General features: G+C 41.8%; 2 protein-coding genes and 1 long non-coding RNA gene across 9 annotated transcripts; all 3 read right to left on the bottom strand.

The window, feature by feature from the left end:
* Positions 1–41269: 41269 nt before the first annotated feature.
* LOC112847934 (uncharacterized) lies at positions 41270–44093 on the bottom strand. Of its 7 annotated transcripts, none has more exons than XR_003221777.1 (3): positions 43667–44093; positions 42316–42701; positions 41270–42064 (listed from the first exon to the last, which is right to left on the bottom strand). XR_003221777.1 is itself a non-coding variant. In XM_025910564.1 (3 exons), exons 1-3 carry the CDS (start codon positions 43966–43968, stop codon positions 42564–42566), a joined length of 567 nt encoding a protein of 188 aa, XP_025766349.1. In that variant the 5' UTR covers positions 43969–44093; the 3' UTR covers positions 41270–42563. The 7 variants fall into 7 exon arrangements, 6 of the variants coding, with proteins under 6 accessions (XP_025766349.1, XP_025766346.1, XP_025766348.1 ...); XM_025910564.1 differs by adding an exon at positions 42813–42939 and having other exon boundaries at positions 41270–42701; XM_025910561.1 differs by having other exon boundaries at positions 41270–43471; positions 43667–43701; positions 43732–44093.
* A 157-nt stretch (positions 44094–44250) lies between these two features.
* LOC106096755 (uncharacterized) lies at positions 44251–47924 on the bottom strand. Its single transcript, XR_001223121.3, has 3 exons — positions 47753–47924; positions 45875–45964; positions 44251–44380 (listed from the first exon to the last, which is right to left on the bottom strand). It is a non-coding gene; the product is annotated as an uncharacterized LOC106096755 (long non-coding RNA).
* Positions 47925–56367: 8443 nt separating this feature from the next.
* Positions 56368–69132, bottom strand: LOC102081417 (NACHT, LRR and PYD domains-containing protein 1a). Its single transcript, XM_019353395.2, has 4 exons — positions 68953–69132; positions 67732–67768; positions 60349–62296; positions 56368–56853 (listed from the first exon to the last, which is right to left on the bottom strand). The coding sequence occupies exons 3-4, from the start codon at positions 61585–61587 to the stop codon at positions 56464–56466; spliced, it is 1629 nt and encodes a 542-aa protein (XP_019208940.1). The 5' UTR covers positions 61588–62296; positions 67732–67768; positions 68953–69132; the 3' UTR covers positions 56368–56463.
* Positions 69133–69841: the final 709 nt, after the last annotated feature.

Below are 69841 nucleotides of genomic sequence, written 5' to 3'. Positions count from 1 at the left end.
ACAATTTAAGATCCATTACACTCACACTCTTAAATGTTAAAATCTCAAAGGACAGCATTACATTTTTGATATTAACAGTAATTCTGGGCCTCTGTGGAGTGTGCAGCTGATCTTATCGCTGTCTAAAAATGTATAACAAAACCTAAGGAGTGCTGAATCCTTCAATAACACAGACTATTAGAGTAACAGGTGTGTAACATCGCTAACTAGCTAGCAACAAGCCTCAAACATATTGCGTATGCTAACCACTAATCTAGCAAAGAATTAACAGCAGAGTAATTTTAGATGTTTAAGAACTATAAGATGATCAGCTGTGTGTCTTTTTCATAACAGTGACATGGTTGTATTTACCTTAATTGAATGATTCGTCAGTTGTGGTAAACCCATCAGCAAATAAACTGGACCAGCCAGGCTACATAAAAAGTGTAGGGGGGGCGTGTTTGCAGTCACGTCCAGCGGGTGTGTGGGCGGGAGGGTGACGAAGTCGCTCCACCTCAAGTCACTACTGCGCAGACTCTGGCTCCAAAAATGCAAGATGGCAGCCTCCACAAGCGGGATATTTTGGCTTCATTTTTGCATAATGGGAGGAGGCGCTGTCGCGTTGTCCATGTTTTCTGCAGTCAATGGGTTGTACACATTGTCATTAACGTGGCTTAACTCCACATCAGCCACGCCGCTTTGCTAGCTAAAACACTGGTGTCGGCACATAAGGACGCTGTCATAGCCTGTCAACGACGTTGACTGGCTGCGTATATACGAATGTGAATCGCGTGATTGGCTGGACTATGGGATAAGGTGGCATTGTTCTAATCCCATACGGGAGCAGCCAGTCACTTACTGACTAACACTGCAAAACAGAATTGTTAACGTATTTACTCTCATTTCAATCCTGGTTAGATTTTTTTGTGTGTACGCAATGCAGATTTTTTCTGCGCAGAGACCGTGCCAACAATGCACAGTTGCGCACGCGCGCAGCTTAAAGGGAACTTTGGCGTTATGCATGGAGAAAAACAGAACACAGCATTCCAAGAAAAACACCTGCTACTTACAATAAAATATGGTGGTGTTCCATCATGCTGTGAGCGCCCAAACACAGGCGCACGCACAGGCGCGCACAGACACGCGGGCACGCACGCATACACACACGCCCTGGACCAGAACAGATGGCACTTTTTTAAACTTTTTTTTTTGGCTTACAAATGAGAAAATACTATTGATGATAAAACTTTTATATTTTTTTAATAATGAAATAATTCTGTAATTATTGAAAAATTAAGTTATGAAATATGATAATTTTATGAATCATTTATTTGACATAAGGAGTATAATATCCCTCTCTTGGTGAAGAATTGGGGTAATATGATCTCTTAAGGGAGTATGAGTTATGACCCGAGCTGCAGAATTTTGAAGAAGTTGAAGTTTATGGAGGGACTTATTGGGGAGACCAAATAGGAGGAAGTTGCAATAATCGATCGGGAAGTAATAAGACTATGGACAAGGATGGCAGCAGCATGGGAAGTAAGGAAGGGACGGTTAATGTTACATAAGTGAAGGTATGCAGTATGTAATTTATGTCAGAATGAAATGAGAGAGTACTGTCAAGTATGACACCCAAACTCTTTACCTGCGGGGAAGGAAGGATGGGGGAATTTTCAATATTAATGGAGAAACTGTGAGATTTGGCACATTGGGCAGCTAGTGATCTCCATCGATGTCGATCAGCAGTCACTGCTTCAGCTTCATCCCAGGCAATGTCGACAGTTCTCAGATCGTCCATGAACGTTCGACGCCATGTGACCTTTGGTTAGCCTTGCTTTCGCCTGCCAGTACATGGGAGCCATGTAATGGCAATCTTGGCCAATCTTGAGGGGGTAGACGTAAAATATGGCACACAAAGCAAAAGCGCCTGTCTGCAACAACGTCGGCTAAATGGCGGGTGCGGTCCCGGTAGGAAATTCTCAGGATTCGCCGCAGGCCTCGTTGTTGAAGCACGTTCAGGTGTTGAGTAATTGCACTTGTTGAGCGCCAGGTTTCACTAGCAGTAGGAAAGACAATAGAGTTCAATAGTCTGATCTTGACCCTAACATTCAGGGAGGTTGAGTTCCAAATAGGGTTGGAGACGTCGTAGGACACCGACCACCTTCCCTACTCTGACGTCGACATCCCGATCAGAGATCCCGTCAATTGATCATGACAGGAAGGCACGCACGTGCATAGCCAACTCGGACTACCTTGGTCTTTTTGGCACTGATTTTTAATCCAACTTTCATCGCCTCCCTCTGTAGGGCCGCAGTCAACTTTTGGATGTCTTCCTGAGTCGAGCCCAGCAGGGCGATGTCATTTACGAAGTCCAAGTCAGTGAGATTGCGTGCTTCATGCCTAGCTTGATCAATTGATGATCACATGATGAAGTCAATTACCAACAGGAAGAGGAAAGGGGATAGCACGCATCTTTGTTGGACGCCAGTATTGATCTTGAAGAAATCTGTGCAGCTGTCATCCGTCTGGACGCAGCAACAGGAGTTGGAGTAAAGACAACAAAAGGCATCTACAAACTGCTGAGGGACTCCATAGTGCCGTAGGATAGCCCATAGAGTCGGCCTGTGGACGCTGTCAAAAGCCTTGTCGAAGTCAATGAAATTAATAGAAATCTTCCTTTGGTATTCCAATGTTTGTTCAATGATCATGCGGAGGGTGAAGATTTGCAGGACGCACAACCGGCCACTGCGAAACCCAGCCTGCTCTTCTTGCAATCGTTCGTCCACTGCGCATCGTAGCTGATTCAAAAGAATGAGGCAAAACACTTTCCCGGGTACCGACAGCAATGTGATACCCCGGCATTTGTGACAGTCACCTAAAATCGTGGCTCAAGAGTTGGCAGTTCGTCTTGTAATCGGAAGATTGCCGGTTTGAGTCCCGGCTTGGACAGTCTCGGTCATTGTGTCCTTGGGCAAGACACTTCACCCGTTGCCTACTGGTGGTGGTCAGAGGCCCCGGTGGCGCCAGTGTCCGGCAGCCTCGCCTCTGTCAGTGCGCCCCTGGGTGGCTGTGGCTACAACATAGCTTGCCATCACCAGTGTGTGAATGGGTGGATGACTGGATGTGTAAAGCGCTTTGGGGGCGCTATACAAATACAGGACATATACCATTACAGGCCATTTAAAATCGCCTTTCTTTGGAGGTTTGATGATGATGCCTTTTGTCCAATCATCGGGTACATGCAATGTTGACCAGCACGCGTTTAGGAGTCTTGTAAGGGCGGCTTCCAACTGGGGTCCGCCATGCTTCAGTATCTCGGGGAGGATTTTGTCCAGGCCTGCGGCCTTTCCACTCTTGAAGAGTCGGATCGCTGTCTTGACTTCAGCTGTGCTGATTTGTCCGATATCGACAGGAAGAAGGTCCATGGAAGGTGCCAGGTCTTTGGCCTCGAACAGCTGGAGTAACTCAGGTTGGTTCAGAGTATCGCAGAAGTGTTCGAACCAGCATTGGTCTTGTTCAGCTGCAGTAAGGAGCACCCATCCATTTTTGATTCGGACTGGAACACCACGGCCGCCACGAGCCCCAGTTAGATCTCGTACAATGCGATATAAGGGTTTGGGTATCGTTCCGATCGGCTACTTTTTGGCCGTCCATGCCTTTAGCTTCGATCCATTCGCGCTTCTCACACCGGCAGCTGCATGTGACCTGTCGGGCAAGGTCTCGGTAGGTGGCCATGGCCCTCTCACGCTGGTCTGCAGGAGCATGGGGATGAGCAGTTGCAATGCTCTCCATTTGTCCCATATGTGTTGACCTTTTTGTTTTGCATATTATACACATTATTCTGTTTCTATTTATTTGCTATTTGTCAAGTAACATTGCTGCACTCACTATCCCGGGTTTGTTTGTGTAAGCGTTCTGTTGCCGGCAAATCAAACATTTTGCAAATTAAGGCAAATACTCAGTTACATGTTTCTTTATATTTTATTATGTTACAGATTAAGTCATTTGTTCATACTTACTTTCTTCTGTCTTTTCAGTCTTCATGAGGTCAGGTGTGGGGAAATGCCTGCTTAGCATTTCCTCATTTTAAAGTCCTGATGATGTCACACATGACATCAGCAGGTCGAACCAAGTGGAGGGGTTTCTTTTCCCAAAGAAATACTTCCTTTTATTTGTGTTAAGGTCTAAAGGGATTTGTTGAATGTTTTTCTTTTCATTAATACCGGCATTTAGTTGTGTAAATTAGAAGTGTGAGGTTGTGTGTCTTTTAGATCATGTGTGTAGAGTTTTAGATCCCTCAGTTCAGTTCAAGTGAGTGGTACTGGCTGGGCTAATTGAGGGGAAATTGATGGCCCTATTTCAAGCCAGTTTCTACCAGATTCAGACCAGAGAGGAGAGGTGAGCTGTGTTACCAGATCCATATTCTGTTGATTTTTGTTAATTGAATTACTTTGGGGGGAGGTTTTGTTAAGTTATACGTTAAATTAAGTTCACTGTAAATAAATTGCTCACCTCTGGAAACCTGAAATGTCTGTGTAGTCTGCTTCCCTACCACCTTCCTTGACATTCGAGTCTGACTACTTCACAAATGGTGGCAGCAATGCCTCCAGGCCAGTAGGTAGCAGTAATGCAGAAAGGGGCTAGATCAAAAAAGTGGTGAGGAGTCTCCAGTGTTCAATCAGTTCGAGGAAGCAGATCAAAAGCAAGGTATTGAACTGCATAACCTTGCTGAACTTTCTAACCTCCTGCTTGGTTTTATGAGCCAACAAAGTGACAGAGAGTCTCGATGGGAACTGGATAAGCAGCGGCAGGACGATTGCTGGCAGAAAATTCAGCACCAGTTCATCCAGCTCCAACAGGAAGTGCAATGAGAACGTCGAGACTGCATTTGAGGCCTACTGCGGAGCATCCAGCAATGCCTCAGCCACAATCTAACGTCATGGAGGCCACTAAAGCAACTCAGTCTTCCTCCTTAACAAGACCATCAGCTTGGAAACGGCCTAAAATGCAGCCTTATAATGAGGACGAAGACATTGAGCATTACCTAACAACTTTTGAGAGAATCGTAAGCAGGTGCCAGTGGCCACACGAGGATTGGCCACTGCATCTTGCTCCTCTTCTCACTGGTAAGGCACGAGCTGCTTTTGTAGCCATGGACATTGATGACATTATGGACATAAAGGTAAAGAAAGCTGTTCTCAAAAAGTTTGAAATATGTGCAGAGACTTACAGACTCAGATTTCGCTCCACTACGTTGGGTGATGGCGAGACACCTAAAGAGTTAAGAACACGCTTGAAAGAACTGTATGATAAATGGATAGTTCCAAAAGAAAAGTCTAAAGATGAAATTGATGATGTCATTGTTTTAGAGCAGTTCCCGAGAGTTCTCAATCCTGAACTGCAGACGTGGATAAAGGAGCATAACCTAACCACGTCTAAGCAAGCAGCAGAGGTGGCTGACGCTGTTCTTGCAGCCCGTCAGCCACTAAAGAACTATGCTAGTCCCAAACAATTAGCCCCAGTAATAGCGAGTAGGACAGAGAGTGGGAACAGTCAAAAAACTAGGAATTAAAGGCAGGGCCCCGATAATCCCACTAGAAGCCAGCCTAGGGAAATCAAGCAACGTGGGCCTTTAGTGTGTCACTCTTGTGGTCAAACAGGTCAATTTAGGGCAGATTGTCCAAGTCAGACTGTCAGTAACACATATATGTGCTTTTCTTCAAGAGTTGTTGAAGGTCAGGAAGATGAAGTTGAGTATTTAACACCCTCTTCTCAGCATGAGCGCACCACATGCGTCTTTATTGAGGAAAAGCCATGTGTGGCTCTTCTGGATTCAGGAAGCAGCTGTACCTTGGTTAGGCAGGAATGTCTTCCCAGGGATGCTACGTTTAGTGGCAAGGTAAAAGTTTGGTGTGTTCACGGTAATGATGTGGATTACTCAATTGCCAACATTAATATTCAGATTGACAGCAAGCTGCATTTACTTTCAGTGGGAGTTATGAGTAAACTGCCAAATCAGGTTGTGTTGGGCTGTGATCTTCCCATTTTGCGAGATCTGATAGCCAGGGGAGAGGAAATCAACCCAAGTGTTACAGCTGAGTCCATGGTAGCAGTCTCACGCAGAAGGTTTAGGTTGGAGTGAATTTCCATTCGCTAACAGTGATGTTCCTGATTTTGAAGGATTAAGTCAGGGTCGCATAAGAAAGAGCAGAGCCCAGAGGCGACAGGCTAAGGTGAGGGGGACAAAGTTCATTGAATCAGTTCCAGTGCCACAATGTGACGAATTACCAGTCGTACCTGGTGAAATAGCTCAGCTTCAAAAAGAAGATCCATCTTTAGCCCCCCTGTATTCAAAGAATGTCACAGAAGCAACAGAGGTCACTGAGAGAGGCAGAGAGCTATTTTTCCTAAAGGGTGAACTATTATATCGCTGCCGTAGGGTGGGAGACGAGTTGGTTGTGCTTAAGAGTTTAAGATCCACAGTACTGCACTTAGCTCACTCAGTCCCTTGGGCCGGACACCTGGGTCAAGCCAAAACCTTCTCTCATATGTCAACTAGATTTTACTGGCCACAGCAGTTTACAGACACTGTGCAGTTTTGCAAGTCTTGTCCAGAGTGTCAGTTAACAGCACCAGAAAGGAAAGGTGAGAGGGCTCGCCTGATCCCTATGCCAGTTATAGACACCCCATTCTCCCGGGTTGCGATGGACATCATAGGCCCATTAGAGAAGAGCAGTGCAGGGCACAGGCATATTTTGGTAGTGTGTGACTATGCTACAAGATGTCCCGAGGCTTTCCCTTTAAAAAAGGTTAAAGCTCGTCAGATTGCCAACTGCTTCATACACATGTTCTCAAGGGTAGGCATCCCAAAAGAAATTATTACCGACCAAGGGTCCAACTTTACAGCTAACTTCATAAGAGAAGTTTATAGATTACTGGAGATCAAAGGTATCAAGACAAATCCCTACCACCCACACACAGATGGCCTTGTTGAGCATTTCAATAAAACCCTTAAAGCTATGTTGAGGAAGTTTGTGAAAGACACAGGAGCAGATTGGGACCAGTGGCTTCCTTTCTTGCTCTTTGCCTATAGAGAAGTACCTCAAGCTTCCACAGGGTTTTCTCCTATCCAGCTCTTCTGCTGTCCAGGGTCCCCTTGATGTGTTGAAAGAGGCTTGGGAGGCTCCAAATCCCGGAAAACAATGTTCTTTCATACATACTGAAAATGAGAGATAAGGTGGAGGTGCTCCAAGAGCTGGCCAATACTCATCTGGTTGGTCTCCAACAACGTCAGAAGCAGAGTTATGACAAGGCTGCTCGTAGGAGGATTTTTCAAGAGGGACAAAAGGTTTTGCTGCTTCTTCCATCATCTGAGAACAGTCTCCTTGCCAATTGGCAGAGGCCATATGTGATCAGTAGGAAAGTTACCTATGAACTGTACATGATTGTCGCAAGAAGCATCAAATATTTCGTGTAAATTTGTTGAAAGAATGGTTTCATCGGCCAGCATCTTCGCTAGAGTGTTGGGCTCGTGCCATGGTCAAAGAAGAGGAACCTCGGGAGCTGTTCTTTCCTTCTACAGCAGGTCAACAGCCAGTTCCTGATGTGAGTCATCTTACTTCCAAACAACAGAAAGAGTTGAAATCAATTATGCCTGCTGATCTTTTTAGCTCCAAACCAGGTTGCACTAATCTCATCCAACATGAGATACGACTCCACTGTCCCAATCAAAAACCTATTAGGGACACCACCTCACAGGTTCCTGCAAAGCTGATGCCAGCATTAAAACAAGAGGTGGAAGACATGCTTGACATGGGATTCATTGAGCCATCTAGAGGTGAGTGGTGTAGTCCAGTGGTGCTAGTGCCGTAAAAAATAATACACATTATTTCTTTTCTATTTATTTGCTATTTGTCAAGTAACATTGCTGCACTCACTATCCCGGCTTTGTTTGTGTAAGCATTCTGTTGCCGGTAAATCAAACATTCTGCAAATTAAGGCATTTTAAGGTATTTTATTATGTTACAGATTAAGTCATTTGTTCATACTTACTTTCTTCTGTCTTTTCAGTCTTCAGGTGTGGGGAAATGCCCGCCTAGCATTTCCTCATTTTAAAGTCCTGATGATGTCACACATGACATCAGCAGGTCGAACCAAGTGGAGGGGTTTCTTTTCCCAAAGAAATACTTCCTTTTGTTTGTGTTAAGGTCTAAAGGGATTTGTTGCATGTTTTTCTTGTCATTGATACCGCCATTTAGTTGTGTAAATGTGCCAATTAGAAGTGTGAGGTTGTGTGTCTTTTAGATCATGTGTGTAGAGTTTTAGATCCCTCAGTTCAATTGTTTGGTACTGGCTCTCCCCTACTCCAGCTCTAGCGCCCTTTCTGCCAGAGCGATGGTGGCTGAGACGCTGCGGGGCGGAGGTGGAAGTGCCTGGCTTAAAACAGGACATATTAGCTGCATTTAACCCTCAATTACTCTTTATATAGTTAGGTAGGAGTCAGGCCATGTTTCTTTTTAGCTGAAAAGCATTACCCCCAGGTAACCTGCAGTGTTGAAAACGTGTTTTCTGACGATGTTTGCTACTCTACAATCCTTCCTCCTTTAGTAAAATCAGTGACATTTGACCGTCCTGTTGCTCCCATTGAAATTTATATAGCATATTTAAAATCTACAACTTAAAATTGTCCATAGCCTACTGTTGTTGCCATTGTCCTGTTTAAAATGGAATGAGAGAAGCAGCTTATTTTTTCATATGTGCATGTGCTGATATTAAACCCAGGAGAAACATTCAGGTAAAAGTGTAAGAACAAATGATCCGTCAATAAAGGATAATGTTGGATCAGTGTTTCAATATTTATATCTTTTATTAGATATTCATGTGGTTTGGTTATTATGAGACGGGACTTTTTTTTATTAGTGATCTTAACAGTATTTTTTTTATGTTAATGTAATTTTGTCATCAAATTGAATACAATCTATTTGTGTATGATTGTCAGTCCAAAGAGGGAGAGAGGAGGAAAGAGGGGAACGTGAGGAGAAAGTACAAGATCAGGAAGAACCAGGTAAGAAAACAGACAGGGAACAGTGACAGGCAAAACAGAAACTGTTAAACTGCTTGAGAGAGTTGACCACCAAAAGTGATTTGCCAACCTCAAGGTGAGGCAATAGGTTAAAATAAAGGAAAGAAATCTGCAGAGCCATAGTAGTATCTCCAGTAAAGATCTTTTCATACATTGTATACATTGTACCATAGGTAAAGTTGCCTCCATTTTTATAATTTTTCTATCAATATGTTGTATATTTGTACATTTCAAGGTCTCTATTTTTGGAGTGTATTTTTATGTATCTGTGTTGTATTATACATACACATTAAAAGTGAATCTCTGTCCAAAAAATGCACTCAGTTTACTTCTTACTCACTATGATCATCATTCATCATTTTCCCCCAGTAATGAATGTTAGGATATGTATTTTTTTTTATTCCAATCCATTCTTAGTTTGCAGTAGTAGTCTTTTGCAACATTTAAATAACCTTTATCAGATTTGATGGTTTTGTTACAGCTCTCTGGGTGCTCAGCACCACCAAAGCTCTGATCCTAGAATCGCCCCTGGTTAAAAGACCAGAATCAGCTGCCATCAGAAGGTCATTAGTAATCCTTACCAAAGCAGTTTCTGTACTATGATTGGGGCAGAAACCAGACTGAAATTGTTTGTAGAGATTATGGTCATTGAGGTGTGAGTGAAGCTGGGAGGCAACAACTTTCTCAAGGATTTTCGAAAAAAAGGGGAGGTTTGATATAGGGCGGAGTTTATCAAAATTATTGGGATCTGCACCAGGCTTTTTGAGAATTGGAGTGACAGAAGCAGTTTTCAGAGATGGAGGAATAATTCCAGTGTCAAGGGAAGAGTGGATAATACTAGTTATGAGAGGATCCAATGAGGGAAGACAAGATGTCTGTGAAGGTTCTTAGTCATCCAGGTCATTGTAGTCTAAGGAGCTTGGAAAGAAAAGCGTCTGGACTTCTTTAAGTTGCTTGAAGACGTTTTACCTTCTCGGATGACAGGAAAAACATCTTTAAGCAACTTAAAGAAGTCCAGACGCTTTTCTTTCCAAGCTCCTTAGACGAGGGAAGACAAGCTTTAACTAACACAGTGAGAAGAGGGTTGAGCTGACAAGTGGATGATTTTGATTTCTGAATTAGATTTGATACATCACCTACGGAGGTCAAAGTTCTCTCAAAAGAGAGGATGCCAATGTTCACACTTTGGACAGAGAGGACAGATGGTTTGAAAGAGGAGTGAAAGAAGCCATCTATGTCCACTGTGAGCGACCATCTTTGAACAGAGGCGGTGGTTTGAGACACCAACTGTCTGCCATCTATAATCCAGTTTTGAGTTCCCTCCCCAGAAGCCTTAATGCCCACTCACATCCTGGGCCATCTGACCTCAGGAAATCGCATGATAAGGTGGGGCCAGGTTTCACAAAAAGCTCACCCGAAACTAGTGGTGCAACGGATCAAAAATCTCACGGTTCGGATCGGATCACGGTTTTAAGTCACGGATCGGATCAATTTTCGGATCAGCAAAAATAGAAAAAAAAAGACAAAAATTCTACTCGCCATTTACTTATTTAAGTATTTTTTGTCTATTAAAAAAACATATAACTGAAGACTCATTCCACGCACTTATATAAAAACAAATTAAGGTGCAATATGGACATTATGGACCATGCTGGGCAGCCTCTGCATCCTCTGCATACGGCCATAAACAACCAGAGGAGTCTGTTCAGTGACAGGTTGCTTCTCCCAAAGTCAAGGACCAGCAGACTTAAAAAGTCCTTTGTCCCACAGGCCAACAAACTGTTTAACTCCTCGCTGGAGGGGAAACGGGGACAGAGGAGGGGGGAACAAGTAGCTGTAGCGCCTTTTCACTGTGCAATAGTTTTTGTTAATATCCAACGGTGTAATAGACTCACAATACTTGAAGTGTGCCGTTCCCTTGTATTCTTATTCCTATTTATTCTATTTATCCCTTTTGTATTCTCTGTATTTGTGTAAATATGGTATATTTCTGCTCACATTCTGCAACTTCTGTGGGTGCTGTGCTACTGGAAACTGAATTTCAGTTTGAACCCACCCGAGGGATAAATAAAGTTTCATCTAATCTAATGTCATCTATAGGGCGGTGCAGGGCTTTGTATCTACCGCTCCGCTGTGATATAACGAGCGGTCACGGTCATGTGGCTTTCCGTTGCCCTGGAGCTCCACCCATTTGTAGTTGGAGCAACAGAAGATGCCTGGGACAGTTCAGCCATAACTTTAAACTTCTCCTGCTCATACATGCTTGGCACGATCTTGTCACACTGAAGTGGACGCGCAACGAGATATCATAGCGTGGCTCAAGCATGTTCATCACAGTTTAAACCTTGTTTTGCACAACAGACGACGGCCTCCCGTCTGCAGCTAAACACCCCATTAGCTTTAGTAATAGCTTTAGCCGGACTGGGCAGCAAAGGGCTGCTTAAATGCCGCAAACTCCTCTGCTCCGCTACTTGGGCCGCTAGTGCTGACCATAACTACCGCTTGACAGACTGACCACGCGCACCATACACATACATTTTTTTCTTTTTCAAATCTTGGGATCACGTGCGTACCGAACCGTGGAGTGGGATCGGTTCGGATTTCGGATCAACCGTGATCCGTTGCACCACTACCCGAAACCCTGGCTGATTGGGACCCACACCTATTTTCACACCTTGGCTCAGGTGATTAGGTAGAGGATCATCAGGGGGTCCTTTTGTCCCTCTTTGGGGAGATACTCCCACTGGGTTTAAATCTGGGACTCCCTCACCATAAAGTGAGCACTATAAATTCAGTGTAGAACATTTTTCTTTTGATAAAATCACAAAGGGCAACATCAGTCCTAATTGCATCTTTCTCAAAATACAAAATAATTCAAAACAAAAATTCAAATACTAATCACCTTTTTTTTTGAAAAAGAAATAAAAAACAATTTTTTAAAATGGGTACAAATAAAGACGATAAGCTTCCAAATAACCAGAACAGGCAGTCAAGTATAGGAAAATTAAGTAAACTGATGGAGTTAAATCCACCCAAAGCCTGTAGTAAACTTAAAGTGCTTCAAACAAAGTGCTCAGTAACAGAGTGCATGTCCTAACAAACATTGCATTATAGTCCTTCCAGAACTACTCTTTCAGCAACAAATCATTTTTAAGAGCATGTAGGCAGGGTTTCAGGGGTTTGCCGTCAAAAAGCCCCATGAAGATTTTTTAGACAAAGGTAAATGTGTGAACCAGCTTCCTGGGGTAGTCTAAATGCAGAGCATAGATCAAGCCAAACAATAAGGCAAATGCATCTGCAAATCTGGGACTATCAGGCATCACCAAGTCGCCTTCCACCACAACAGCCATGCTTGAGGAAGTAAAATGGACAGGACTGGTCTGGGAAGCGCTGTCGGTAACCACTGTGAGAAGGGCAACTGAGAGGGTATTTTCAACATTGTCTCACCATGTATAAATTCTGTTAAATTGGGAAAAAAACAAAACACAGAATACATATGAATTTACACTGCAGTTATTTTACAAAACCAAGCCAAACTCCGGGATAAATCTTTGCAAAGACACATCATTATGCGATAGTACATACCACATCAGTGAGATACTTGTAATATTACACAGAACTTCTACTTACAAACTACTTCTTTTACAGGCTGCTGCTTAATGGCATTTTCTTTATTTTCCCCCACACACAGCTTCTGCATTGTGAAACTGCAATGATAATGAATGGTATCTTGTGCTTTTCATCTGAAGTTTATATATCTAATTAGAACTTGGTAATTAAGTTTTGATTTACTTTGATTTCATAAACAAGTAAATATAAAAAAAACAACACAAGTAGTACATTTTTACATTTATCTGATAAAACAGTCTATTTCACAAGTATATCACAAAAATAAATATATGTACAACATATGCAAATTACATAATGCAAATACACTTTCAGTATAGAAGTATAAAACGTTTTGGTGTCAAAAGTAGTTTTCCTTCCACATAGTATGCAGAAAGGGGCAAGTTGTCATTAAACTCAGACATAGAGTGGATAGCTATACAACTTGGGCGGAGTTCATATGACCTTACATGTTCAATGTAGTTTGACTTGTGATCTTTGCAAAGAAATGAAACATCATTGTTAACAAGGAGAATTTTTTCGATCTTGCTAAACTGTGGCAGTCCCCCATCCTCCCCCACAGACAAAAACATTCCAGGACTGTAAGTTGTACAATCAACAATGAACTTTGATGTGCTCTAAATAATTCTGCTGTCGGTTTTATTATTTATGTATTCTTGTGCAACTTCAGGAAGATCTGAAACCATGACAGAAGTGACATGTGACGACTGCTGATGTGGCTGAAAAAATGTTGGTGCACTGAGGTAGTAGGCCACCATGTGTTGGTGCCGTGTTGCTAATGTTTGCAACACATTCTTAAAGTTTTGTGTATCATGTATTACCCGCTTGAAAAACCAATGCTTACCCTCAAACCTCATTGTCCATAAATGGACAAGTGGTCCAAAAGCACGTATAAGAGCTGGGTAGTGTCACGATCCCGGGTCTTATGACCCAGTGTTTTGAGTTTAGTTTATTTGGATGTTTATGATTAAGCAAATTAGTTTTTTCTAGTTATTAGATTCCCCTTGTGTCTTCCAACCCCTGTTAAGTCTCCCCTGCCCTTCATGTGTTTCATGTCTGTGTCTTACGTTGTCAAGGTCTGGTTGTCCTGTCTGCATCTCATTATGTTTGATCTTGTGTTCCTGTGTTCATCGTGTTTAGTTTTACTCCTCCACTGTGAGGTCGTTATGTTCATGTGTGTCAGCTGTTCCCCATGTGTTCCCACTTCTCTCATTAGCCTCCTGTGTGTATTTAGTCTGTGCCTTTTCATTCAGTCCTGGTTGGATTGTCTGCGTTGTTCCCATGCCATGTCCTGCGTTCAGGTTTTTATATATCCTCATCATCATTGCCATGTTTAGAGTTTTGTTTGTTTTTCTATTTACCATAGTTTCATAGTTCGTGTTTCCTTTCTAGTTCACCCAGTTTAGGTTATTGCTTAGTTTGTATTGTTTTTGCCCTTTATTTTGTACTGTTCTGTCTGCCTTAATAAACGGTTCACCATCAGTTAAGTTTTGAGTTTGAGGATGTCTGCACCTGGGTCCACTCCTCACACTCCACTCAGTTTGGCTGTGTCCGAATTCAGGGGAAGGATGCTTAAAATGCCGTATTTGGATGCAATGACGTCACAGCGACACGATGAGGACTGTCCGAATTCAAAGAGTACTCAAAGTGTGGCGACAAATGCGTCCTACTTTTCCCCAAATTTTAAGGATGGTCCCGATGTATAGTTCGTGTCCTACTATATCCCAGGATTCATTGCGGGGACATACAGGAGATTTGTTTCTGATAACAATGGTTGTCGAAGTGGGAGAGGAAAACACTTTTAAATATAAGTATATGAAAATCTGGTTGTACAAAAGTTAAATTGTTATAGCGGTCGTGTTGTTAAGCTTTGGGCATCTGCATAGACATGTTTCTTTTATTTAAATAACCGTAAACCAGCTTGTATGGCGGGTCCCGCGGTTTTTCATGTAATGCTGCTTACATACAGCTAATTTAGATTTTTTCGAATTGGTGATATGTTGTGGGGAACAAAGACCAAACGGCTTAATTTATTAAAACGAGGAGAAAACGATCACCTCTTCACTGGGGTGAAGAATTGGGCCGCTACGGCGTGGAGGTGCAAGAATAAATCACTTTACACATCATATTCATATGGGTACGGTCCTATTAACCCTCATACTGTACAGCAGGGGTCCCCAACCTTTTTGCACCACAGACTGGTTTATGTCAGACACGGAGCGGCCTTTAAGGTGTGGCGGATAAATACAACCACATAAAATGATCCGACCAAGACAAAAACGGTGGTATTTTGTAAATATAATAATACACGTGACTGTACTGTGTAATTGTGTAACTTTATTAGCAGCGTCCTCCTGAAAATGTGCCAAATTGAGAGTAACATCCACGTCTCTGCCGCTTTATGCTCTCTGGTCGCTATGGTAACGTGTAAATATTTCTTTCAAAATAAGACACAAAACTACAACAAGGGAAAGACCCAGGGAAACCGAGTTAACGATAAAACCCTGAAAACCATAAATTTCACAGGGTAGCCTTAACTTTCGTGGCCCGGTACCAAACGACTCACGGACCGCTGTTGTACAGAACCTGTGATGTCCAGACAGTGTTCCTCTGGTCTTCTGCTGTGAAAATCTTGGGATTTAGGGATTAACATAGTTGCCATGGTGTCCTTTCTTCTCTTATTTGTTGTGTGTGATCAGGACAATTCTGGAGAAGATGGGCCTGCAGGGGAAAGTCACCCACTTGCAGGCCAGAAGACATGAGATAACTTTAAAGAATACAAAGTACGTATGTGTGTTATCAAGAAGATAATTCTTAGGAACACAAGTTAATAAATGTGCAATTACTAAGAGTTGTTGTGGTGTTTTTATTTGCCTACTGTCATTTTTGATTTCCTCTGCCTTTAGGATTGCATGTATCCAGGCTCAGGAGAGGGGGTCAGTGGGAAGCCCACTGCTGCTACTTGGCCCTGGTTTGCCCTCATGGATGAGGTGATAGGACAGATGCCTTCCATTAAGCCTCTTTTCCTAATGTCCTCTCTCCCTGAGGACACTCCAGGGCCAAGCACAGCAGTGGGTGACCAAAACGACAGCGATGACGAAGCGGCTCAGCCACCTACAACAGGGAGAAAGAGGAAAAGAGACAGGGATGATGAGCTGCTAGACCTCATCAGAGAGGACATGAGGCAGCAAAGAGAGGCTGAGGAGAGGAGAGCAAGGAGAGGATGGAAAGACTGTTTTCACTTCTAGAAAGATTAGTTCCCAGATGAGTTATGTATTGAGAAATTTATTTATTTGAATATATTTGTTACATTGTTATGTGTTGCATTAGTTTAAAGGTTTTATGTTATTAATAAATTGATTCAAACAAACAGTAATTGTCACTGAACTCAATTTGATTTACAGGCATTTTTAACATGTATGAACATAACATAACGCTAACTTTGAACAGTATTACTTGGATATTTATTTGATAGCAATAAAGTAAATAACAATAACAATTAAACAAGAATATTTCAAATACACAGTATGTAAAGATGGAAAAACAATATTTTCAGTTGTTCACACAGGATTAACCTGAGTGACCTGTTCCTGGACCATTTCTTGAACAACTGTAATAGATTACAGGACGTCTCTGGCAGTGTTGCTGAATCTGCCCAGAGCAAGATAAGACTTGGATGGGGTGCTGCAACTGAGACCTGCGGTTTGTCTTTTCTGGTTGACGAGTGGAGAATCACACAGGGTGGTCTGCAAAGAGAGCTTTAGGATGCTTCCTCCCACTGTCAACTGCATCGTGCATTCACAGGGTTCGTAGGGCTGGCTCACTCGTGGCTGCCACACCACTAAGATGTTTTCAGAAATATGCAAGCAGGAGATGGTGGATGCTATATTATTAGTATAATACTTGTAACTCTGTAGCAGACAACAGTTTGATAGAGTGCTATGTAAAAAACAAACAAAAGATTAGATTCTATACGTTTCAAAGATATTTAGTTTATATATTTTATATGATACAGTACATGTGTTAGAATGACCGATGTTGTGCCAAAAACTGATTTCCGGTTTTTGCCCAAAACGGATTGCTCGTATTTAACCTGCTATGAATAACTTGTTGGTCTATAATACGTGAAACATATGTCAAATCTTGTTGACATTAGCAATTTATTTTTTTAAGAGTAATCTGGCCAAGAGGACAGCAGACAGCGCAACAAATATATCAATTGTACCTACATTATAACCAGTTATAAAGATACTCGAACAACAGGTAATTATTGTATATATAAAACACCTTTGTAAACCATGTTCACCGAAGTCTATTTACCAACATACATAAAGATATTACACATATTACACACGGAAACATTTGAAATCAGTTTTGGCAGGCGAACACATTTATGGCACAACGCCGGCAATATTTCGATTATCCGTATAATTAGCTAAGTAATTCCTAAATGCGTGTAGATTAAAGGAAATTATTTTACCTGGATATGATTGTCTCTGATGAGCCTAAGGTACAAAACGTGCGGGCGACGACGATAAGGTTTTTCTAGCTCCTCGAGAATTTAAATTAAAATGGAGCGACATTTCTGGGTCCATTTTGAAGTTTTCGCACTGTGGCGCTAGCGACCGGAAAAACACGCAAGTAGGGGCAGAGTTGAAGGCTAGGACGCTGTCCACAACCCATCTGTTATGTTGGATACTCGTTGTTTGTTCAATAAAGTTTCTATGGAGAAAAAAAAGGGGGCTGTCCATAGCCGCTCACTTCCTGACTGCCCGTCCGTCTAAGGACACTACCTTGTGACGTAGGTAGGTAGGTAGTGTCCTTATGAGCATCCTTCCCCTGAATTCGGACACAGCCTTTGCCTCAGCAAACTGCGACAGAACGATCCGACCGTTACATGGACCCAGCAGACAGTGAGCTGTATGAGCGCCAGGAGGCAGCCATCGCCCAGCTGGAGGAGGAGCTCCGCTGGAAGCCGTGGCGCGCTCCGGATTTTGAGCACATATTCCGCGGAACTCGGCTGGCTTTTGGAGGTCCCCGAAGTTGCCAAAAGCCTCCGCCTGTTGCCCCGCTTGCACCCAAGCCTCGGCCACTTCAGGTGGGAGTGCTCCGTTTTTTCTCTGATGCTCACGCTCCAGCCTCTGTGTTGCCGCCCCGCACATCAGAGGCTCAGCTGTATGCCCCGTCAGCTTTCTCTCCTCAGAGGAAGCGATGCTCACGCCGCCGTCACCTTTCACCTGCTGAGCAACTCCCGGTGGTGAGTTATAATGACTGCCTTTCACACATTCCACCTGAAGCCATAACTGAAAAGGACAAACTCACCCCAGACACTGTTGGAGTCACCCTTTTGGATGATGACATAGACTGGGAAAAGTTTTTTCATTTTGCTCCCTCTGAACAGGGAGAAATCAAAGACAATAAGCACTCGCCAAGGGCTGTAAATGTCATGGTCCTGGGTCGGTGACCCAGCGCTTTAAGTTTATGATTATCCTTTTCCTAGTTTATTTTGAGTTTGTATTTGTTCTTAGGGTTTGAGTTGTGTGTTTCTTTCACCCTACCTCACTTCTACTCTCTCCTGTGGTATCGACTGGAGCAGTTATCATTTCCTCATCGCATTCAGCACGATCCTCAAAGGACTGTTTTTCATCCCCAATTTTTAAGCAGAGAGACAAACGCTGGCAATATTAGAGACTCGCTCCAGGGCTTCCCCAGAGGCTAGGTTACAACCTGCAGCTAACTCTGGACCCCTGGAGGAAGATTTGCCAGCTAAGGAATGCACCCGGCTGCCACTGCCTGAGCAGGGTCAGTGCTCTGCACAGCTACAGCCTTCTCCATGTGTGCCAGAGGCACCCGGGCCTACTGGTTTTGGGCCTGTTTTCGCTGGGGGGCCCGAGGAGCCCGTCCAGCCTTCACCGTCATTAGCGGCTTCACCTGAGGGGTCTTGGGAACCGCTTCAGCCTGCCGCTTTCGCTGGGGGACCGGGGAGCCCATCCAGCTATCATCAGCACCTGCAGCAGCAGCTGCAGCAGCTCCATCGCCGCCAGCAGCAGCAGCTGCAGCGGCTCCATCACCACCTGCAGCAGCTCCATCGCCACCTGCAGCAGCAGCTGCAGCAGCTCCACCGTCTACGGCTTTCACGCCGCCGCCTGCAGCGCCTTCATCTCCGGCTTTCACGCCGGCGTCTGCAGTGCCTTCGTCTCCGGCTTTCACGCCGCCATCTGCAGCTCCACCGTCTACGGCTTTCACGCCACCGTCTGCAGCGTCTTCGTCTACGGCTTTCACGCCGCTGCCTGCAGCGATATTCTCATCTGGTCCAGCTCCAGAGCCTTCAGCTTCGCCTGGTCCAGCTTCAGCCTCAGCTTCGCCTTCGCACGGTCGGGCCTCATCATCACCTGTGCCTGCTGGTCCTGTTCTGTCCCTGCCAGAGGTCCGTGTGCCTACTGATTCTGATCCGTTCCTGCCAGAGGCCCGTGTGCCTGCTGGTTCTGTCCTGTTCCTGCCAGAGGCCCGTGTGCCTGCTGGTTCTGATCCGTTCCTGCCAGAGGCCCGTGTGCCTACTGGTTCTGATCCGTTCCTACCAGAGGCCCGTGTGCCTGCTGGTTCTGTCCTGTTCCTGCCAGAGGCCCGTGTGCCTGCTGGTTCTGTCCTGTTCCTGCCAGAGGCCCGTGCGCCTACTGGTTCTGATCTGTTCCTGCCAGAGTCCTGTGCGCCTACTGGTTCTGCCCTGTGTTATCCAGAGGCCCACGTGCCTGCTGATTCAGCCCTGCGTGTGCCAGGAGCCCCTGCGCCCACTTGTTTTTGGAATGTTTTTGCTGGGGGGCCTGAGGAGCCCGTCCAGCCTCCTGCCTCGTCTGCTGGGGGGCCCGAGGAGCCCATCCAGCCATCAGCTGCATCAGCGACGCCTGCAGCAGCAGCTGTTTTACCCATGCCTGCAGCAGCAGCAGCTTCAACATTATCGCCTGCGGCAGCAGCAGCTTCAACATCCTCATTATCGCCTGCAGCAGCAGCAGCCTCTGCTTCCCCCGCCGTCGCCTGGCCCGGCCTCCGCTGCAGCCTCGTCTGGTTCAGCCTCCTCATCAGCTTCAGGGTCGCCTGCAGCAGCCTCATCATCAGCGTCGCCTGCAGCAGCAGCCTCATCGTCCTCACCAGCTGCAGCCTCCGTGTCTTTATCCTCGCCAGCTGCAGCCTCCGTGTCTTCATCCTCGCCAGCTGCAGCCTCCGTGTCTTCATCCTCGCCAGCTGCAGCTTCCGTGTCTTCGCCTTCATCCTCGCCTGGTCCAGGTCCCGCTTCAGCTTCACCTGGTCCAGCCTCATCATCGGCTTCAGCGTTGCCTGCAGTGACCTCCTCTTCAGCGTCATCAGCTTTGTTTGACCCAGCCTCTGCATCAGCTTTGTCTTCGCCTGGTCCAGCTTCAGCTTCGCCTGGTCCGCCCTCCGCTTCAGCTTCGGCCTCGCCTGGCGCCCCAGCTCTGGCTTCATCCTCGCCGGGTCCAGCTTTGGCTTCATCCTCGCCGGGTCCAGCCTCCGTGCCTGCATCCTCGTCTGGTCCAGCCTCCGTTCCTGCATCCTCGTCTGGCCCAGCCTCTGTGCCTGCATCCCCGTCTGGTCTAGCATCCTCGTCTGCAGAAGCAGCTTCGGCCTTGCCCGGTCTGGCCTCTGCCTCGGCTCCAGCTTCGCCGAATCCGGCTTCAGCATCAGCTTCAGCCTCAGGTGCAGCTTCAGCCTCATTCTCCTCCTCATCCTCACCTGGTATTGCGGCTGGCATGCCGCCATCCGGTCCGCATTGGGCGCCTCCACAACGCTGGCCATTTTCTAGGCAGCTGGCTGGTTATCATCGCCAGCGAGGACGCCCTCCTGAACAGGACTTCTGTCGCCGCCACTGCCTTCCGCGTGGCCGGCCTCCGGACTTATGTCGCCGCCACTGCCTTCTTCGACTCCATCCCCCTGAACTGTTTCATCCTGGCCTTCAGTGCTATCGGCCCTCGGGCCGGCCACCTGAACTATGTTTTGGACTCTGCTCCCCTATGAATGTTTGGGATTTTTTGTTTGGGACTCTGGGGCCTCCGTTTTGGTCCTGGTCCGGACCCTCCGTCCTGGGCCTCCCACCGCCCACCCGGGCTTGGTGGTTCATTTGTGTTTTGGGGCTGTCGGGAGCCAGCCCTTGAGGGGGGGGGTACTGTCATGGTCCTGGGTCAGTGACCCAGCGCTTTAAGTTTATTATTATCCTTTTCCTAGTTTATTCTGAGTTTGTATTTGTTCTTAGGGTTTGAGTTGTGTGCTTCTTTCATCCCTACCTGTGTCTCTCCTCTGTGTTCTGTTCGTGTCCCCAGTTGGTTGTGTAAAACAGTCTGTGAGTTTCCTGTTTTACTTTGTAGGTTTGTGTCTCATTATGTCCATTAGTTCCAGCTGTGTCCCCCCCCGTCTGCCATTTCCTAATTACCTGGTGTGTGTATTTATACTGCGTGTCTGCCTGTGCTCCTCGTCGCGTCGTCTGTGTTCCTCTGTGAAGTTTCCATGTAATTAATGTTATTTCGTATTTCTCCGTGTCTCTCTGCTCTCCGCTCCATGTCCTCCCTTTTGTATTAGGTTTCCCAGTTTAGGTTTATGTTTAATTCTGCCCACATCTTGTTTATTGTTCACTGTTAATAAATCCCACTTGCACCTCCGCCATTGTCTGCCTCTGGATCCTCCTTTCTCACCTTCATACGACTGCTGCCCCAGTCGTGACAGTAAATGCTGTTAAAGGAAAAACTGTGAGCAATGTTAGCAGTTCTAAAACACTCAGTTCACGTTCTGTCAGTTCCGGTTTTGTCAAGTCTGGTGCAGTCATCCCCAAGTCAGGTCACTCTAAGTTGTTAACCCAAGGACTTTAAAAACTGCTAAAACAAAGACTGTAAGACATGGTGGGAAAGATACAAAATTCATTTTTGATAGGTTTGTTTTTGTTGACCCAGTATATATTAACCCTGAGCCTGCCCATTCTAAGACTGTTTTTTCTGAGCCCGCTCCTTTGCCTCCTTGTGTTTGTACTCCCAGGGCAGCTCGGGCCCAGCGTACCCCTGCACCCGTATCAGTTCCTCGGGTGAGGGAGGCTGGGGCCCAGTTGGTCCCTGCTCTGGTTTCCAGGCCGGCTGAGGCTCTGTCAGTTTCTGCACCCATACCAGGTCCTCGGATGAGAACGGCAGCTGCCCAGCCGTTGCCGGTGCCTGTCCTGGCTTCCAGGGTGAGGGGGCCGTGAACCAGTCCACCCCTGCACCCGTGCCGATCCCCAGGGTGAGGTCAGCCAGGATAAAGCCCGTCTCCGCACCCGTACCTACTCCTTGGGTGGGAGCGGCTAGTGTCCGGCAGGTGCCTGCACCCGTTATTGTTTCTGCTGAAGGCTCAGGCAAGCCCGCCCAGCAGCCCTCCCTGTGTTCCAGAGGCTCAGGAGAGTTCAGTCCACAACCATCATCACCACCATCACTACTGCATGCATTTCAGTCCATAGCTCAGTCATTAGCTCTGTTAGCAGCCCAGTCCATAGTTCAATTCCCTGTGTTACCTTTAGCTCAGCCATCTCCCCAGTGTTCAGCTCAGTCATTTGTTCCACCACCCGCTCAGCTTTCTGTTCAGCCAGTGGTCTCTGCCCCTACTGGTCCTGCCACTACTTCAGTTGGAGGGCCCGAGGAGCCCGTCCAGCAACCTTCCTCGTCAGCTGGAGGGCCTGAGGAGCCCATCCAGCCACCACCTGCGGCTCCTTCGTCTGTAGCGCCTACGCCGTCGACTGGTCCAGCTTCAGCTTCAGCTACGCCTGGTCCAGCTTCAGCTACGCCTGGTCCAGCTTCAGCTACGCCTTCGCCTGGTCCAGCTTCAGCTACGCCTGGTCCAGCTTCAGCTACGCCTTCGCCTGGTTCAGCTTCAACTACGCCTTCGCCTGGTCCAGCTTCAGCTACGCCTGGTCCAGCTTCAGCTACGCCTTCGCCTGGTTCAGCTTCAGCTTTAGCTACGCCTTCGCCTAGTCCAGCTTCAGCTTCAGCTACGCCTTCGCCTAGTCCAGCTTCAGCTTCAGCTACGCCTTCGCCTGGTCCTGCGGTTGCCAAGCCACCGCCTCGTCCACGTCCGGCTCAGCCTGCCAAACGTCGTCCAGGTCGTCTGATTTGGCGTCAGTCAGGCCGCTGACTGGACTTCTTCGCCGGTGCAGCCGACTCCCTGACCAGCTTAGTCGCCACCACTGGCTCCGTGGTCGACCCCCTGAGGTGTTCAGTCATAGACTGTTAAGCTGTCGGCCCCCTGAACTGTATAATCTCCTGTGCAGCCATCCTCCGGGTCGGCCTCCTGAGTGGTGCTTTTGAACTTTCTTTGCCTGGAGTCATGGTAGCCACCCTGAAATTATTAGACTGTTTCCTCTGCTCCAGTGCCTTTCATGGACTTTTGGTTTGGACTATTTTGTGATTTCCAGGCAGTGTTGGGCATGTCACTTTGAAAAAGTAATTAATTGTAGTTACTAGTTACTTCTTCAGAAAAGTAACTGAGTTACAACATTCTAAAAGTAATTAATTACTTGAAAAGTAACTATTGCGTTACTTTAAAAAAAAAAAAGTTTAACCCTCTGGGGTCCAGGGTATAATTGGCCATTTTTTACTACTTTTGATTTTCCCTCCACATTTTACCTTTAAAAACTATTTACTTTGCCTTGATTGGTATCATTCTTTTCCGCACAATCTCACGTGTCTGAATTTACAGTCATGTTTTCATTTTGACAAACTGTATTGACACAATTGATCTAAAATCAGACAAAACCCATAAAATCAGAGCAGAAAAAGTTATATTTTACTGTAACAACCACAAACATGTTTAATGAATCAAATTCAAATTCAAATTTTATTTGTCACATACACAGTCATACACAGTACGATATGCAGTGAAATGCTTATACAACTGCTCGTGACCTAAAGAAAAAAGAAAAGGCTATGAATAAGATAGGAAATAAATATGAAAAATTAAAAAGGGTAAATTTAACTAGGAAGGAATAAAATAAAATATATATATGAGTTTGTTGAAAATAAAATAACTGTACAACACAAATTAGAATGAAGGGCAAATTTAACTGGGAAAGAATAGGATAAAATATATATGGATTAAAGTTTAAAATAAAATAACTGTACAGCAAAATACACAATACACAGTATAGAAATATATAAGAATGTATGAAGAAATATAAATATATATATACAATAACAGCAGCATTTTACAAGTATTAAATGGAAATGAAGAAATATAATGTCCGGTGTTGTGCAAACCACATTGTAGGTGTCTTGTGCAGTGCAAATATGCTTAAAGTGATTAAGTGTAAACAAAGTCCAGACTGTCCAGTGTGTGTGTGTAAGAACCATATGTGTGGGAATCATATTGCATAACTTTAAATGCAAATATAAATTGTCAGTGTTAAAATCCTATGCACAAGTTTTGGAAACAACAAAGTTATTTGCATCCATTTACCTTTTACCCCTTTTAAAAATAACCATTTCAAACTATATCAAACTGTATCACTCCTGTTTCTACCTGGAGACAGCAATCGCCTCATTGTTCTGACACACAACACAAAACTATCCACAACACTACACACTAACTACACAAGACAACACATTAACTACACACTCCAAACACGCTAAACGTCACAAATCTCACATCTCAAACCTCGCTCTCTCTCTCTCTCTCTTTCTGCTCTCTCTCTCTCTCTCTCTCTCTCTCTCTCTCTCCGTCACTCCTAAAATTTCCCCTGTTTTGGTTTTGTTTGGTTTCTTTTGTTTTTTTGCTCATAAGCAGAGAGTGCTTGCTAGCACTAACGTTGCGAAACTATTGAGGAAAAAATGCCGCGTATATATTGTTTATCATGACTATGGTTTTACGTGGCCTATCGACACAGTTTATAAACTGGTATATATCACCTTGTTGCTTTGTCTTTAAGTGGTCATGTGATTGGCTTACCACGACTACTTTATTCTTCCTCAGTCAAACAGCAGCACTCATGCGATTGTTTTGCCTCCTTAGCTCCAGGTGTTGTGCTAGACAGTGATCGTGATTACCGTCCGCGGGAGCGCGCAGCTGCTTAAAGCTGTAGCGTCCAGATTACTTACAGCTACTTCCATGTGACTGATATAAGATGCGGTAAGCTGAACACAGCTTCAACCGTCTGTTTGTTGAAAAATAGTAACGGGCCGCGTTTTCTTGTTAGTAACTGTAATGGCGTTGTAACGATAGGAATAGTAATTAGTTAGATTACTCGTCACTGAAAAAAGTAATGCCGTTAGTAACGCCGTTACTTGTAACGCCGTTATTACCATCACTGTTTCCAGGTTTTCTTGTGGACATTTTGTTTTATTGGCCGGTTTCGGATTTAGGTTATTGCTTAGTTTGTATTGTTTTTGCCCTTTTATTTTGTACTGTTCTGTCTGCCTTAATAAACGGTTCACCATCAGTTAAGTTTGAGTTTGAGAATGTCTGCACCTGGGTCCACTCCCTACACTCAACGCAGTTTGCCTCGGCAAACTGTGACAGGTAGTGCTCTACATCATGATGTTTTGGAAGCAGTCTGAATTCAGGAAAAATGTCCTGCAGCACTTTTCTGTGTTCATCTCTCTTTGACTGCAAATACTGTATGGTCTCTTCATCAAATCTTGGGCACAGCATAAGATCAACAACCTCTTTCAAATCCATTAACACTGTCCAAGAAGCAGCTTCCTCAGGAACTACATTACCAATCATGAATGGCAGTAGTCTCAGCAGTGTGCTATTCTCATGGCCATTGCCACCAATGGTCCTCTTTGTAGAGAAGTTCTTTGGGATGGGCTTTGGTTTGTCGACTTTGTCTGAATGTTGGTAAGGAAAGGACAAGATTTTCCTGTTCAAATGCTCAAGAGTAAAATATTTCCACCGAATCATCTCCTGAATACACATGGCCAACTCCACAGGTACAATGCCTTCAAAAAGGTAATGCAGGACATCAGGCGAGAAGCCTGTAGTTGTATGAAAATACTGCAAACTTTCAGTCAGGTTGCATTTCCCTTGCACACCTTCCTGACTATGACCATCCCCATGTAGGACTTCCTGCACATTATGATCACAACTGGCTTTTGTTCTGAGGCTAAACTTGCCATCTCCAACATCATGAGACTGAATTAGGTCTCGTGTTGCATTGCAGAACCTGCAAATAAATCCTGTTCTGAAAGACTGGCTAAACCCCGCCAATGAGTGGGCTGCCAGATTGTCAGATACAACACACAAGACAGTCTCTTGAACAGACTTACCAAGGCACTCAATAAATACACCATCTTGCTCAAGAGATTTTAGATCTTGTAGCAAGGACCAAATGCTCTTTGATAGCCACACCTTTGGAGATCAGGTACCTTACATAGTGCTGCTAGCTGAATGACATGTAGACCTGAACGGTATTTACTCGACAAATCAGCAAACACCCAGTATACTGCACACAGTTTGTGTATTTTTCTTGAAGTGCCCCATGGATTAGCAATTTCAAGGTCATCAATGTACAGTATCAGTGGCAGTGAAAGCTCTGATAAAGATAATAACTCATTTTCTTGGAAATACGACCCATCTTTATGGCTTGTGTAAAGACCCTGATGTGAGATATTTGTTTCCATAATTCTGTTCAGAATGTCTGTATGTTGGAACATTTTTTGGATCATCTCAAGTATAGGGACATGAATAGCTGTACAACCAGGCTCTAAGAAATACTGAACAGGCATTACCACAGGGTAGTTTTTTTCTATAAACCTTTTTCTACGTTTATTTGAACAAAGGACCTCCCCTTTTGCTGTGGCACAGGCAAAAATATTTGCATCATTTACAGCATTCAGCAAATCATTAAGGATAGTATCGGAGGGAGTAATCTGATGCCTTTGTAAAACATTGTGCAGAGTTACTTTAAAGAGGGGCTTTGACAAAGAAAATATTTGTGTCAGAGTATCAACTATTTCCTGAGAAGCCATTTCAGAAACATGAAGGATGCTTTCCATCTTCAGGAACAGAGAAGACAAATTCTTGTGTAGTTGGGCTCTTAATTGCCTGGTATCACAAACACTGCCCGCTTCAGGAAAGGCCAATGCTTCCAAATGCTCATCGTTAAGATCCTCAAGGGCAAGGTCACCAGTGCTTTCCACTGGGCTGCTGTTTCCTGTTGACACAAGGTCATCGCAAATGTCCAGACTACCTGTGTGTGCTCTACTTTTGTGTCTATTAAAGGATGAATACACATTTGTGAGGTAACTACAGCTTTTATAAGGGCAAGAAACATTCTCATGGTTTTTAGGTGTCTTCGTAAATCGCTGAATAATGTAGTCTCTGAGAAAGGCTGCTTTAATTTGCACAAGGGACATGTAAAAAACACAAGAGCTTCTTGTGCACCTTGACTTGCACCAGTTTTCGATGGCTCATTGTGAATCCGTGATTCACAATGAGTAATTACATAATTGCCAGTTTCTTGACAAACACATTCAAGGAAATCTACCGTTTTTTGCAACGTGGGCCTTATGGAATGCAAAATGTTTGTTTACTCACTCACACAACTTAGGTGCTATTTTGAGTCCTTTGAGAGACATTTAGATCAATTCCTGACCAGCCTATATCCATATAATGAAAGTTGTTGGGGCACTAGACACTGCAGCTTTTACATAAAGCATTACCTGCCACAAAACGCCATTATTTTCCCACTGTTTTGTTATGAATTCCAAGCACTATTCCCCGGTAACTTGGTAGCATCTTGGTTGTGCTTTGTTGTCATCACCATGGTGTCCAGCTATGACATGACAGCTTTGGACATCTTTTTAGCCAGGAGTTAACTGTAAAGGTCAGCTGTAAACATACCTGTATCATAATTATAAAGCAAAATATGAGCTAACAGAGGAATTCTGCAAGCAATCCTTATAAAAAAAAAAAAAAAAAAAGGGATACAAATATCTAACGGGGGACTAAAAATTGCTTCAAAGTTGGTGTGGTGAGTAAATGAACATTTTCCTTGCTGGAAATAAGGTACAGATTGGGGAAAACAAACAAACAAACAAACAAAAAAAAGCTCCCACTTAAGAACAGTTTCACAAATAAAAAAAAATTGCTCCAACATAAATTATTTTAAGTTTTTTTAATGCCAGACAAGACATGACATAGCTGGAGGGAGTCCTGTGAGCTCAATCAATAGAAAACTCTGAGATTTATGCTGACTTTGACATAGATCAAACTTTAAATGTTAACAACTACACACATGATGGAGCACAACAACCATCCAGCTATGAGCCTGCTGCGGTCCAGAGACACATGAGATAGACCAGGGAGAGAATTAACAGCCTCAATAAAACATTGCAAGGCAGTGCTAATGTTTTTAGCTTGGCCGCTGCAAGCTAGCTACAGTTTCTTTTACAATACACACAGCACGCTGCTTCTAATCTTTATTATCATTCTTTCAACAAACTTGGTCATTGGCAGATGTTAGACAACAAGACAAATGGTTTACAGTTCCTGTCCAAAGAGCTGAGCCTCTAAGCTGTGATCTGTCTCCTTCCTGCTGAAACAGCTGCAGTCCTGAAAGCAGTTAGCACCACAAGAACGGTGCACCTCATCTTTGTTTCAGTATCCCAAGTTAAACTCAATCACAACGCTGGAGTGGTGGGCTAAACCTCCAGTCTGAATTGAGCGCAGCTATCAACTGTTTTTTCGTAGTTAAACCAGCTGATGTGCAGTGTACCTTTAGTTCAGAGAGTGCTTGCAGGTAAAGCAGATAGAGCTTTATTTTTGTTATTTGGTAACCTGTGGACTCCATGTCCTGACACACAGGCTGTTGTTTGTACAGCTTCCTCAAACACAATAATTTTGTAGTTTTAAGGAAAATTGAATGCAATATAATGATAGTAAACACACTAACGCTCACGAACACCACCTACTGCCAACAGCGCATAACATACAACTCCCTTCAGTTACATCACACATCCAGATTATGAAACTTTCAGTCAAAATTTGGGCTTCTAAACATTTTTAATTTTGAAATACCCCAATCAACGTATCAAGACGTTTATTTGGGGACATTTTATATGCATTTCAGCAACTACTGAAATGTGCACCTTAAGGGACTTAATGAATGGTTTCTTTTAAAAATTAAAAATGATTGAGTATTTTCACATCACATGAAAATATTAATTTTTAATACAAATTTGGCCCTACAAAAATGGGAACTCAGTAAACAATATAATGGAGATTCTCTAAACACGAGCAAATATCACAGTAAAATTGTTGATTGGGATTTACACATTGGATGTATCCTCAGTGATTTGGTACAATCATACATAATTGTTTTATAAGAACTCAACAACTGATGAAACAACTTATTTATGTGACTAAATATGAAGTGTTATAACTTACCACAAAAGTTGAACTGTGCCACTGACCCTTGGTAGATCTGCACATGATAAAAAGATGCATTATAAATAATAACACAGCTATTAATAATTAAACTGGCGGGGTACATTTAAGATGTTAATGTCACAAAATAAAATAGACTGGTTGAAAGAAGTACAAGGTAATGGTAATGGGGGGAGCCATGACATGCTATGACAAAGCAGGGGCATGAAAAACAAACAAACAAAAAAAAAAACAACAGGTCTTTTAACCTACAAATGTTTTAATGGCCATGAAGAAAGGACGCTTCAATAGACCTTTCAACTCACCTGTGTTTACTGTCTCCACCTGAAATTACTTGTAGTCTGAATTGTTTTCGTCGGTCTTCAGCCTTGGAATAAATACTGAAAACCTTATCAGCACACTAAATATACAACACATTGCTATATTTCAATCTGGGTATTACTTTTAATTGTTTAAGATAGAAGTTGCCACTGCTAGCTAAGTCAATTTTGAACGATGCTAATGAGAAGGAAAAAAACCCTGCCTAACAATGAGGCTGCTGTTGTAAAAACGCCAACTTTCTTGCGTTGGCAAAGGGTCATTAAAATATCACTAAGACACTTTCTGTATGTGTAATTCTTATTAAAACTGTGTTTTAATCGGTTAAAACTGTAAAACTGATGACATCATGGGTTTGAAAAAGAGCGTGAACAACAGCGAGCAACTATTCACTACCTGGGTCTGTGCTGTTTAATACAACAGTGCAGTCGAAAAGAAATTATTGGCTGAAACATATTAATATACTTGCTTTTTTACGGAAAAACTAAACATAACGAAGGATCCGTTTTACTTACAAGTTTCTCCAAATGTGCTCTCCAGTCGCTCGAGAAGGGCAGCCATATTGAACAGAATTTTCTTTCAACGTCGTTGTCACGGCTGGGGCGGCAGTCGTGTGGTTGAATGAATGAGGATCCAAGATGCAGATGGCAGTGGAGATGCGAGTGGAGCTTTACTTACAGTGAAAAATAACAAAGGTGAGGATAGAAATGAACATAAACCTAAACTGGGTAAAACTAACAAACAAACCAGATAACATAATGACACTGAGAGATATACAGAGATGGCAGATGAAGAGGGCTGGGCAGAGAGATGCAGAGAGACACGGAGAAACACTGAATTAACACCGAGTAACACAGAGAATTCACTGGGAAACACAGACGACGCGACAAGGAGCACAGGCAGACACGCAGTATAAATACACACACCAGGTAATTAGGAAATGGCAGACAGGCGGGGACACAGCTGGAACTAAAGGACATAGCGAGACGCAAACCTACAAAGTAAAACAGGAAACTCATAGACTGTTTTACACAACCAACTGGGGACACGAACAGAACACAGAGGAGAGACACAGGTAGGGATGATAGAAACACACAACTCAAACCCTAAGAATAAATACAAAATCAGAATAAACTAGAAAAATGATAATAATAAACTTAAAGCGCTGGGTCACCGACCCAGGACCATGACAGTCATTCAGGTTAGAGAGAAAACGTCATGACGTACTTGACGTACAAATGCGGAGCTCGGAAAAAAAACCTTTTACTCAAAAATCATAATTAAAAAAGCAGTATTTACTCGTAACTTCTGAGCTATGTACAATTAGAACAGAAAAGTTTTAAGTTGTTTCAACTTTGTGAGGAATTTCAATTGTTATATCCACAAACTTTATAAGTCAGGTAGACTGTTGGGGTTTACAGTGAATGAGTTGCTGCAGCTGATTCATCATTTTCCCTCTCTTGGCCTGTTTGCTCTCCTCTCTCTGTAAGATCTTCCTCCGCCTCTTGATCCATTTGCTGCAGCTCCTCTGTCTCTCCTTGCTCTCTCTTACTTGAACTTGCCTGTTGACCTTTTTCTCCCTCAGCCTCTCCTTCTGCCTCACCCGTCAAGATACATTTAAACATACTGAATTGTAATGTAAATTGCTAATATCATGACTTCTGCTCACATGTCGCCAGGTCCCCAACCTTCTGCATTAGACCCCAGTACCCAGGACCAGAGGCAGTCCTTGTGGACTGATTCCATGCCTCAGTCTCCTTATCCTGATCATGCCTCCAGGCACTACCCACACACTGTACGTTCCTTTCACATACCAGAGGATGACATACAGGATTTACCTTGGCCAGAGGCACCACTTCCACTTGATCCTCAGAGTGCTGAGCCATTCCCTGTTCCACTACCTCCGGTGTCAGAAATTCCTGCTAGTGCAGCAGCCTCAGCTCCTTTCAGACGTGCGTCACCTTATCAGTACAGTCAACTTCCTGTGACTGAATAGGTCAGGAAAATTAACGTGAAGGACGAGTATAGCCCTGGAGCATGTGTGAAGGGGCGGGTCACCCCTGAATATGCAGAGCCATACACCTTTCAGCGCCAACAACCAGAAAGCTTCCGGGAGATGACTGGGGACCCACCTCGCTGGCTGCCAACTGATTCCAAAGCCTGGAGGAGATATGGTCGGCATGAACCTCTACCAAGTACAGAGACCGTGTACCGGGGACCAACACCACACATTCCATACTTCACGTCTGATGACCCCAGCCAGTTCGCTCATTCGCGAATGGCCCTTGACAATATCCTGACTCACGATGCAACTGAACGTTTCAAGTACCAGATCCTAGTCGATCACCTCAAGTTGGAAGTCGCCCTCCTGATTGCTGATTCCTACAGCAATAGCCGCTACCCATACAGCCAGACCATGTCATCTCTGATAGAGCTGTATGGTCAACCTCACAAACTTGCCCTGCAGCGGATCACCGACGTGTTGTCGGAGTCTCCGGTACGGAGTGGTGACAGCCGAGCGTTCCGTCTTTTTGCCCTTAAAGTGAGGGCTCTCGTGGGAATGTTGGAACAGCTTGGGAAAGAGGGGAGACCAGAACTAGAGTGTGGGTCACAGGTCACCAGACTGCTGTCCAAACTGCCACACAGTCTTCGAGAAGACAATCAGAAGACACAATTCTACCTCATCATTACGCACACACATCGACGCAGAGAGTTCGGTCGGAGCTGCAGGTGGGGAGAGTCAGCAGAGTTTTACTTACTGTGTGGATTTTCGTTCCATCTAATGCTGTTAGCGGTGTGCGTCCATGTGACTAAACCACACCATCATTTCACCACACGGCATATAGCATCTTACAGCCTGTTAAATCCCCTCACTCACATTATGGATGTGTACCTCGGATTCTTGTTAAATAAACGAGTGAACGACAGATACCTGAGTGGCAGTGGATTTTGTGGATAAGCCATCTGTTCTTATCGGACAACCCTGTTGAGATTGTGGATTCATAGAGTCAGCACCTGATCATCTTCATTATTCATAGTCAGGAGGTCAAGTCCATCCCTCTTAAAGTGACATCCTCCATTACAATTATTATTATTTCCACTGATGATAACCATACCTGGATGAGCTCAGCTCAATTTTTCAGAGCTAAAACGAGTGACAGAAATTAACATGATGCTAACAATTTAACTTAGTGTGCTAGCCAGGTTTTTATTTAGCAAAATGGGGAGCACCTGGCTCATTAATTACATGGGACTCTTTGCTCTTAGCTGGAGCTAACTAATTGTTACTACCAGCCAGTGATAAAGACTTACTTTCTTGAAAAACATGCGTATATCCATGATTTCTTGCTGTTTGCAGCATGTACGCTAGTGTGTCTGCAGGTGTAGACAAGTGGAGTGTAAAGTAGCAGTGAAAATGAGGACTGTATTTTCAGTAATGTGGACGTCCCCTGTGAACAACTGGAACGGATTAGATAAAGCGCTGACGCTACCTTAACAGTGTCAAGTGAAAGGGACCAACCGAGTTATGCTCATATTTAAGTGAATAACGACAGGTTTACATTATTATTTCTTTAAACTCATATTCCTGCATCTTTATATTGAATTTGTCTGCAAGTTCTGTCAAAAACAAATTGAATAAGTAAAAAAAAAAAAACCTTAAAAAACCCTCGCTAAATTATTTAGGGGGCTTAAGAATATTTTAGGGAGGCTTCAGCACCCCTAAAATAGGCCTAACGACGCCAGTGGTAACCTTCATCTTTTATGGCTCTTACACATGGAATTTTTGGATTTGAATGAAGGGCTTTTGATGCTCAAATAAAAATGTAAAAACATTGTAAAAATTCAAGGTAAACGAAAAGGATGAATAAGCTTAACTGAATTTTTTTTTATTACTTAGTTTTTAATGAAAACAGAGAAGAAAAAACACAAAAACGAGCAATAGCAAAACAAGCAGTCCACTGAAAAACACAGCTTTTTCCCTATACAGCAGCTCTGGCAGTGAGAACATGACTTTATATTCATGAATAACAACACATATACATATGTATGGGCAGCCTGGGAGAGACATACAGAAGTTTATATAGATGTGAATAGGCACAAACAGGAAAGAAATACTAATACTAATTTCGGATAGATTTCAACCACTTGACCCATCTTGTGGTATAAATATTAGCTTGCAACCTTAAAAATAATAATAAAATGAAAATAAAATGTTGTTTTAATTTAAAGCCTATAGTTTGTTCTATCTTTGATATAACATCCATAATTTAGAAAGTTTTTGACAAGACCACAATATGTGGGTATAGTTTGCAACAGTTTCCCCACAGCTCCTCCAGCATGAGGAGAAATGAGGAATTCCCCTCTGTTTGTTGTTTTAGTGTTACGAAAAATCGAACCAACTAAATTTAGTTTTCCAAAGGAAAACTCGGGGGAACGCAGGGGTGGGGATGTTAAAGAGGACTATGGTGGTGTATGGGAGAGATTGATTAGATCCATAAAAATACATACACTTCTGTCGCATGTACTTTTACTTCACTCTGTCACGTGATGGAGCCACTTTGGGGCTTTCAAAGTAGTGGTAACCTCCCACAGTGGTTAAATATGCTGGGACAAAACAGCTGACCACACATGGCTGCTCAGATGCTCAGAACATCATGGTGTTTATTCATTGACTGGGATTTGAAAAGCAGCCCTCACACCTCATGTAACAGCTGCGTGTATATTATAGAATACAGTTGGCTAAATCCACAAAGAGCAGTAAACTTTAGAATCATCATCATCATCATCAGGCAATCTGATCACAATCTGTCTGCACAGAAAAGCTGCTGGAGCAAAGTCATCCCCCCAGCTAGACTAGATATAGAGATATGAGAATTTAAGTGAATTCAGTGAAATATCAGAAAAGTGAAAAACAAGAAAGCTTTTCACAACAATATGATTATACCTAACAGCAGACAAACTGGTTTTTGTTTCATTATAAGTCACGTGATAACATTTTGTTTTTATTTCACTGCTTCTTTGTTCTATGTTTAGAGGAAAATATATGTTAATATTGTAATTCTTTATTATTTCTGTAATTTCATCAGATGAAACGATAAAAGCGTCTGTAAAACTTTTATCAGTTTTTTTGTTTTTTATTTATTTTTAGCAAAATACGTCAAACACCAGATGTTGGCGATAGGTTTCTGCTTACAGCAGAAACTTTTCATAATAATTGACTTGTACATTGGATAAAGATTGATAATTAAAAATAAATAGAAACTTTTTTCTCCTGAAGGCCTTTATTATTGAGACTTTGTATTTATTTTTACAGATCTCACATAACTGATAGATCAAACCTGTGTGAGTGAGGCTGCTTTTCGCCGGGTGTGTTGGCGGAGGATCGTTCCGCTCAAGAGCTCTGAGCTGCAGTGGACTATGTTGTCGGAGTGTCTGCACTAAGTTTGGCATCGGTATGGTGCTCCTGGGGGAGCCTGGGACCACCAGGTCGTCTAAGGAGGGATGCACCGGCCCAGGTTGGACACGGAGCAGATCAAAGTCCCCGTGCTGCTCTGTTTGTGGGATTGCACCTGTGAATAGATGCTGCAGTGCAGCCTGAGCAACACAGCAAGAACCATCCTTTATACACAACACACACCATCATTATACCTGTCTCTACATCACACAGCAGCCTCATCAGCCCTTCTTTGTCTTTTTCTTTCACATCAGAAACACTCACAAACCTGCTGCTGTGCTTGACCTACACCACGTCCACCTGCAGTACAGCTGCAACTACATCCTTCAATCTAAACGCTCCTGATGCCCAGCAGGTGGAGACAAACTCAAACTAGGAAATGGATAGATAGATAGATAGATAGATAGATAGATAGATAGATAGATAGATAGATAGATAGATAGATAGATAGATCATCACCTGTGTATGGACATGTAAAGAAGAGATTCTGGGCAGTTCAGAAGATTAGTCATATGAGATCTTTAGGTTAATGCCCATCATCAGCCAAGGTGTAATGCTGTAAAACAAACAAACAAACAAACAAACAAACAAACAAAAAGGGATAATATGAAAAGAAGGAAAAATCACTTTCTTTATTTTTGTTTATTTTCTATATACTCAACATGAATGTCAGGTCACAGAATCTCCTGGAGGCATGGGTTCAAATCCCACTTCTGACATTGAATCTTTGCTCTTACTGTCAAATTCAGTGAAATACATGAAATACTTCACTTAAAGGTAAACTGGAGAAGATGAACAGTTGTTATTGTATGTCACGTGAGATATCCAAGTCTTTAAATAGTTTAATTGATCAAACTGTTACAATCAGCTGTATGGATTCCAAGCTACTATTCTACTGTATGTAGTATTTTATTTTATTGTATTCTGTACAGTTGTGTACTGTATTTATTCTTATTATATTCTAATTTTTGCTTCATAACATTTGCACTGTCCACTTCCTGCTGTGACAAAACAAATTTCCCACGTGTGGGACTAATAAAGGTTATCTTATCTTATCTTATCTTATCTTAAACCTGCTTTCTTTGTAATAGCCAGTAGGGGGTGACTCCTTTGATTTCAAAAAGACTTCAGTACTATAAGAATCTATGATAAAACAGCCCTGAGCTCCTGAGCTCTGTGACCTCATGAACACTTTCCTCGTGGGTTCTTGGTCACAATCTAGAGCTTCAAGTCAAAGAAAATAAAAACACAAGGTTAATTTTGTAATTATTTTGTTTGTCGTTATGACAACGTTTTCCCTTTAGATTCTCTGTGGCTCACACACTCGTTAACTTCAGTTTAACTTTTAAAGATTTATTGCATCATTACTGTAACCTGATGTGCTGTCTTCAGCTTCTTTAACGTTTACTTCACCGCTCTCTGTGAGCTCCATCAATGTGTGAGGAGGTGCATTCAAAGGGACACAGCCAGCAGGGAAAGCAGAAACTAGCAAGACTGTGAATGAAAAGTACAGAAAAGACTTCCACACTGAGCTTAAATCTTAAATGTACCTTTTTTTTATTTTGATTTTGGTCCTGTTAATATGCTAATAACAAAACCCAGTTCGGTAAATTTAAATTCTTGGTCACATTTATTTAATTTTTTAAAATAAAGTAAGTAAATCAGTGTTTAACTCTGCCCTGATGTTGCCTCACATTTCATGACTGGTTCCCAGTCTCTTCCTTCGTGAGTAATACAGCTTATATATGTATATTTAACACTGGTACTGGATCAGGAGTTGATATTGAAAAATGACCAAAGATGAGGTCTCAGAATCGTACTGGATCTAGAAAAAGCTGCTAACTCTGAAATACTCTTCATGGCAAGAATAGGAACTGTGCGCTAAAACATTTCTGCTGTTATTTTTAATGCTGATCCTGCAGGAACTTTTAATTAAAACACAAATGATAAACAGAAATCCTGGGTTTCTTTTTTTATTTCTTTAGTTTTATTTTTCAGACTTTGTGTCAAAAATGTAAAATGAGTGGCACCTGTGAAAACATCTGATTAAAGGTTATTTTATAAGGAACAGCAGGGACGTCCTCGAATAGCAAACGTCTTTATGTCTCTCTTGAACTTCTTTCTTTGCCTGCGTCCCTCTCTAAATGACTGCCTCCAACACTGCCTTTAGTTCTATTATAACTCAGACTTTCAGGTAGTATTTGCTCCAGACTGCTCTCTCTTTCTAAACCACATTCTCCTCATTGTTGAGCTTTTATAATAAAGTTGGATCCAGATATTTTCTTCTTACTTCTACAATCAAAAACTGTTTATCTGCTGCTGATTCCTAAAACAAGAGTCTTTTGTGATGAAAGACGAGGAGCTAATATTATGTGCGCTGCTGCCTACATGCTGTTGTGTCATCTGATGCCTCACAGGACTGACAGTGAATGCATGAGGCTGCTGAAGATATTTTAATAATTTATCACCATTATGCAAGCGACTATTACAGAGGTGTCACCAGCAAATGCACAAATTAACAATGTGGTTTTACGCCGGAATTTATGAGCAAAGATGGTCCAAAACATTCCTGTTATAGCCATTATTCATCATATCATTGAGCCATTTGAGCAGTTATTTATAAGGAAGTCTGTGCTATGGTAACAGCTGGTTGTCACAAAATTTCTGGATCTGCAATTGTGACACTACTTGCGAAAACTATAGAGAGAAAAACAACCGGAGTGAGCTGACCGATGACATTAAAAAGCTGAAAACTGTTTAAAGCAAGCTGGGTTTAATCTAAATTAACAAAAATATATTAATTTGTTTGTTTGTTTTAGATAAATGTAAATAACAGAGGAAATAAGATAAAATTTGGTAAATTAAACGGAACACACACACATTTGGTCTCTACAACGGTTTATAGGTGTAAACAGCTTTTGTCACTAGACCATCTTAAATAGCCCACACTGGGGTTGCACTCATTATAAGGTAGTTATATATATAATGATCCTGTGTTTTTGGAAGCATGAAGCTTAGAAACGGTTTGAAAGGTAAGTTTTCCTCACTTCACCATTCACGTGACCCACCTCAAGTTTAAACGTATTTTTCTGTGTGTTAAACTGAATGTTTTCATCATGCGGGAGTTGTTTAATGTCTGATTTGTCCCCAAAGAAAAGTTCCCACCTTGTCCAGGCAGCTGACTTTCTCCGTCGGGTACACGATCTTGCCACAGCGGGCACACGGGGGGTTCATCTCCAGACCTCCGCTGCGCTCTCTTCCAAAGCTTAAATTCCGCTTGTTTACGCCGGGATGAAATGTTGTAAAATGAAGATCCGAAGCTCCAAAAAGGCCAAAGTTCTGTCTGCGAGGCTGTAAACTCAGTGAAGAAGCTGAAAAGCTGAACGACAGAGAGCGGCTCTGCTCTTCCTCTCACAGGCGCACCGTCCGGTGTGAAGGCTGGATGCTGAGCTGGGACCGATCACTCCATCTCAGAGCGCAAGCCAGCGGCAGTCAGAGCGCGCACAGGAAGCGGGTATGCAAACCTTTCAAAGTCAAAGACACCGTTATAAAAGTGAAGCCAGGGCGGAAGTGCCTAAATTTATATTCAGTTTTTATATATTGCACTAAAATTCATCATTTATTTATTTATTAGTCAACAAAGTAGAAACAGAGCTGAAAATGTCTTCTGTGGAATTACAGGGATTATTTTACATAACCATCATCTTATCATTGCATTAATTATCATTTCATCGAAGTGTTTATTGAAGTTGCTGGCATTATGTTATAATTTATATTATAGGGGTTATCATAATCAAATATTAACATGTTTATTACAGGTGCAGTTATAACTACTTTAAAATGATTGAGTTAAATATATATATATCATAACTCATATGCTGAGTATATTGGTATAGTAAAATAGTAGCTGAGCAAAGGCCTGAATGTATTCAGCTTCTTGTTGCATTTGAGTTTGCCTAGTTACAGGTGACGGAAGGATGTCCAGCCCATGGTGACCTCAAAGGCCTTAGATCATCACCATATTCTTAAGAGTATGCCACAAGGAGGAACCTCTATGTTGCAGTTAATTCTTAAAATACATGAATGTTCTGTACATGCAAATTATGTGCTTGTAAACGCAAGAAGGGGCGTTACAATACCCTGATGTTATAAAAGCAATCTAGAGTGTATTTTGGGTAGAGATGTACAACTGTTTTGCAGTTTACACCTCTCCACGCTGCGTGCATTCATTAAAATCAATTGTTTGATTGACCTCTTCTGGACCATCATTGTTTTACTCTCATCCTCAATTTCGGACCCGTAACACTTCCTAAATGCAGCAAAATAATAAATAAATAAGCAAAATAAAGATAACATGACACTGAGTGGTTCAGTACAGCAGTCCCATCCATCCATCCATCTTCTTCCGATTATCCGGGGAAGGATCGCGGGGGCAGCAGCCCAAGTTGAGCCCCACCCGGACGGCCGAATTTCTCAACCTATTTCTAACGGAGAGGCCTTTGCTTTTACACTCAGCTCTCTTTTCACCACCACGGACCGGTGCAGTGTCCACTGTGGCCGCTGCACCAATCCGTCTGTCGATCTCCCGCTCCATTCTCCCATCACTCGTGAACAAGACCCTGAGATACTTGAACTCCTCCACTTGGGGCAGGCACTCATCCCCGACCCGGAGTGGGCAATCCACCCTTTTCCGGCTGAGGACCATGGCCTCAGATTTGGAGGTGCTGATTCTCATTCCCACCGCTTCGAACTCGGCGGCGAACCGTTCCAAGGCGAGCTGGAGGCCTTCACCCGATGAAGCCAACAGAACCACATTATCTGCAAAAAACAGAGATGAGATCCTGAGACCACCCAAGTGAAAGCCTTCTGCCACTTGGCTCTGCCTAGAAATTCTGTCCATAAAAACTATGACCAGAATCGGTGACAAAGGGCAGCCCTGGCGGAGCCCATCACCTACTAGGAACGAGCACTTACTGCCAGCTATGCGGACCAAGCTCTTGCAAAGGTTGTACGTGGATTGAATGGCCCTTAGCAATGGGCCAGACACCCCATATTCCCGCAGCACCTCCCACAGGACACGGTCACATGCTTTCTCCAAGTCCACACAACACAGGAGGAACAATGCGGCTTTCGTCCTGGTCGTGGAACACTGGACCAGCCCTTTATCCTCTTCAGAATTAAGACAACCAGACTGGTTGGGAAAAACTCCCATTGTTCTCCTGTATCCGAGGTTCGACTATGGGATGGACTCTCCTTTCCAGCACCCTGGCATAGACTTTCCCAGGGAGGCTGAGGAGTCTGATTTCCCCTATAGTTGGAACACACCTGCCAACTCCCATCTTAAAAATGAGGACCACCACCCCGGTGTGCCAGTACAACAATCTGATGATTATTAAAGCCCATGTTGAGTGTTGTGAGCGCAAAGTTGAATAAACCGTGTGATGCATCAAACTGCATGTGTTTTGAAGGACTTCCTGTAGGCTGTTTGTCCTTGTGGAGCTGAAGCTGAATCAGTCTGTTGCACTCTCAGACATCCTGGATTTAACTTATTCAGATTTATGTAATATAAGCTATTCTATAGTGTGCTAACCAGTCAAATGATATACTGAGAGAGTGTGCTTTCACTTTAGGTTACTGTCCAAGTTTCATGTTAAACATTGCTTACCTTATCATGTCTCAATAAAATGAGCTAAAACGATACAAACTGCTCATCTGGAAACAATCAGAAGCTTATTTTTAAACCTTTCCTTCTGCATTTGGTGCCAACCTGTAAATACTGAGATCAAATGTTAGTTTGGTTTACTCACATTACAGCATTAACGTGGACACCAGAGTGCAGCCGTAGAATAATTTAGTATTATATTTCACACATACAGACACTAACTTAGGGTGAAATTTAGCTTTCTAAAGATGTGAGCACAGATTCTGTGATTGTGCTGCTTTTGGTTTCCTTTGTGCAGGATATCAAACCGTGGCTTCTTCAGGTTTCACCTGCAGTGAGTTTAAGAGCACTCTTATTGAGCAAATGCCTCCCCCTGCTGGCTGATGAAGGTACAAACAGTTTAAGGGAAATGATCTTGTAAGACACTTAAATTAGTAAATTAATTTGATATGTTATTAAAGGCCGTCTTAAAGCAAAACATTGTTTCACTTTACTTTAAACAAGTTAAATAACCATGGGGACAAGTTATTATATTTAATAAAGCAAACTAGAAACTGAAAATCTAAAAATAAAAGTGAGAATAAATAATGCTGAAAAACACCCTAAAGAGCAGACTAAAAGCTAACTCACAATATTACATCATTTCAAAACAAAGCAGGAATTTAAAGGTAAATGTCTTTAGCTGTTTGGTTTCTGACAGATTTGTAGAAACAGGTTCAAACACAGATTAAAGACACTGTAGTGTTTGTTTCCCTTTATTTAAACTCAGACTAGGATGTTGAAATCACTGTCATCACTCAGCTGTCTTTACAAAAAGTGCGTTTGTGGATTTTTAAATCAGAAACATACAGAGAACTTTGTGCTTCCTTCCATAAATAACATGTGAGATCTGCCGTAAAGAACAATTTATAAACATTTTTAATTTTATAGAACTTTGATTGTTTGAAACAAATCAAAATTGAATTTAATTAATTAATTCAACTTTTTTTCAAATAATTATATTCACCTGTCGGATGTGGTTCACACAGTCACAACAACTTAACAGAAGAACTCGAATGTCTGTGACAAAGTGCAAAAGTGCAGAATAAAAATAAATGCAGCTGCAAAATTTGATGAAAAGTTTAAATTATATGGTTTCAGAATAACATTTAAAAATGTCTTTCTTCACTCACTTCAGTTGTCAAAGAAAGATAAAAATGACTTTGGCATCATTAAAGAAACACATTTTGATCCATAAAATATCCATTCAGTTTAACCTGAGGTGCTCACAGAGGATGTGATCATTCTCACGGAGAAAGTTAATCAACTCTGAACTGGCAGCTTCACCTTTACTCCTCACAGTATCAATAACAAAACGTGCTTTTTCCCCTTTTGTTTTTCATCGCATCTGCTGCCTCCCTCTCTGCATCAGTTATCACCGTTTTCTCCAGCAGTTTGTCGATCAGGCTGCTGAGAACAGGTCCTGATATCCCTTCAATGAAGCAGCTTCGTATGTTTGCCAGCCTCTGAGAAGGAGGACGATTCAAAGTTCCCACTGTAGGGGAGAAAAGACAGACATCTCTTTCCCAAACACAGGTGGAGCTGCTCTTATCTTTCAGACTCAGGTTAACATCTGTGAGGATTCTTCTTAAAATCACCTGGAATGACGTAAAGTAGCTGTCGTGGTACTCATCATCAAAATCAGCTTCTTTTGGTTGAACTTTAATCAGATCATCCTCAGGAACAGCAGACAGAGTGTAAACCTGCTTTGGATGCAGTTTGCAGTGAGGAGATGTGTCTACATACCTCTCATCTCCATTTAGTTTCCTGCTGGTTTTCTGTAAATCACGGATCACGATGTTCCTTGGAAGCAACAACACACTGAGGAAAGATCTGAGATCAGGATCAACAAGGGGTTTGTAGAAGAGCAGAATCAAAGCTTGGACTGGGTCAGGTGGAGAGTCTTCATCCTGAGGTGAGGGTTAATAAACTCGATGCACTCGTCATTCACATGAGCGACCTGCAAGAACTGACCTCCACCTGTGGAGATGACCTCAGTGTGGGAGATGAAGCTGACACACAGACTGCTGCTGACATTTGATGTCAAACAGGGGTCCTGCAGGCTTCTTGTGGTGTTGGGCCAGCAGCTTCCTGTTCCAAGGGACAGTCCTGTAAACCACGTCTCCTCCTCCCTGCATTAAAAACACCAGGCCGGTCACACTGCACTGGTACAGGCCTGGACAGGAGCACTGGAACAGGCAGGTTTCATCATCAAAATCATCATTAATAACAGGTGTAAAGACCTTTAACAGCATATCAGGTGAGCTGTTTACTTGTGTGAAGTTGTTTGTACAGGGTATTTTGCTCAGTGAGACCATGCTGTGAGAACAAGGCAAGAGGCAGGATGTCCTCCAGGACCCACTGAAATTACTGGAGAAGTGAAAGAGAGGATAAGCTGAGAGTGGAGCAGATTTTCATTAAAGTTTATTTAATCATCATCCAACACAGTTTCAGACTCCATATTAATGCGTTTCATGATTTCTTCATAGTCAGAACTGCTACCTGCTGCTGATTCGTCAACAAAAGGTGAACAAGTGTCATTAAGACCATCTCGTGTTGCCTGAAGAGGCTGACGGATATCTCGTCTTGACCCAAGGGTATCTTGTGTTGCCTGAAGGGCATGTTCTGTTGCCCGAAGGGCATCTTGTGCTGCCTGAAGGGCATCTTGTGTTGCCCGAAGGGCACCTTTTTTTGCCTGAAGGGCATCTTGTGTTGCCCGAAGAGAATCTTGTTTCGCCTGAAGGGCATCTTGTGTTGCCCGAAGGGCTTCTTGTTTTGCCTGAAGGACCTGAGAGGCATGTTGTTTTGCCTCAAGGGCCCGAAGTGCATCTTGCTTTGCATGAATGGCATTTTGTTTTGCATAAAGGGCATCTTGTTTTGCCTGAAGGGCATCTTGTTTTACCTGAAGGACCCGAAGGGCGTCTTGTTTTGCCCGAAGGTCATCTTGTGTTACCTGAAGGAGCCGAAGGTTATCTTGTGTTGCCTGAAGGACCCGAAGGTCATCTCGTTTTGCCCGAAAGGTATCTTGTGTTGCCCGAAGGGCGTCTTGCGTTGCCCGAAGGGCGTCTTGTGTTGCCCGAAGGGCGTCTTGTTTTACCTGAAGGGCATCTTGTGTTGTTTGAAGGGCCTGAAGGCCATCTTGTGTTGGTTGAAGGAACCGAACGGCATCTTGTCTTGGCTGAAAAGCCCTAACGGCATCTTGTGTTGGTCGAAGGGCCCGAACGGCATCTTGTGTTGGTCGAAGGAACCGAACGGCATCTTGTGTTGGTCGAAGGAACCGAATGGCATCTTGTGTTGGTCGAAGGAACCGAATGGCATCTTGTGTTGGCCGAGGGGGCTGAACAGTATATTGTGTTGGTCGAAAGAACTGTACAGCATCTTGTGTTGGTCGAAGGGCATCTTGTGCTGCCTGAACTGAAGTTAGTTCAGCTCTTGCTGTTCTATTCCGTGTTGGACTGTACATCTTGTTCTAGTGGCTGTTATGCACCCAGGTATGAACATCCAATGATATACAAGAGTTGAAAAACAAGCTTACTGAGAATTTAGGGATGAACTTCTAAAACACTGGTTTAGAGGCTGAGACATGGGTTTATTCTGGATCATTAGGTTACGATCTAACTTCTGCGTCTTCTTTTTGTCCCATGCTTTCACTTCCACTCGAAGTTTCACTTCTTGATTTTTTTTTGTTAAGCGGTATATCCAAATTCCTCCATCAAGGGAAATTGAGCTTGCCTTTGTTTTCAATGACCACTGAAAATGTTATGAACTATTCAAAACATTTTACAGCAACTTTGGCTGTTGGAGTTTTCCCCTGGTGGAAAACACAGAATAAAATTCATTAACTAATTAAAACTCTTATAAACACAGTGCCTCACAGTGTTTATTTTAATGCTACAATGTAGGGCTGTTTGATATAACGATATATATCGGATGACGATATAAAAACGTCTATCGTTTCATTTTACGCTATCGTTTGTTTCGTGGTGTCGCAAAATAAACTGTTTACAGCAATATTTTTTCATCATGTTGACGGTCACTGTAGTGGCTATATTAATTTCTTAAAGTTCTCTATTTCTCTCATATTTAATATAACCACACTACGGACGGACAAGCGCTTGTTTTTATGCCTGTTCGTTAGCAACAACGACGGTAAAACCACGGCGTGTCCGCTTGTTTATTTTCCACATAAACCTTTCACAATAAAGCTCAAGATCCTGTTGAGACTTTTCAAAATAAACTGAGTCACGTGAAAGATGCAGAGTATTTACGGATGAGAAGCAAAAAAGAGCCGTCAGGTGCTAAAAAATAAACCTTAGACTCAAACGTTAGAACAGGCTTTTCTCCGCAGCACGCTGTGTAATAAATACTCACAAAGAAAATGGCGGCCGTTACAACTTATGTCTAAAAATGTATCGTTTCATGCATCGATTAAAACACTGGACTCCAGGTACACGACGCCCAGCTGGAAACACTTCATGCAAGTCGAGCTGCCCGAGATTCACAGAATTTACAGAAAATGTTACATTTTTGTAATTTATATCGTTATATCGACGATAGATGTCTTAATATCGGGATATGAGATTTTGGTCATATCGCACAGCCCTACTACAATGGTAAATGATTTACTAACTGTGTAACCTTAAAAAAAAACCCAAAAACTTTCAATCAACAGTATAGACCAGGGGTGTCCAACTCCAGGCCTCGAGGGCCGGTGTCCTGCAGGTTTTAGATAACACCAGTCAGCACACTTGAATCAAATGATTAGGTCATTACCAGGCCTCTGGAGAACTTCAAGACATGTCGAGGAGCTAATTTAGCCATTTAAATCAGCTGTGCAAGGACATATCTAAAACCTGCAGGACACTGGCCCTCGAAGCCTGGAGTTCGACTCCTGTGGTATAGACAATATAAATATGACACAGCCCATAGAAAATACTACAAATACTCGACAGTTACAGGTGAAAATGTAAATGCCATGTGCCATCTTAGTACGGTTTAAACTCTGCAGGCCATGTATGCATTTTTCAAAGAAAAATATGCAGCTTTAGCTGGTTCTTGCATTTCCATGGCACAAGTCAGATGTCCGTTTGTATGCAGATTTTCTCTGGGGATGACCCGTTTATGTGCATGAGGAACAGTTTTACTTTGATTTGGTTTTTGTATTTGTATATTAGTTTCAGGCTTTTTTATTTAGCATAAAATATATATTATTGAATAAAGTAACATCATGTCATTTGTAGACGCATGTTTTGTCTAACAAATATGTCCCATAGCCAATGAAATGCATTTTATTTCTTATATTTACCTGTTGTGCTCCAGTGCAATTCCTTTCCAGCCCCCTGTTTGGAAAATCCCGGACCGCAGTAAAACTCGCTCCATCCATCACTTATCCCAGCTGAAGTCATTTTAAGGCAATAATAATACAAATTGATTATACAGAATGTTAAACACACTTTGATAAGTTATTAGAACTCCTTCTATTTTTACTCAGTTGTATTAAGCATTTGTATTCTAATTTTACCCTATTGTATATTTTATTCTATTTATTCTACTGTATATAGTATTTTTTATTTTATGCTATTCTGTACAGTTGTGTACAGTGTTTTATTCTTATTGTATTCTAATTTTTGCTATATAACTTTTGCACTGTTCACTTCCTGCTGTGACAAAACAAATTTCCCATGTGTGGGACTAATAAAAGGTTATCTTATCTTATATTTATGTTATTCATGCAAGGCAAGTTTATTTATATAGCACAATTCAACAACAAGGTGATTCAAAGTGCTTTACAGAGACTTTAAAAAACAAAAACAAATAAAAAGCATGATTTAAAATTGATTTAAAAAATCAGTAGTTAAAATATAAGTTTTGAAATTTAAGCTTAAAAGTGTGGATTTGGTGTTTTATTCAAATGCAGCTGAGAACAGGTGAGTCTTCAACCTGGATTTAAATAAACTGAGTGTTTCAGCTGATCTGAGGCTTTCTGGGAGTTTGTTCCAGATATAAGGAGCATAAAAGCTGAATGCAGCTTCCCCGTGTCTGGTTCTGACTCTGGGAACTGATAAAAAACCAGATCCAGATGACCTGAGGGATCTGGAAGGTTCATACTGGGTCACTGATGTATTTTGGTCCTAAACCATTCAGAGCTTTATAGACCAGCATCACCACCTCTGACGGACAGGCAGCCAGTGTAAAGACCTCAGAGCTGGACTGATGTGCTCCACTGTTTTGGTCTTAGTGACGACTCGAGCAGCAGAGTTCTGAATGAGCTGTAGTTGTCTGACTGATTTTTTAGGTAGACCTGTAAAGATGCTGTTACAGTAATCAAGCCTACTAAAGATGAATGCATGGACTAGTTTTTCCAGGTCCTGTTGAGACATCAGATCTTTTATCCTTGAAATATTCTTGAGGTGATAGTAAGCTGATTTTGTTATTGTCTTAATGTGTTTTTCTAAGTTTAGGTCTGCATCCATCACTACACCCAAATTTCTCGCCTGGTTGGTGGTTTTTAGATCTATAGAGTTCTCTGGTGACCTGTAATCGTTTTTCTTTGGCTCCAAAGACTATTACCTCAGTTTTGTTTTTGTTTAGCTGGAGAAAATTGTGGCACAACCAGTCATTAATTTCCTCAATGCATTTGAGGAATGCAACAACTGAACAAGAAGCAGAAACTAAAGACTACTGCGCATGAAACATGCTGTAAATAAAAGAATCAGACGATTTTAAACCGAAACTGAATGACTTACGAGGACATTATACTACTACTGTTCTATCGAAGTTTTAAACAAATATCCTCATATGTGGCTCTCATTTTTCTTAGAAACAAAAATTAGGTAAAATAAATAAATAAATAAATAAATCTGCTAATTCTTTGTTTTTACATTTATCGGGTCCCAATATGCCCGAATATCAAAGAGAAATGAAAAATGCATGCCATGGAAGAGTTCGGGTCGTAGGAGGTTAACGTTACTTCATAGTACACACGTTTGCTTTACATTTCCTCGCTTTCTGTCTGTCACGCCAGATCTGCTCATATGAATCAAGGCCTATGTTTCAAATAATCAGGTCTACAGGTAATCCGTGTAAACAAACCCCATCGAGACCCTTCAAAACTTTGATGCAAGTTAAAAGTGTAACGTTTATAGATAAATTTGCTAGAGATGCTGCTCTGGTGTTTCGTTACCTGCTGCTGGCGCTCCCATGTTAAATCCAATCTCGCATTTCCTCCTTCGACTCAAATAATTAAATAAATAAATTAAAAAGTGCCAGTTACTCTGTCGATGTTACTCAGATAAAGACGTACACGTTTGTAATCGTCTCCAGTTATTCAAAAACTCCGGTAATGAATAGCCCCGCCCACCTTTTTTTCAGGTGCGTCTTCTTTTTCTTCTTCTTCTTGATATTATTTATTGACGGTTTGCAAACAGCAAACTAGTGCTTTACCGCCACCAACTGGTGTGGAGTCTGGACTGAAATGTAAATATCAATCAATCAAATCCTCCCAAACAAATGCGTCTGCCTTAACGTCTGCTGGATCTCTATCAGGATGTCAGGTCTGCAGTCTGAGTGACTGTCTTATAAACTGGCCAATGATGAACATAGATCTCAGTGGGCTTGCCTCTTCAATCCACTGGAGAGCTAACAGTATTGAAACCATTTCTCCTGTTTACACTGATAAACCATCACTGATCCTTTTCCTCACTTTGATATTAAACTCAAAAGCCTGCACTGTGTGTGAGTTTACTTTATTCCAGATTCGATTTTTTTTAAAGTGGACCTAACACTTTATTTAAATATTATTCATTTCCTAATTTAGAAAGAAACTCCTGGCTTTAAAGGATGTGTTGATATTTTTCTTTGTTGTTTTTTCAGGTTGTTTATTAAACAAAGGATAAATTAGATTGTTGAATGAAGTAGTACCATAAGACATCTTACGTATTAACGTTTGCTGCCATGTGACCTGGAGAATATGAAACAAAGAAAAAAAATATGTCTGTTAAGTAATACACAATATATAGAGATTTACAGTAATATAAAACAAACGTTATTTATATTCTGTTTTAAAGAGATTTTATTCATTTTCCTAAAACCACGTAGAACTATCACAGCAGTTGGAGAAATCTTTGTGACGCTTGCCTGATGGGAATTACACCTACATGAAGAGAAATACTGCATCCGAAGTCTGTTTCCCAATCATAATAATTTGACTTCACTGAAATCATTTTGAATTTGTGCTGACCCAGCGTGAGATCTGAAACCTGCAGGACACCGGCCCTCGAGGCCTGGAGTTAGACACCCCTGTTGTGATACATCACACTGCATGTGGTTTGAAAGACTTCCTGTAGGCTGTCTGTCCTTGTGGAGATGAAGCTGAATCAGTCTGTTACATTCTCAGACATCCTGGGTTTAACTTATTCAGATTTATGTAATATAAGATACTCTATAGTGTGCTAATCAGTCAAATGATATACTGACAGAGAGTGCTTGCACTTTAGGTTACTGTCCAACTGTCATGAGAAATATTTCTTACATTATCATGTCTCAATAAAACAAGCTCAAAAGATACAAACTGCTCATCTGGAAACAATCATGACCTTATTTTTAAGATAAGATAAGATAAGATAAGATAAGATAAGATAACCTTTATTAGTCCCACACGTGGGAAATTTGTTTTGTCATAGCAGGAAGTGGACAGTGCAAAAGTTATGAAGCAAAAATTAGAATAAAATAAAAATAAGAACAAATACAGTACACAACTGTACAGAATAGAATAAAATAAAATACTATATACAGTAGAATAAAATAGAATAAAATATACAATAAGATAAAAATAGAATACAAATGCTATATACAATTAAACTTTTCCATCTGCATTTGTTGCGAACCTGTAAATTCTGAGATCAAATGTTAGTTTGGTTTACTCACATTACAGAATTAATGTGGACACCAGAGTGCAGCTGTACAATCATTTATTATTATATTTCACACATACAGACACTATCTTAGGGTGAAATTTAGCTGTCCTGTGTGAATCGGGTAAATGCAAAGATGTCAGCACAGATTCTGTGATTGTGCTGCTTTTGGTTTCCAGGATATCAAACCGTGGCTTCTTCATGTTTTACCTGCAGTGAGTTTAAGAGCCTTCTTATTGAGCAAATGCCTCCCCCTGCTGGCTGATGAAGGTACAAACAGTTTAAGGGAAATTATTTTCTAGGACGTTTCAAAGCAAATTAATGTACTTTAAGGTACAAAAGAGTACCTTAAATTAAATTAAATTAAATTAAATTGATACCTTATTAAAGGCTGTCTTAAAACTGAAAAACATTGTTTCACCTTACCATAAACAAGTTAAATAACCATGGGGACAAGTAATTATATTTAATAAATCAAACTAGAAACTGAAATCCAAAAATTAAAGTGAGAATAAATAATGCTGAAAAAATAGCCTAAAGAGTAGAGTAAATGGTAACTCACAGTACTGTATAGTTTGAAAACAATGCGGGAATTTAAAGGTAAATGTCTTTAGCTTGCGCCTTCAACACGTGTACATTCAAATTTTGGAACAGGCTCAACATTGCTGTTGTTTAATGGTTTTTAGCTGCTCTCAAAAGTCATTTTATGGCTTTAATATTTAAAGCTGATAAGGAGACTTACTGCATTCCAAATGCATGTCCAAAGGCTTTAGACATGACAGTATCAAACTACAGAGCATTGTTTTTACTAAAATTCAACATTTTCAGATGAAAATTAGGCTGCATTCATTTCTTTATTTCACTGTAACATCCCCCAGAAATGCCAGTTTTTAGGATGCTATTCTTGCAGATTCCATTTTTTATATTTATACTATTGGAGTGAGTGTATCTAATACACACGTTGCCACTGTGTTTTGTACAATCAGCTTTTCAAATAGCACATAGAGGGCACAGAAAGCTCTGCTTTTACTTTAGTAGTCTGTTTTATTTTGTCTCGTGCGTGTCAATTTTTCAAAGAAGATCTGCATCAGTTTGATTTTGTTGCCACAAACTGTGTGTGAAGTTCACAACAGAGGTAAAGAGATTTAAATACACCAGTTTAAAGAAGCAGGGGTTGGACCAGCCGCACAGGAGAGGTGAAGAAGAGAGTGTCAGGGGAGCATTTTAAAAGAAGGTTAATGTCAGATTTAGATGATAAAGGATTTGTCCTTAGCCACCTTTGTCCCCAAAGCCACTCTGCTTTTTACTCCCGCCGATGAGACCATTTCCCACACCCAGAAACATAAACTACACACTTCTTCTACTACCGACACTTTATTGACTTATAGTCACAGTTATTTATTCACCTTTCAGTCACTTTATTTTAAAACTGTGAAATTTTAAAAGTGTTTATACTGTATATTTATTATTTCACTCTCATTGCCTGGTCTTATTGTCCTTATCTTCAACGTTATGCTGCTCTGTTGTTTGTTAATTGCCCCTTGGAGATAATTAAAGTCTTCTGATTCTGATTTTGTTGACAAGATTAAATAACATCCATCAGAGTTCAGCAGCATTTCAGTTTGATTAAATTAAAGTTTTAAACTATACAGGGTTTAATTTCTCATCTGACATAGTGATTATATTGAACATGTCAGTGATTGAAGCAAGAATACAAGCAAAAAGTGTTACAAACTTGAAGAAACACAGAAAAGATCATCAGACATTAATTTAATCAGTTTCCAGCATTCATTCATATTGAAATGTTGAAATCTTTCCTGCTAGACCTAAGAGCAGCATCGATACCGTTGACCATATTTTATTAAATTCAAATTCAAATTCAGATTTTATTTGTCACATACACAGTCATACACAGTACGATATGCAGTGAAATGCCTTATACAACTGCTCGTGACCTAAAGAAAAGAAAGAAAAGGCTATGAATGAAATAGGAAATAAATATGAAAATTAAAAGGGGTGAATTTAACTAGGAAGGAATAAAATAGAATATATATGAATTAGAGTTGAAAATAAAATAACTGTACACCACAAATTAGAATGAAGGGTAAAATTAACTGGGAAAGAGTAAGATAAAATATATATGAATTAAAGTTGAAAATAAAGCAACTGTACAACAAAATGAACAGTATGGAAATAATAAGAATGTATGAGGAAATATAATATAAATATATATACAATATACAATAGCAGCAGCTGTACAAATATTAAATGGAAATGAAGAAATATAAGAAATATAATGTCCAGTGTTGTGCAAACCACAACCTTGTGCAGTGCAAATATGCTTAAAGTGATTGAGTGTAAGCAAAGTCCAGACTGTCCAGTGTGTGTGTAGGAATCATATGTGTGGGTCCGTTTCTATGTGGTGGTGTGATTGTGATTGAGAGACCGTATCGCCTGCGGGAAGAAGCTCCTCCTCAGTCTCTCTGTGTTGGTCTTCAGGGAGCGGAATCGCTTTCCTGACCTCAACAGAGAGAACAGTCCGTTGTTGGGATGGCTGAGGTCCTTCACGATCTTCCTGGCCTTGGTCCAGCACCACCTGCTGTAGATTGAGTGCAAGTCAGGGAGCTCAGAGCAGATGGTGCGCTCAGCTGATCGCACAACCCTCTGTAGAGCTCGTCTGTCCTGCATGGTGCTGTTCCCGAACCAGGTTAAGATGTTTCGGGAACAGCACCATGCTGGACAGACGAGCTCTACAGAGCTCTACAGCTGTTATTAAATGATTTATTATATATTTATTTATTTATTAAAATAAAAAAGTCCTTTTCACACACTGAGGTTAATTATGAAGCTCCACAGGGTTTCATGCTGGGACCATTTTTGTTTATATTATCCATGCTTCAGAAGGCATATCATACATTTTCACATACTTTTATTGCTCATTATTATGTGCTTCTAAATTCAGATAAAATTGAGGTCATCGTACCGGATGTAAAATTCTTAGTAACACTGTGTCTAACAAGATCCTTACTCTGGATGGCATTGCCTTGAGCCATCAGTTGTAGGTATTTGGTGCATTATAAATAAAATGGAGGCACACAATCCCATCACACAACATCAACATTTATTTATATACAAAAAGAAAAAAATGCTTTTTTAACATACAAAAATTGTTACTTAACAATTCATCACCATACAGGACCAAAAACCAATTACGTGGGTACATAGGGTAACCCATAGTGATTCAAGTGATTTCTCAGGGCCTTGGATGGGAGGCCATGCCCAGTCTGTCATCAATGTTTGGAGAGTCGCCGAAATATAAAAAAAAATCTTCAAAGTAAATTAATGTAATTTAAGGTACAATAAATACATCTTAAATTAAATAAAAAAAAAATCACTTTACTGTAAACAAGTTAAATAACCATGGATACAAGTTATTATATTTAAGAAAGCAAACTAGAAACTGAAAATCTAAAAATAAAAGTGAGAATAAAAAAACAATACTAAAAAATAGCCTAAAGAGCAGACTAAAACCCAATTCACAATATTGCAATATAGTTTCAAAACAAAGCAGGAATTTAAAGGTAAATGTGTTTAGCTGCTTCTTTTTGTCAGATTTGTTGAAACAGATTCACTTTATTTAAACTCAGACTGAGATGTTGATATCACTGTCATCATGTCAGTATTCAGCTGTCTTTACAAAAAGGTGCATTTGTGGATTTTTAATCAGAAACGTACAGAGAACTGCAGTAAAACACAATTAATAAACATTTTTAATTTTACAGAACTTGTTTGAATCAAATCAAGTTTGATTTAATGCAAATTTATTCAAAGAATTATATTCACTTGTCAGATTTGGTTCACACAGTCACAACAACTTAACAGAAGAAGTCTAACTTCTGTGACAAAGTGCAAAGTTTCAAAGCAAAAAGTCACTGAAATGACCAGTTTTACTGTGTGAAGCCTAAAATATTGGTCATGCTATTGTTAGTTATATCATGTTACTGTAAGGTAAAATAACATAAGGAAGCGTACAAAAGCATCAGGCAATTTTAAAACAACACTCATTCTAAAAAAAAATGCTGAATAAAAAAATAAATGCAGCTGCAATATTTGATGATGTGTTTAAATTATATGGTTTCAGAGTAACATTACTTCACTCACTTCAGTTGCCAAAGAAAGATAAAAATGATAAAAATGAAGATGTTATTAAAGAAACACATACAGACTAAGTGGAAACGATAAAATATACTAACTTCTCCCTTTACATTGTGCTTGTATAGGAAAGGTGCTAATGCAATACGTAACAGCTGTGATAACTACATAGATACTTGACTAGATTTATTTCACACTTGTCTGTCTTTACAAAGATTTGAGGATGAAGGTCCTTAAAACCACGCACTCTAAATTTGCCCTTATAGGAGAGAGAATTTAAACAGTAGAGACTAGATACACCTGTGTCTGTCAGCTTTTGGTCTCTTTACTTCTTTAATATCGCCAAACCAGCATTTATGTGTTTCAGCTGCCATAGTTACAACTGTAACTTTAAAAATCAACACTAAAGTGCAACATAAAGAGGCTGTTAAGATTATGACGGATGATGCGTTATTTAGGAGCCATAAATAGTCATATTTGCTTGCCTAGAAAAGATGAAAAACTAATTATTTTATATATCTTTTCTTATATGAATTAATTTACAAGTGACAGGGTTAAACTCTTATATTGGTCACATAATGTGCATTATTTTTTATTTACTTGTCCTATTCATGTTATTATATTCTTAGAAAAAAAAAACTAAAAAAATAGAAGCATCTCAGAAAGGCATGTTCAAAATTGTAATTGAAGTAATAATCACACATTTCTTTTTAAAATCAATGTTTATGCTCAGTACTGTGTGTTCACACTGGTCAAAGTGTTATAGAGTCCTAAAACTTGCACAGCTGTGAGTAACTTGTAAACTGGACCCTAATAGACAATAATTATGGACATAATGTTGTAATACTCTAGTGCTGTGCAGTGTTATTATTTTGGACGTGAACCACTCTTGTATTTGTTGAAAAAAGTTTAATAAAAGTTTTTAAAAAAAACTTGCACCGCTACACTACCAGTCAAAAGTTCTCACCTTCTGATTTAATGTCTTTATTTTCATGACTATTTACATTGTAGACTCACACTGAAAGCATCAAAAATATGAATGAGCACATATGGAATTACGTAGTAAACAATAAAGAGTGAAATAACAACACACTTTATGTTTTAGATTCTTCGAAGTAGCCACTCTTTGCCTTGATTACTGCTTTACACACTTGGCGTTCTCTCAATGAGCTTCATGAGGTCGTCACCTGAAATGCTTTTCAAACAGTCTTGAAGGAGATGTAACGTGTTACTGTAATCCAATTACTTTTTCCAAGTAACGAGTAATGTAAGAGATTACTAATGCAAAAAAGTAATTAGATTACTGTTACTGTCCCATAAGCACGTTGTGTTACTGCGTTACTAAGCTGTCATGATTTTGCTTGTGAGAGTGACTCATGCCAATGATGTAAGCACGTGCAACGTCCGTGGCAGCACCAAACGTTGTAGATCAACAACATATAATATGAGAGAGAGTATGACCACAAAGCGCTTAAAGGTTGGACGTAAAAAAGTTTTATTCCGTAAAAAGTGACCAAAACTTTTTATATGCATATTCCAGCAATTTTAAGTAGGATTAAATGTCAAACAATTTCTTGAAGTCAAAGACTTTTGTATGTGATTTCATTTTTGCTTGATGCAATGTGCATAAAATTAAAAGATGAACACTAATAAAATAATTTTTTAAAAGAGACTTTTTCATTTGATTCAATTTTATATGATGGATTATGCAGAGAAAAATTGGGCTGACAGGCCTATTGCTTTATTACGTATTCAGGTTGTGCATCATGTTTTTAAAAAGTAACCATGTAACTAGTTACTTTTGAAAACAAGTAATCAGTAAAGTAATGGGATTACTTTTGAAGAAGTAATCAGTAACTAGTAACTAATTATTTTTTCAAGTAAATTGACCAACACTGGTCCCCAAGTACAGTCACAAAGGTTTAGCAATTTTCCAGACTGACTGTTGGTTCATAAAGTAATGATGGACTGTCGTTTCTCTTTATTTGGCTGATTGGTTCTTGCCATAATATGAATTCTGACAGTTGTCAAATAGAGATGTCAGCTATGTACCAACAAGACTTCTGCACAACACAACTGATGGTCCCAACCCCATTAAGAAGGCAAAATATTTCACCAATGAACCCTGACAGGCACACCTGTGACATGTAAACCATTTCAGGTGACTACATCATGAAGCTCTTTGAGAGAAGGCCAAGGGTTTACAGCGGTGTCAACAAAGCAAAGGGCTACTTTGAGCAATCTATAAAACATATTCAGATAATTTTTTCTTTTCTTTGCTACATGACTCCATATATTTTGCTGAATATATTTGATGTCTTCAGTATGCATGTACAATGTAGAAAGTAGTAAAACTAAAGAAAAATGAGAACGTGTGTCCAAATTTTGACTGGTTGTGTATATTTAAAGTGTGTTATCAAATAATTTTCAGACCAACAAACTGTTTTTTGTTTTTACCTCCACCATATGCTGACCCTACACATATGGTCTTGTAATCGGAAGGTTGCCGGTTCGAGCCCCGGCTTGGACAGTCTCGGTCATTGTGTCCTTGGGCAAGACACTTCACCCGTTGCCTGCTGGTGGTGGTCAGAGGGCCCGGTGGCGCCAGTGTCCGGCAGCCTCGCCTCTGTCAGTCTGCCCCAGGGTGGCTGTGGCTACAATGTAGCTGCCATCACCAGTGTGTGAATGTGTGTGTGAATGGGTGGATGTCTGGATATGTAAAGCGCTTTGGGGTCCTTAGGGACTATACAAATACAGGCAATTTTACCATTTACACACATGCAGGTAATTGCTTCACTTTCATCCCACAAATGCAACAAAAAAAATCTGTTCAGTTTAACCTGAGGTGCTTAAAGAGGATTTTGTCAAGCTCACGGAGAATATTTATCAACTCTGAACTGGCATCATCACCTTTACTCCTCACAGTATCAATAACAAAACGTGCCTTTTCCCTTTTGTTTTTCATCGTGTCTGCTTCTACCCTCTCTGGATCAGTTATTGCCGTTTTCTCCAGCAGTTTGTCGATCAGGCTGCTGAGAACAGGTCCTGATATCCCCTCAATGAAGCAGCTTCGTATGTTGAACAGCCTCTCAGAAGGAGGAAGATTTATAGTTTCCACTGTAGGGGAGAAAATACATAGATCTTTTTCCCAAACACAGATGGAGCTGCTCTTTTCTTTCAGACTCAGACTAATATCTCTGAAGACTATTCTTAAAATCACCTGGTGTTGTAAAGGCTCACCTTTTAGCACATTCACTTCACCAGATGCACCTTGTTTCTTTTCCTCACCTTTAATTGGGTGTGGTGCTTGGCCTTAATTGCACTCACCTGTCACTCATTATATAAGGACTGCACTCACCTACCCCTCACTCTTCCTTCACTCCCACAGGGGGCGGCAGCTGAGAGAGAGCAGTCCATGTGTGTCTTTCCTTTCTTTACCCATTATTCAATAAAACGACAAAACCTGCAAATGACTGATGACTGCTTATTCTCATTCTAATCGGATGAGCCCATGATGACTACTTAAACCCTGAACCTTCCTTCCTCCAATACATGGTCCTCCGAGCCGGAGCAGTGTTAGCGTCATGGATTCACAGCAGCCATTGACTGGAGATTCGAGAAGTTCTGGACGTGGAAGGCGACCTCCTACCCACCTGCAGTATGACGTTCAGTACCCTGGGAGTATAAGTGCTAGATGTGATACAGAGAGTCAAACAGAATGCCAGCATAGTGACACAGACACACATGGGCTGCAGGATCCTGACGGAGAGTCAGAAAGCCAACCAGAGACATCACCTGCTCCTTTACCTACCAGTCAAGATGAGGTGATGAGGGAACTCCTGATGACGATGAGGGAGATTAGGCAATTTATGATTCAATTATCTCCTCCCCATTCTCGCAGTTCCTCCAGATCTTCAATTCACACTGTCTCATCTGATGAAAGCAAATCCTCTGTATGCGGTTTACAAGTCATTCCCCAAACACATCAGCAACATGAGCAGTTCCCAGTGATTGATCCAGCAACCTGTCAATCACCCTTTCAGCCCCCACAGATTAGCCGTCAGTCTGGTGCAGTTCTGGCTGCTAGCCCTCCTTTCCCTAATTCAACAATATTAGATGCTGCAGTTCCGTCAAGTGGTTTGCCTAGACCAGTTTTTCCTACACCAGATGAGACTCCTTTTAATTTCCTGGCCACACAACTGCAAGGTCCGCACCAGATTTCATGTGTTCAACCTGCTGTTCCTCTAGATGAAGACCCCGCTCAACCTCTCATTTGCATTCCAGAACCAAGGCAGCACGCTCCTGTAAAGCCGCAACGAGCTACATCCAATGGCTTACATGAACAGAAACCTTTGGTACCTGTTACTGCTAGCTCGGGTCACTCCTCTAGCATTAGAACACATGTATATAAGCTTGAGGGTCCTTCTTTCCCAGACCTTACCAGTGAAGATGAAATCCAGTATAGGCTGTTACGAATGGCCCTTACTAACCTGCTTGACCCTCATGAGACAGAGCACTTTAAATATCATGTCCTTCTCGATCATCTGAAAGTAGACCAAGCTAAACGGTTAGCTATTTCCTTTTCCTATGCTCCTGACCCATACACTCAAGCCATCAAAGCTCTTGATGAGCGTTATGGGCAACCAAGACAGCTAGCATTGAAAGAGCTACGGAATATACTGGAGCTTCCTCCTATCAGAGCAGGTGATGGTCGGACTCTGGATAACTTTGCTCTTCGTGTGCAAGCTTTAGTTGGTTTGCTTAGCACTATGGGTGATCAAGGACGGACAGAACTAAATTGTGGCTCCCATGTCGAGCGCCTACTTGAAAAGTTGCCTGCAGAGCATTCCAGTCGCTTCAAACGGCACATTTACAGGCAACAAGGAGATATGATGTATGACTTACCTTTGTTCTCATCCTGGTTGCGAATGGAATGCAAGTGTCAACCAAGAAAGGACAGTCCTGTTTCATCTTTTAACCAGCCACGACCTGCCCGTAAGTACACCTCTCCACTTACAACAATATTACATGGGACAAATCCATCCAATCCTGTACAGGCAACACAACCCATCATAATGACTAAGGCAAGATGTGCATATTGCTGCTCACCTGAACACCACATTAGCAAGTGCCCTGAGTTCATTAACAAGACAAAGGATGAGAAAATACACTGGATAAAGAGAAACAAACGGTGTTGGCGTTGTGCTAGAACTCATCAGGCTGCAAAGTGCGATCTGAGAAAAGACTGTGCTACCTGCATGAGAAGACATCTACAGATCCTATGTGAGGTGAATCAGAGACCTAGAACTGAAGTTAATCCTGTAGTGAGTACACTGTACTTTGATAAACCTAGTGACTGTCCCAGTGTACTATTGAAAGTTATGAAAGTGCTCCTGCGTAATGGCAAAAGAACCCTGGAAACATATGCAATACTTGATGATGGCTCCCAACGTACCATGCTTCTGACATCAGCAGCTCAGCATCTCCACCTAACTGGGAAAGCTGAAAAATTATCACTCAGAACTGTCCATCAGGAAGTTGAAACTATTCAAGGTTCTTCTGTAAGTTTCCAGATTTCTCCCATCGCACATCCAAAGAAAACTTACACAATTAATAATGCCTTCGCTACAAGTCACTTAGCACTTTCAGACCACACCTACCCCGTATCATCTCTCCAACGGAGATACAAGCATCTCAAAGGTATCCCATTACCCTTTATTAACAAAGCAGCTCCACTACTGCTCATAGGCTCTGATCATACCCACCTTATTACGTCTATTGCACCAGTTAGACATGGACCATTTGGATCTCCTTCAGCAGTCAAAACCCGCTTAGGATGGACACTCCAAGGTCCAATCACAGACTTCCAACCCCAGAGCAGTTCCACGCATGCCCAATGTTTGTTCACATCTTCCAGTTCAGGTTCAGGTGAACCGCTTCAGCACATCCTCGTGTCCGCTGATGGCTCTGAATTCATTCAGCCACCTCCTACTCTACCATCAGCAGTACCTACGTCATCACCGGCAGTGCCGCTATCACCAGTTCCACTGCCTGTGGCTGCCATTCCGCCAGTGGTCAGGGCGCTGCCTGCTCCTGCATCACCTGGTCCTACCTCCGCCAAGTCCCGTACAATGCCCCCAGCGCCTGCAAAACTGCCCGACGGTCTGCAGGTCTGGGCCTGCAGCTGCATCCCACGTGGCTGGTCGCCACCGCTGGCTACATGGTCGGCCCCCGAACAGTCTGGCCTGCATTGTCAACCGCCAGGTTGACCCCCCCCTGAACCTATATCAAACCTGTAGCATGTCTGATTCCTCTGCCCCCGCTTCATGAAAAAGAACAACTTTAACCCTTTCAACATATTTCTCAGTAGAAATATGGGGGCGGCTGTTGTAAAGGCTCACCTTTTAGCACATTCACTTCACCAGATGCACCTTGTTTCTTTTCCTCACCTTTAATTGGGTGTGGTGCTTGGCCTTAATTGCACTCACCTGTCACTCATTATATAAGGACTGCACTCACCTACCCCTCACTCTTCCTTCACTCCCACATGGGGCGGCAGCTGAGAGAGAGCAGTCCATGTGTGTCTTTCCTTTCTTTACCCATTATTCAATAAAACGACAAAACCTGCAAATGACTGATGACTGCTTATTCTCATTCTAATCGGATGAGCCCATGATGACTACTTAAACCTTGAACCTTCCTTCCTCCAATACACCTGGAAAGATGTGAAGTAGCTGTCGTGGTACTCATCATCAAAATCTATCTCTTTTGGTTGAACTTTAATCAGGTCATCCTCAGGAACAGTGGACAGAGTGTAAACCTGCTTTGGAAGCAGTTTGCAATGAGGGGGTGTGTCTATGTACCTCTCATCCCCAATTAGTTTCCTCCTGGTGCGCTGTACATCACGGATCACGATGTTCCTTGGCAACAACAATACATTGAGGATGGATCTCAGATCAGGATCAACTGGGAGTTTGTAGAAGAGCAGAACCAAAGCTTGGACTGGGTCAGGAGGAGAGTCTTCATCCTTCACATTACCATAACCAGAAAACCCTGTGATGTTTATAACAACATGACTTTCCGTTATCCGCTGAGGGGTGATGAACTCGATGCCATCATCCTTCACATGAGCGACCTGCAAGAACTGACCTCCACCTGTGGAGATGAGCTCACAGTGTGGGAGACAAAGCTGACACACAGACTGCTGCTGACATTTGATGTCAAACAGGGGTCCTGCAGGCTTCTTGTGGTGTCGGGTCAGTAGCCTCCTGTACCAAGGGACAGTCCTGTAAACCACGTCTGCTTCTCCCTTCATTAAAAACACCAGGCCGGTCACACTGCACTGGTACAGACCTGGACAGGAGCACTGGAAAGTGTAGCTTTCATCATCAAAATCATCAGTGATAACTGGTGTAAACTCATTTAACAGCATATCAGGTGAGCTGTTTACTTGTGTGAAGTTGTTCTTTGTGCAGGGTATTTTGCTCAGTGAGACCATGCTGTGAGAACAAGGCAAGAGGCAGGATCTGCTGCACAGCCCACTAGATCCAGATGTCCCTGAAGGTTTACCATCTGCCATGGTTTCGGACTTCATATTACAGTGTGTCACAATTTCTTCACTCTCAGGACTTGCAGTGCTGCTACCTGCTGCTGATTCATCAATAAAAGAGGTCACAGAGAGTGAGCAGGAAGGAGGATATTTAGAGTGGCTTGGTTTTGGAACTCTTCTGATGTGATTAACTTTCAGCCCATCACCTGTAGCTGGAAAATTTTCTCTTATCTCCCATGTAGACACGTGTACGCAATGTTCACAAGTGTTAGAAAGGAAGCTTCCTGTTATTTCTGTCTGTGTTTGCTTGTGTTTAACACGAGGAATTAAGCAAGAATGCATTAACGTACTCCTTCCTTGCAACATTCTCCTTGGCCTAGATTGTTTTACATGATGATCAAACATTTCTTGTTACATTGCTTTAGTGCTTGCTGTTATCCCAATGGGGCTGTACACTAACCCTGACTCAAAGCCGGCCATTGGAAGCTTCCAAGCACTGTCAGAAAACCAGTTTGTCATTTCTGATTCTTTTTGTTCATTTTTTTTTTAGATTGTAATCTTGATTTGGTTCTGAAAGTAAGCTTTCTGTCTTTTCTTTTTCACTTTGCTTGTTTTTACCATGAGGGAGTAAATCGGAGTCTTCCAACAGACCTGTTTTGTTTGTCTTTTTTCTTCTCTTTCCCTTCATTTTATACTCTTGTGGATCATCTTTCTTTGACCAAGAAGTTAGTTCAGCTCTTAATGTTCTATTCTGTGCTGGATTGTACATGTTACACTGCTCGCTGTCATGCATCGAGGCATTGAAAGTCTCACAAATGCCAAAACCTGTGCCTTGTGCCAATTTAAACTCTCTCTTTTTTAGAAGAGGATGGCTATAACTTCTAAAAAGCAATGGAGGTGTACTCTGGATCACTGAACGATGTATACTAACATCTGTGTCTTCTTTTTCTTTAGTGCTGTCACTCCCGCTCCCACTTTTGCTCCTTGATTTTGTGTTTAATGGCATATCCATTTTTCCAGTAACACTGCGTTCCGTCTTGGTTTTCACTGCTTCCTGTCAGATGTTTTGAATTATTCCCTCATGACCTTTTTTCCCTCTTGTAGTTTTCCCCTGCTGAAAAACAGAATAAAAAACAAACAAACAAACAATTAAAACCCTTATAAAATAATCAGTGCTTCATGGTTTCAAACACAGTTCCTTTGTGTTTATTTTAATGTTACAATGGTAAATGTTTGATTAACTTTAATCCTAAAAGAAATAAACATCAATATAAATCTGACACAATACTACAACAATGTGACAGTTACAGCTGAAAGTATGAATGGCACGTGCTGTCCTGCTTAAACTGCAAGCCAGGTATGCATTCTATATCGAAAACTCTATAGCTTTAGCTGGTTCTTGTATTTCCACAGCACAGGTCAGCTGTCAGTTTTTAAATCCAGATTTCCTCTGGTGATGACCTGTTAATGTAAATGAAGAGGAACAGTTTTACTGTTAAATTTTCCTTTTGTTTTTGTATTTTAAGGTGCATTTGGCCTTTTATATATGTGAGAAACACCATAAAAGTCAGTGATAGGGCTCTAGCAGGGCCTCCTGAAACTACTCGTATGGGTGTGGTGGTCTCTCTTCGCCTCCTCCTCTCTTGCTCCACCCCTCTGTCTTTCTCTCTCGCTGTTCTCTCTCCCCAGGACACAGCTGCTGTTCATTGGCCTCATTTACCATCTGGGACCAGTCAGCAATCACCTCTGAGGTCATATAAGCTGGGGATGAACTGGATGAGGGAGGGTGATTTCTCTGGTGTTTTCTTTATTGTGTTTTAGGTGATTGTCCTGCCTGTAGTGTGGAATTGTAGGAGTAGTGGGGAGAGTAGCTGCTTCATGTGAGTAGTGTGGGCTTGTGGGCCTCAACAGCAGCAGCAGCGAATCTTGCTGCTAGTGACAGGGTGAGCTTGTAGGTCTCTGGAAGTGCCTCCTTGTTGTGTGGAGTTTTTTGTTAGGTTGTTGTATTCTTTGTTGTTGCAACCTTTTTCTTTTTCTAGTGTTATTGGTAAAACGGCATTGCCGGCTCTTTATGTTAAGATGATCTATAATAAAAACTGCTTTATTTACTAAACAACTCTGTCTGTTTTCCTTTCACTCTGTTCTGGACCTATTTGTTACCGGTCCCCACACTCACAGCCCTCTTGGTGGGGACGTAACAGTCAGAAAAACCTTCAAAGCTCTAGCATGACAGATATTAAACTTACATGAAGACAAATCTGTACTGGAGGTATTTCCCACAAAGGAGAAGAATTAAACATTTTAAAACATCTGTATGAAAAGAAGCTATAGCCTGAGGTTTCAGTGTCATTTGTAGCGAAGTTAGGTTAAAGACAAGTCTCAATCTTTTGCAGTGTCAGTCCATAGTTTCTTTACAACCTAACTGGTAATAAAAACAAAAAACCCCATTACTTTGGTCAAGGAAAGGTGTTTAGGATGATTCCTAAAGACTTTTAAAAAAGGGGAAAAAAAGGAGCGAGGTGCTGAGAAACTAAACAACCTTGCTTTATTCTCCTGAACAATGTGACACTGGATTTTGCAGCATTCCATTATGTCAAAGATGGACCACAAAATGTGCATCTTAAATCACCAGATAGTGTTCCAACACTGCTGTTTAAGGTTGTTTAAATGAGAACAGCCCTGTGAAAAAAATCTCTTCTGTACAAAGATCTATTTTAAATAAGAAACATTAGGGTCAGATTTACCAACAGCGCAGGGCCTTTCTTGTAGCTAAAGCTGCTGTATTTACTGATGAGACTTAGTGTTTGTGGCTGTAAGTTTGAACTCAAGTAATATTGCAGCTGTCCTTATGGCATATGACTTTAAGGAGAATATCTAAATGAATCATGTAAATGTGAATTACAATGTCGGTGGCACACAACTTACTGCAAATTGCCTGAAATCCAACACTGAAAATGGTAAATGCACTGGTTCTCATATAGTGCTTCTCTACGCCACCTGGACCCTAAGCACTTTATACAACTAGTGTCATTCATACAAGCACTTTGTTTCTATGAGTGTGCTTTCTAACTGGGCAGCACGGTGGTTTGCACTGTTGCTGCACAGCAAGAAGGTCTTGAGTTCAATTCCACCATAACGCCAGGGTCTTTCTGTGTGGAGTTTGCATGTTCTCCCTGTGTTTGCGTGGGTTCTCCAGCTTCCTCCCACAGTCCGAAGGCATACAGTTAGTGGGGATAGGTTAATTGATTAATCTAAATTGCTCATAGGTGTGAATCTGTGAGTGATTGTAAGTGTGAATGGTTGTCTGTGGCTGTATCCCAATTCAGGGTCTGCAGCCTTAAAGGCCGCATTTTAAGGCCGATTATGTCACAGTGACGCGACGAAGGCTGTCCCAATTCAAAGGCTGCTCGAAATGCGGCCTCAAATGAGTCCTTCATTTCCCTGAATTTTAAGGATGGGTCGGTGTAGCCTTCATGGTCCAACATTTCCCAGACTTCATAGCGCGGCGGTGGGTGTGGATAATTTTGCCGGGGGAAAAAAAAAAAAACGGCGGAAGAGGGGCGGCCAAAGAGTAAACTTTTAAACGTAAGTACTGAATATGATGTCACTTATTTATGTGCAAATGTTGAATAATGAAGAACATTAAAACATTACTGTTGGCCATATGTCAGCAAAGTTATGTGACATTAGTGATGTTTGTACTTTCAGCGTTTACTTGGTTTTAAAGCCTTTCAAATATAAGCCGTTCAATAGTCGACCTTAATCTTACAGAGAATGTGATGATTTTATGGATAATTAAAGTCAGTCATATATCCACAAGCACAACAAGCTGAAAGTCAGTGATGCTGCTCGGTTTGCAGTCCTGAATATCATGGCACAAGCAGGATTCACTGCACTGTTAATGTTAGCTATGTTATATTGCTGCCTCTGTTCGGTGGTGTCGAGCCAAACGGACTTTAACGTGTGTTTGAACGAGCTGACGGTTCACTCGTTAAGCTGAAAGAAAGATGCTTTAATCACAGGAGTCACACATGTGTCCACTGGACCATCTGGAACTCTTCTTGTTTAGCACTCGTAATAACACAAACACTAAATCCTCCTTCTCTTGTGCTGTTTTGTAGCAGTGTATACACCTGAGACTGTCACCTGTCTGTCTGTCCTGCACTCTCTCTCTGTTTCTTTCTCTCTGATTGTGGAATAAAAGTATGAACATGTATTTATAAGTTACACTTGTGTTTGAATCCTGCAGCTTATCACACATTTGATTTCCATGTGTGACAACTGCAAGTGTCCAGAGTGAGGACAGACTGAGGGACCCACTGCTGCACATCATCTGTGAGGCTTTGCACCCCTGATGATCCACCAGGACAAACTCAGCAGTGTGTGAGGAAGAGGAGGAGGAAGAGCCAGCAGCAGCTGACAGATGGAGAGAATAGACAGACTGTTCCCTGTTTGTGAAGGACTGCTAGGAAAGTTTAACATAACTAATTGTCTGTCCTGAATCAGTCTTATTAGGTAATGTTGAAATAATGTTATCATCCCAGTGTTTTCAGTGTGGGAGAAAGTACTCAGGGCCTTCAAGTTACACACTATGAAAGACAGCAACAAGTTTAATATTCAGAAACCTAAAGTATGTATCAGCAGCAGGATGGAGCTAAAAATAAATGTTTGTTTCAGTTCTATGAAGCTTTGAGTATTTTGGATTAGTAGCACTGCTGTGTTTGTTGCATCATATTGTTGTGATTGTTTATATGCTTTATATATTCTGAGGTAAGTTGATCTATAGTGTTACATCATATTTTATAAGGATGTTATCAATGTTCCCTCTAAGCTGCGCGTGTGTGCAATTACGCACTGCTGGCACGGTCTCTGCACACAGAAAATCTGCGTTGCGCACAGAAAAAAATCTAACCTGAATTGAAATTAAAATTAATACGTTAACAATTCTGTTTTGCAGTGTTAGTCAGTGAGTGACTGGCTGCTCCCGTATGGGATTAGAACGATGCCACCTTATCCCATAGTCCAGCCAATAATGCGTATATACGCAGCCAATCAACGTCGTTGACAGGCTATGACAGCGTCCTTATGTACCGACACCGGTGTTTTAGCTGGCAAAGCGGTGTGGCTGTGAAATGAAGCCACGTTAATGACAACGTGTACAACCACTGGAGATGTGAGCAGGACAGACGGAACAACTGACAGAAAAAGTGTGGACTTTATACCAGTTTTTAAATTGTGTTGATAGGCCACGTAAAACCAGAGTTATGATAAAAAAAAATATGCAATGTTTGGTTTTCTTCCTGAATACTGTCGTTGTTTATGTTTACTGAGGGAAGAAACGGTAAAAACTGCATTTTATAAGAAAAAACGCTCGAAAGCACTCTCCGCCTGTGAGCAAAAACAAACCCCCCCCCCTACCCCTTTCCTATTTGTCCAAAAAAGTACCATGTTGACCAATCAAAAAATGATATGGCAAGATATGGAAGTTTTAGGAGTGACGGCGGTGTTTTGAGATGTGAGAGATTTGCGACGTTTAGCGCAAATCTTGTGTAGTTAGTGTGTAGTTAGTGTGTAGTGTAGTCAATAGTTTTGTTGTGTGTGTCAGAACAATGAGGCGACTGCTGAATGTTACAGGTGTTACAGGAGTGATACATCTCCTGTTGTCAGGCCTGCAGGTATCAGGCTGTTGTTCTCCTTTATCTCATAGTGGACAGAAATTATTTTTTGGAGTGGCACAAATAATTTGTGTGGCATCAGATTTGATGCAGAACAGCTGATTGTTCTGTAAATAGTTTGAAATGTTTATTTAAAAACGTCTTGGCTGCATTTAAAAAAATAGCTGCAAAAAACTTTGTTGTTTGCCAAACTGAGTAACTTTTTTGAAGAAGTAACTATATAATTAATTGCACAACATTGGTCATTATATACTGTATTTTGCAGACAGAGAGTTACAGGACTCTCCCAGACCACAGACTCATAATACAAGTTAGAGCTTTATTAAAAAAAGAAAAGAAAAAAAGTGGTGTTTTCAAATTTGGAGTTCAAGTTATTTTTACTTCAAATAGTGTTAACATACTACACAGGCCAATGACTAGATTTTTTTGACATTTTCATTGTAAGTGGGCTAAAGTAGTTAATTAAAGGTAGTCTGACATAAATGTAAATGCTGTAATTTGATTTGATTTTAATAAACCATGTAACTTGGATGGATTCGATGCTGGCGTGACCACAGTGCACGCGTCTGATGTCGCTCACAGTGGTTCAAGGGATCGCTCAGGGAGTTTGTGTGTTCGCTCAGACACATGAAAAATTAGAGGGAACATTGGATGTTATGTGTTTGTATACTTTCTGCCCAGTTTGCACCCCCCGTAACCCTGGAAAGGATAAGCGAATGAATGGATGCTTTCTAACATTCAGGAACTTCGAGTTGGTATGTTGCCCAAGGATACTTGGCCAGAAGCATCCATCACCCTAATAGTTAGATGATGCAGCCACTCCTAAAGGTGTAAAGTTGGTTGTACAACAAAAGGAGTGTTAAAAACGACTCACCAAAAGGTCCCACAGCTATTGGCTTATCCTTGTTTCACTGCAATGAACAAAAACAAAAACCAACAAACATTAAGTCACAAAAATCGAATAGGACATTTAGCACCAGGCTCATTATTCACAGTCAAAGTACAAAACCTACTCCAAGCATAAAATAATATGAAACACAAAGAATGTAAAAGTACACAAGTAATATGATGGTTGTCATAACATTTGATCCTAGCACAAACACTCAAGAAAGTGAGTCAAACATGCAAGTACAAATATCAGAAGTAAGTTAACACCAGCAAGACACACAATCAACAGAACACTCAAGCCCAGCTACATAAACAAAACAAATAAATGAGATGGGTGTAGTGGAGATATCAAAGAGAGGCACGGCTGTGGCACTGATTCAGACTTGGAGCACTACGGTCACCCCGGTGTGTCGGCCAGAACACCACTTAAGGCCAAAGAATCCCAGAGTAGGAAATAAGAAGGGAGCTTGAGGTTCCGTTTGAGGCACTTTATTATCACAACTCAATTTCTGGGGGTGTAAACACGGCGGGTGTACATAGCTGTGTAGGTGGGTGTGTGTGTGTGTGTGTGTGTGTGTGTGTGTGGTTTCCTACAAAAGAAATAAACAATGGAAATAAAGATAAATAAAGAGAATAGACAAGTAAAACACTCAAATATAAACATGATCCAACATAGTTGACATAATCACATATATAGAAATAAGACAATACAGTACACTTCAAACTGCTCACACTATGCAACTAAACCGCATTGGTGCGAGGTTAAGTTACCGTCAGTACGCAGGAACTACTTCCGGTAGTTGTACAAAATAAAAGCTTCCCCATTATAATCAGCGGTAATGCTCTTATTGTGAAGGGCAAGCGGGAACGCGATACTTCCGGCCAAACTACGATCGCTATTTATTAATCCTCGTACCTAATTGTACACTACAAACTCCGCTACTTCAAAGTAAACAATCACATACAACATACAGAGAAGGTTTGATAACACAGGAATGACGGTATGGACATACGAGCGGCCGTACATGCGTCAACAAGCTAAACCAGGATAAGCTAACGACATAAGTTAGCATATGAAATGAGGGTGGACTCACGCGTTGCATGCGTGGCCTACCGCTCCAACTACGGACTACATTAACTCCTAAATGGTAAACATACTACAGTACTGACACAAACAAAGGCAGATACAACACAGGTCAATACTCACTTGTCATTTACGCACACATAACATTCCCCAGGAATTAGTGCAACCCCTCCAGACCAACACTGCTCATCCGACATTAAACTGCCCACCTTACTAACCGGATGATGTCACTAGAAGGTGGGCTGGCCCAAACTGACAGAAGACTGAATATTAAATGAACTTATATAAACTTATAAACACCAGTAAACTATTGTATGAACTTTGGGGCCTTTTATACAGCCGCCCCCAAATGTATGTAAGACATTTGCTCATCAATAAGGCAACAAAGTTCTAGGGTTGTGGTGAGTTCGACGCAGAGCTGTCCTCATCTTCTCCCGAGGGCAGCGCAGGGAGGACAACCAGTCTGGCAACTGGCCGAGTGTAGACTCTCTCCTTCACCTTCACCTCAGCCGACCTGATGCGTCCATCAGGGCTAGGATGAGTTTTAATCACCCTCCCCACAGGCCAGAGAGCCCTGGGAAGTTGTGGATCAGCGATCATCACCACAGAGTCCTCAGCCAAATCAGCTGCTGTCGATTGCCACTTCTGGCGAGTCTGCAGACTGGGAATGTACTGACGGATGAAACGTGACCAGAAATGGTCAGCCAACACCTGGGAATGCTTCCAGCGACGGCGACTGAGGAGCTCGTTCTCTGGGTATACTATCTGAGGTAGGGATCCATCCGGCCGCCCCATCAGAAGAACATTGGGAGTCACTGGATCTGCATCTCTGGCATCGGAAGACACATACCCCAGGGGTTTACTATTAAGTATCCCCTCCACTTCGATGAGTACTGTGCGAAGCACTTCTTCTGGAACTGACTGAGCACCAACTGTAGCATAGAGGGCATACTTAACCGACCGGATCTCCCTTTCCCATGCTCCCCCAAAGTGTGGGGCACCTGGAGGATTA

The sequence above is a fragment of the Oreochromis niloticus genome, linkage group LG9 (assembly GCF_001858045.2).
Source record: "Oreochromis niloticus isolate F11D_XX linkage group LG9, O_niloticus_UMD_NMBU, whole genome shotgun sequence".
Lineage (NCBI taxonomy): Eukaryota > Metazoa > Chordata > Actinopteri > Cichliformes > Cichlidae > Oreochromis > Oreochromis niloticus.
Note: the sequence above shows the minus strand (reverse complement) of the source record. Positions and strands in the feature narration are given on the sequence as shown.

Excerpts from the sequence above, each read along its gene's own strand:
- LOC112847934 (XM_025910561.1), bottom strand. The coding sequence starts at position 44,032 with ATGTACAGTCCAACACGGAATAGAACAGCAAGAGCTGAACTAACTTCA. Across the intron at positions 43,702-43,731 it reads TCAGCCAAGACAAGATGCCG|TTCAGGCCCTTCAAACAACA; the intron begins TTCGGTTCCTTC and ends CACAAGATGGCC. Across the intron at positions 43,472-43,666 it reads CAACACAAGATGCCCTTCAG|GTAAAACAAGATGCCCTTCA; the intron begins GTAAAACAAGAC and ends CGGGTCCTTCAG.
- LOC102081417 (XM_019353395.2), bottom strand. The coding sequence starts at position 61,587 with ATGTTTGATCATCATGTAAAACAATCTAGGCCAAGGAGAATGTTGCAA. Across the intron at positions 56,854-60,348 it reads GCTACTTCACATCTTTCCAG|GTGATTTTAAGAATAGTCTT; the intron begins GTGTATTGGAGG and ends TTACAACACCAG.